The sequence below is a fragment of the Apostichopus japonicus genome, chromosome 9 (assembly GCF_037975245.1).
Source record: "Apostichopus japonicus isolate 1M-3 chromosome 9, ASM3797524v1, whole genome shotgun sequence".
In the NCBI taxonomy this organism is placed as follows: domain Eukaryota; kingdom Metazoa; phylum Echinodermata; class Holothuroidea; order Aspidochirotida; family Stichopodidae; genus Apostichopus; species Apostichopus japonicus.
Genome location: NC_092569.1, coordinates 15,800,908 through 15,872,208, shown reverse-complemented (window position 1 = coordinate 15,872,208; position 71,301 = coordinate 15,800,908). Strand labels below are relative to the sequence as shown.

The 71,301-nt window shown below is 34.6% G+C and overlaps 5 protein-coding genes and 1 long non-coding RNA gene across 10 annotated transcripts in view; all 6 read right to left on the bottom strand.

Annotated features, from left to right (window-relative positions):
• Positions 1-32: 32 nt before the first annotated feature.
• LOC139973898 (fibrinogen-like protein 1) lies at positions 33-2,270 on the bottom strand. Its single transcript, XM_071980784.1, has 3 exons — positions 2,076-2,270; positions 1,441-1,702; positions 33-316 (listed from the first exon to the last, which is right to left on the bottom strand). The coding sequence occupies exons 1-3, from the start codon at positions 2,268-2,270 to the stop codon at positions 33-35; spliced, it is 741 nt and encodes a 246-aa protein (XP_071836885.1).
• Positions 2,271-13,124: 10,854 nt separating this feature from the next.
• LOC139972927 (uncharacterized) lies at positions 13,125-23,931 on the bottom strand. Of its 2 annotated transcripts, XM_071979240.1 has the most exons (8): positions 23,799-23,931; positions 17,323-17,362; positions 16,600-16,769; positions 16,053-16,317; positions 15,609-15,823; positions 15,133-15,444; positions 14,536-14,797; positions 13,125-13,784 (listed from the first exon to the last, which is right to left on the bottom strand). In XM_071979240.1, exons 1-8 carry the CDS (start codon positions 23,877-23,879, stop codon positions 13,480-13,482), a joined length of 1,650 nt encoding a protein of 549 aa, XP_071835341.1. In that variant the 5' UTR covers positions 23,880-23,931; the 3' UTR covers positions 13,125-13,479. The 2 variants fall into 2 exon arrangements, with proteins under 2 accessions (XP_071835341.1, XP_071835342.1); XM_071979241.1 differs by lacking the exons at positions 16,600-16,769; positions 17,323-17,362 and having other exon boundaries at positions 23,799-23,919.
• Positions 23,932-31,426: 7,495 nt separating this feature from the next.
• LOC139972924 (uncharacterized) lies at positions 31,427-40,989 on the bottom strand. The gene is made up of 8 exons (XM_071979236.1): positions 40,889-40,989; positions 36,152-36,197; positions 35,402-35,571; positions 34,867-35,131; positions 34,474-34,688; positions 34,004-34,315; positions 33,371-33,632; positions 31,427-32,094 (listed from the first exon to the last, which is right to left on the bottom strand). The coding sequence occupies exons 1-8, from the start codon at positions 40,967-40,969 to the stop codon at positions 31,775-31,777; spliced, it is 1,671 nt and encodes a 556-aa protein (XP_071835337.1). The 5' UTR covers positions 40,970-40,989; the 3' UTR covers positions 31,427-31,774.
• Positions 40,990-48,800: 7,811 nt separating this feature from the next.
• LOC139972925 (uncharacterized) lies at positions 48,801-57,361 on the bottom strand. The gene is made up of 8 exons (XM_071979237.1): positions 57,248-57,361; positions 53,753-53,798; positions 53,007-53,176; positions 52,463-52,727; positions 51,872-52,086; positions 51,406-51,711; positions 50,772-51,033; positions 48,801-49,476 (listed from the first exon to the last, which is right to left on the bottom strand). The coding sequence occupies exons 1-8, from the start codon at positions 57,326-57,328 to the stop codon at positions 49,154-49,156; spliced, it is 1,668 nt and encodes a 555-aa protein (XP_071835338.1). The 5' UTR covers positions 57,329-57,361; the 3' UTR covers positions 48,801-49,153.
• A 7,612-nt stretch (positions 57,362-64,973) lies between these two features.
• The window catches only part of LOC139972926 (uncharacterized), an 18,588-nt gene continuing 12,260 nt past the window's right edge, over positions 64,974-71,301 (bottom strand). For both annotated transcript variants that reach the window (XM_071979238.1, XM_071979239.1), the window contains one exon: positions 64,974-65,563. In XM_071979238.1, the coding sequence (XP_071835339.1) occupies positions 65,250-65,563 (314 nt within the window). In that variant the 3' untranslated portion in view covers positions 64,974-65,249. The remainder of the gene's footprint in view (positions 65,564-71,301) is intronic.
• Positions 66,189-71,301, bottom strand: part of LOC139973554 (uncharacterized) — a 9,217-nt gene continuing 4,104 nt past the window's right edge. Inside the window, exons 1-4 of one of the 3 annotated variants that reach the window (XR_011795244.1) lie at positions 71,032-71,190; positions 69,513-69,681; positions 68,500-68,585; positions 66,189-67,078 (exon numbers count right to left, since the gene is read on the bottom strand). This is a non-coding gene — a long non-coding RNA (uncharacterized lncRNA). Of the gene's footprint in view, positions 67,079-68,499; positions 68,586-69,503; positions 69,682-71,031; positions 71,191-71,301 lie in introns of those variants that run through there. The other 2 variants (XR_011795243.1, XR_011795242.1) reach the window with 2 other exon arrangements.

The following is a 71,301-nucleotide window of genomic DNA, read 5'->3' as shown; positions in this document are numbered from 1 at the left end:
GTCATCAACTCAAGAGGATGGTCGAATTTTCATTACAACGAACTGGGGGTGTAGTATAAACTATTATAAATGGAGATCATATCTCCGTTGCCTCCATTGTAGACACCATTGAGGTTGCCAAGCGTACAAAATGACTTGCAGCTACTGCTGTATTGGAAATAATAGCAATAGCTATAACTATCACAAATAGTGCACCAAGTGTTCGAGTGCCACCAGCCGCTTTTGTGCTTCTCTGCGCAGTTGAAGGTTTCGCATTCGTCATTGTCTCGTTCATGCGTGCTGAATTGTTTTCCTTTGTTACGATAGAGGTTATTACCTGTGATGGAAAACAGCAAGAAACATCCGTGGTTAATACTTGGTAGTTAAACAATAGACATAGTATCCTGTTTTATATTTTGCAAACCTTTTCTTGGGACATAAAATAAGTTTTACAGTACACTTTGAGTTAAATACTTCATGAGTTGATTTTTTCTTTATTGTCCTTTCTTTTAATCAGGTTTTCTTCTCAATATAGGTGACCATTGAATTGAATTTAAATGGATGATGTTTACTAAGAAAACTAGGCTTGTCTGCAGGAACTAGTATTGTCTAATTATATTAAATATTATGATTAAATTAGTCAATATGTGTTTGGTTGTAAATGAGAACTAAATCTTAGGCTTTCCTCTAACTAGTTTTTAGTTATTATTTTCACATTGTAATTGTATCTATTTCTTAGGTTGTATTTGTCTTCAAACAAGGTGTGTGGCACTTCTTCGTATAATTGTTTCACAGATCTTGTAAGAAACATTATTCTGTTAGTAGTATGCGTTTACTGGAAACCTTCGTTCTCTGTTAATGGTTCTGTGAAGATATGTGGTCGTATTTTTCTTCCATGATATGTCATGTCCTTAGACTGGTGCTTGCTCATTCCGCACATATTCTTTTTCATCGGCTTGTCAGACTACTTTAATATTTTGTAAATGATACCACCGGTATCCAATTGATAAGATGATACAATAATATCTAACACTGTACTGTTTCTTTAAAGTAACGGGTCCAGATGGGACGATATTTTTTTGTCATTGTGAAGATCACTTACTCAAATCCTGTCCGCGACAAAACCTTCTTTGCGCATCAAATATTACAACACCAAAACTGGTGAATGTAAAAATGGTTCTTCACATTAGTTATAAACTTGATTATTATCTCGTATATACAACCGTAGAAATTTTGTGCGTGAATTTTGAAAAGAGGGTGAGGATGGGGAGGGGGGTGTTTCATCAAACCTTCTTTGTAAGGGTTTCTGTACTTTTTACAGATTTTGTAGGTAATATTTAATATCAAGATGTGTTGAAACCTCGGCGACCATTTTCGCATGAAGTTTATTGTGAACATACTAGGAACTTTAACTTGACCTAATATCCAAGGCAAGGCTCTAATATCAAACATGTAACAAACCTGTATTTCCACTGTGATTGCCCAGTTTATTCATTGTGTAGTTGGTACTTTCAGACTCGATTTGAAATTCTGTATACTCAGCATATTTAGCCGATCCACTAGAAGTAGTGATGTCAAAGCGAAGCTTGTAGTTTCTTTGGTTCGTCAAGTAATGAAGCTTTTCATTTCCTAGCCATAAGTTCCTGCTGTCACCAAACCCGTCCTTGTACGCAGCCCAGTTTTGATCAAAACTCGTAGAGCCATCAGTACGACGTTGAAACACCTGAAAAGATAGCAAGTAAATATAATAAAAGAAAGATAATGATGAGAGTCGTGAAGCATGCTAGCAGACAAACTTAATTTAAGACACAACGCACGAATATATATTGATAGAATACTATTTCAGTAGACATATGTAAGACTTTTCTTTGTTTTTGTTTACTTTAGGGGGTGGGCAATTTTAGGATTGTCACACATTGCTTCCGCTAAAGCAATTTCGATACACTGAATACCTGGTGAGGTATTATTAAAGTGCAACCAAACCGAAAACAGAATCTTGGACTTTGACTTGTGCATTACCGTCTACAATATACTTAATCAACAAAAACTCACAAAAGCATACTTGAAATATTGATATTGCTTCATTCAAGACTTACAGTCCATCCTCCGTTGTTTTCCATTTTGCAAGATACGTTGAATGGTAAACCAGGCCATCCAGTAGGCATGATTGTATAAACCCCATCTTGTCTTTGTCCAGCGTCATAAACTTCCTGACAGTCTGTATACAATAACTCGCGAGTTTCACCGTCACCTTCGTATCCATCATTAACAATAACACTTTCGTACTTCATTCTCGACATCACACACAGCATTGGTATCACATCTGTAGCCTTCACAGATCAGTCGGTTATTGCTACAGGAACACTTCTGGGTGCAGTTATCGTTAACGTATGTTTTTCCATTCTAAAACAGATCATATGTAAAATTTTAGGTTGGAAGAAAAAAATAGTTGTCAGATAAAATTTAATTCTGTGCTCAAATATCCATAAGAAATGTCATCTTACATTTAAATAGATGTCACAGCACTCACCGATATAACCAACTCGGCCTCTGTAACGAAACAGCTGCATTTACTCGCACTGATACAGTCACTTCCATTCAGCATTAATCCAGCTTTGCAGATACAGCCCGTGCTACCTAAACAGGTACTGTTACAAGCAGACTCTCCTTTGGGATCTTCACATGTTGCTTCACAAGTGCAGTTTCCATAGATCATGTTCGGAGGACACGTATATATCGAAGAACCTGCATAGAGATAAGAGCAGTTTAGTTTTGAAATATCATGATTATTATGTTTTGTTTCATTTTTACCATGTAGTAACATCCTAATAACGGCGGAAAGCTGATTGCGACTTTAGAGAGAGCATGTAAATTAAATCAAAATGCACATTAATGCAAAATTAATGTGATTTATTCTATTATCACATGATATCAGCAGGGCGCTTGATATGATACGGGACTTACCTAGAGTCGTGCCTAGTGGTTCAGTAGTGACTGCAGTAGTTGGTTCCTCTGATTTTTGCATTGTCTTACCTAAAATAGGATAGGAATGATGTTTATGAACAATATTGTAGCAATATCAATACTGTTAAGTCGGTTCAATTAAATATAAATAGTACTGTGTTGAACTAAGCCCTCATTCTGGTTAGTTTGCACTACATTTTTGACTATAGACACATCATGCTTTCAAATGAAAGTGGTTTAAGATGGTGAAAAATAAGAATATGATTAACCAGACATATGAATCGAACATATGAATGATAGTGGAAAATCTTAAAATGAAAATGAAAATTAACAACACAATTAATTTAGCAGCTAAATTGATAACGCATTCCCCTCTAACCAGATAATAATATGTCCGTGTATTATCATTTACTAATCTAGTGGTCTTCTTTTCGTTATTATGTTATGTTTACAGACCAAAATAAAGATAAGCAGATATTTAAAAAGGCTGTCTATATAGACAAAATGTTGCTATGAATGCGAAAATTGTAAGATCATACATCATTAAAGGGGTAATATCACATTGACCTATAATTTATATTCCCAAAAAAATTACAATGATTGAAAGAATACTTTCAAATTGAGGTGAGAAGGATGAAATGTATTTGGTGACCGAAATTTGTTATATAAAGTTTAACTCGTGAAATCATGCACTCAGAGCATAAAGAGATAATACTGTCAATTTATATGACGAACCAACACATACCGATATTAAATGCTGTCTCTGAAACAATGGTATTTTGCATTAGTATTTTTGGTTTAAATGAAAAATTAAACAAGCTAGGAAGACGTCAAGTTTGAAAACCACCTAAATCACAGACACAGGAAATACATCAACTTTGTGACAAATAATAATTTGTAAATAATAATTCGACAACATTCTGTGTTCTGTTTACTTTTTACTTACTTTTACAAGTTGAAGGTAAACAGTGGCTTCCTTTATATGGAAATTTTGCAAAATTTACAAAAGAAGTAAATGTATAAAGGTTAAATAAAATGGATGGTATAGATAACCAATATTGAAATCGTCAAAACATAAATTAAGTTTCTGGTAGCAGTTCTCGTACTGCATATCCCAGTCCATATAGTTTTCTGTACATGTTAAACTGGCTGTACTGAAAGTGAGGAAATTTTCTAGGTATGATGGACAGTTATGTGGTATAACTTTAGACAACTAATCCATTTGGCAGTTTTGTGACATTGCATCCCTGATAAAAAATACTTAGAACTAGACTTAAGTTAAGACGACATGTATAACGTAATCAGTCAGTCCATTACAAATAATGCACTGTGTAACGACTGCGCAAATTAAACCAAGATCGGAATGAAGTTGGGGAATATTTGAAGTGGGCAAACATTTGAAGAAAAACAAAAGGTTGACTTTTGTGGCGATATGTGTTGATATTACCTTTGGATGACTGGTGTATACATTCTCCCGTACATAGCGACACCCCCATTGACCGCTAACAGCAGATTAATCAATTTTTTAGATAGTCTGCCTAACTGTTTGCGCGATAACAGTTATCCTAACCTTAGACTTAGCATTGGGTCTAGGATTAAAATAAATCAACTTTAAACTTTAACTTACCAATATCATATGCGAACTACAGTTTACTGGGTATTAAATATCTTATAGATGAAAGGGTGATAGAACACTCAGAACTCGGTCATTAAGTAACATACGATTGTCATATATCAATAACCCTAGGAACCATAAACAACATATTCCTAGATACCAACCGGTGTGACTATAATATCACAAGAAAACTCCAATTAGACATGCAGAAGTTAATAGAATATAGGTAAGCCTGCCGATGGTTTATATTTTACCATCAAAGTTCTGTAATCTAGACTGTTCTATAATCTAGCTATATGTAGGGAGGGGTAATGATGTTAATATTCAAGTAGCTCGAGTACCCATGAAAGTGAATTATTCTTGAAGAACCCTTGCTCGAAATTTGCTGAAAGTTGCCTTGCTCACGTTGCTTTAAATTCACAAGGTTGCCAAAATAAGCCTTTTATAAAACTTCAAACCTGCTGCATTATGTCTAAAAATGATGTGATATAGAAAATTGGAAGTCAACATAGTTAACCGAACAGAAACACAATTTAAAACAGAACAGAATATACTTTCTGTATTCCCAAACCCCTAAACCAAGACAGCCTGACAACCCCATGGGAACTTCAAAAGACTCAACATATTGTTATTGGTAAATAGAAAGAAAATGGAATCCGTAACTCTTATTATCATGTAAAAATATATACTTACTTCCTGCATCCGTCATATCGATGAGGATTAGTGCCAAATTGAAAAGCTGAAAAAAAATATTTCTCTCCATTGTGTTCTAAGTTGACCGCTCTACTTGTAATTGGTGTTTCCGTAAACTTTTGAATGACCGAGTTGGATGATGTGATGTCTTTAATATAGAATAAATAACATAGTCTCAACAAATATGTACATGTAACTTAAAGCTGAATGGACGAAACGAATAAGTATCAATATCAGAACACGAATTGTACAACGATGTGATTACGTCATTGACGTATGATCAGCTTTTGTCACTTAGGTTTACATTTAGTTATCTTCATTAGAATTAGACAAAAATTCAATCTTCCAGCAATATATAACGTATACTTATACAAGAGATAAAGCTTGGTAAAGCTTCCGGTCTATTCATGATCAGTAGATATATTTTGAACCGTTTCTTATTTGATTCATGTGATAACCTTTTATTTATTCCCAGCTAAGGCAGACGCGCTATTGTTACTAGACAAGCTCTTTATGAATTCGAAAAGTAATTAAAAAAGAGGTTGAATGTTAACAAAATGTCACTGAAAAGGCATATGCTCGTTATTTGAAGCACTGAATGGAGTTGAAGTGTTAGCAATTTAATGACTCTGAATAGAGAAACTGGTTAATTACCTTCCTTACATCATATATATTAATGATTACACAGATTGTAGCAAATCATTAAAAAGAGAACTGCCTTAGAGGTTTCATGACAATTTTTCAATGAGCATCCATTTCTTTTTTTTTGCACGATCACCTTCATTCTTAAGTAAATATCAGTATACCAATATAATGTAGATACAAAATTGGTCCAAAGTGGTTATATGCTTATATGCCAAATGACATGTATTAATAAAGTAGTGCAATGAGTACTTCACCTAACACTGCAGGAACTGTGAATATATATCTATCTCTATCGTTAGTTTTTCTATAATTTCATTCTTCAGAAATTTCATTTGATGAAGCTAAAGTTTGTGCTATTTGAATATATTATGCCTACTGTTTTAGACTGTGGGGTATCTTGTGGATTATCTTGCTATGAGAAACTTTTAGTTTATTCAGGTTACAATTATCAAGATATGATTAGCGTCTCATTTGTAACATTGAACTGAGCATATTGAGCACTTGTTTTGGATATATCCAGCTACTGCCTCTTTCATTTTAGATGTTGATAATGTGTTCATTAAGAAGCAGTTTTTTTTCAAAGCAAGATATCTATTTTTGTTTACAACAACGGGAAAGGACATCTCTACAATTTTCTCATTCTTTATATGAAATACTATATTTATGATTGCGAACGAAATGAACAAAGTCCAATTATCGATGAGGTTTTCTATAAATTTAAATTGATAATTAGTAGTGAAATCATCATCGCGATCATCATGATCATGATCATGATCATCACGATCGTCACGATCGTCAAGATCGTCATGATCGTCACGATCGTCACGATCGTCATGGTCGTCATGATCGTCATGATCGTCATGATCGTCATGATCGTCATCGTCATCGTCATCGTCATCGTCATCGTCATCGTCATCGTCATCATCATCATCATCATCATCATCATCATCGTCGTCGTCGTCGTCGTCATCATCATCATCATCATCATCATCATCATCATCATCACCATAATCATCATCATTATTATTATTTTATTATATTTTTGGCCAGGAAAATGATTCAACTATCTCTCTGAGTATTAAAAGCCTTGTGCTCTGCATACTGAACTAACTAAGATTTCTTTTTGTGAAAATAATTCTTTGCATCAACAGAACCAACTAAACGTATGCTTCACTCACCAAACTCGACAACGGGCTCAACACTTCTAGGACTGGGATATCTTTACATGTGGGTAATACTCCCTACATAACAAGGAATACATGGAGAAAGGAATATCACCAAGAGATTTATTTATAGTGTATTGAATACTACAGTGACGTGCATAGGGAAATTCAACCTTTATGAAAGGGCCAGAGGCGAATAAAGGATTTTATATAGAAGCAGAAGCGACTCTGGGGTCATTAACGTAAGGGAGGTTTATAGAAAGAAAACAAAAACCTTGGACGACAAATGATGCACTGCGAGGTATAGGCTATTAATAGATTGAAAGTGAGTAGTTCTAAACACGAGCATGAGCTGAAAAATATTTCCTTTTTTGTTTAAAATTAAAAAGTGTGGGGGTGAGGGTTTTCCACCCAATGCATTAATTGTTCCCATTTAACACCAGTCGTGCACTTGCAATAGGTGAGTTGTTCTTGTAAAAGGTGAAAGTATGACATTTTTTTTTCTTTTCTTATCATTTCTTTTCTTTTTCTTTTTTTCTAAGACCCAACAAGCTGAAAAATTACAGTGAACAATTGACGATGAAACGGAAAATTTGTTAAACCTGGAAACGCAAATGACTTATTCCTCTCTGATATCAAATGAAAAATTACATATTGGCAAATTAAAAGTTGGGGCAAATTTTATTCAACCGTAATATTACATGGTATTACTATATATCGACCAGGCTCTCCTGGTCCTGAGTTTATATTTTCAAATAATAAAGCACATATAAAAAACATCATATAATATTGAAATCCTAATCATGTTTGTCAAAACTTCATTTTATTGTAATAGACGTCCTATAAAACACTCTAAAAACACATTCATGAAAATAAACTATAGTCAATATACACAGAGAATTGCCAAAAAATTTAGAGCTCTTACTTTGTTAAGATCGCCGCATTAAGTTTGTAATATTGTTTAGACCTCATATACAACGAGTGTCTGGAAAGAATCATATTTAAAATGTTCAGCAGATTAGATGATTACCGACATTATACCTGTCCACAGTACTTAAGACATTCAGAGTGAGCTGAAACACTGATTTGATATTTACTATCATAGCTATGTCTATACTGAGGCGAAAATTACTCTTTGTCTGCCCAAGGCAAAGCGCTTCATTTATTCATCATTGAAGCCATATATGAAACGATTAATCTGACATTGAACCTACGATTCATATTTTTAATCTCAATTGTGGGCAATATATGGTACCGGCGAAGCGTCTGTTTTACAGAAGTGTCAACAGACCTGAGCAAAGCCACTGCACTCTTATATTCCTTAAAAAAAATGAGCTTACAAGATAAAAAAGGAACAATTTACTTTACAAACGTCGTAGAATTGTCCTAACCCAATAGAGTAGTTAATTGCTGTAAATCTCATAGCCTATGTATGCATAATTTTTCTTTAATTGAAGGGTATATAGAATATTTACCACTCTTACAGGTATAAACATATTTCAACTAATGTTGGAATAGAAATGTTGCGTAGGATGCCATCTATTCCTTATTGGAAGATAGTGAACATCCTAAGCATTGTTTTAATGCAAAAACAGCAAACATTGAAGATAATTGATTATAAATATTTAAGTTGATGTAAATACCACTTGCTACACATTTATTACTTATTTACGACTTGGTTTGCCTACAAAAAGTGGTAATCTGAGTACATTTACAGATAAAAAAGCACCAGGGGTGCACTCTGTACAATCATAACAATTGGGTAATACGCCCTCATTAGCAGTTATACAAAGCCACTTTATACGCTTCACACATCAGTAGAATCACTGTGGTCAAGTGGTACGAACTTCGCTCTGTGACACAAGGTCCGGGACTCGATTCCTACCCTCTTCTTTTGTGTTCAATATACAATTAAGTATATTCATTAATGTATGTGATGAATTGATAGCTAAAACTCTCGTTAAATTACAGCAGTGGAGGTTTATCTGCATATCATCCTATCAGAAATCAACAACGTAGTAAATGAAATGAAATTTTTGTTACTCACTGTCAATAACATTGAAGAAAATTTACGTATTTAATACAGTTTTTTCCTGAGCTGAGCATATCAAAAAGTGTATTCATTGGCGGCAACTGCAACAAAGACAGTAACAAAACCATTATATTAGAATTGTATTAGCTATTAATCTCTCGATAATCATGTCAGTTCAAGGTAGCTAACATTAAAAAGTGGCTCCTTTTATAACTTTTCTTTTGTGTTCAATATGCCAGTTAGTATTTTTATTAATGGCAATGAGAACTGACTTATTGTTTTAATCACAACTATGCTTTATGCAATAGTTGAAAAAGGAACTGTATTTTGATGAGAACAAACACTTATAGAAAAGCATCATGCATGATTTCAATTAAACAGCTTCAAGTTGCACGCGAGGAAGCGGAGATGTAATAAAATTGAGGTCAAGGTTAACTGTAATAAACATATGCACACGCGATCATACATTTTTCTGTTATAGTTGTTTTTGTCCGACAGGCACAATTCAATGACGTGTGAACCCTTGTGAATTTATCCAGGGCTCGCTAACAAAATTACCAGAGCTTCTAACATACTAATATTTCAAACTTTTTATTGGTTAGAAGGTAGAGTACCGTAACGATATGATCTTATCTTGCACACCAGAATCAAGCCATGCTATATGCCAGATTGCAGGCCTTAGGTGTCATACTCCGTTTATAGTCTATACCAATCCGCCACAATATTTTCCTTCTGGAAAAGTGTCACAAAGCCGTAAGATGACATCGTTTTTCATATCTTTATGGCTTGCATGTTAAAGAACATGAATGGAAGTACATGCGGTAATAATAATGCCATAAAATGTTAACTTTTCATCTATCCAGTGATGGGTAGCATTTATCTAATAAGAACCTCTATTTAGACGCAGAAACCACATTATATTTGTGATTTAATGTCGATAGGGCTTTTAATTGACGTAAGTTTCTTTCTTGTCGAATATTTGCACTGTTTAAAATTAGTTTACCGCAAGTATAACGATCTAGTGCTGTATCATATATAACTTTACAACTTATATTACACAAATATAGTGTCCATATTACAGAATTCTTGGCTACGGGCTATCGAGTATGATGCAGCTGACAGTTATTTATCAGTTATTTGTCAGTTAAGTACGGGATGCTACTGGAAGAAAATCGTAAGATAGTATTCCAAACTTACAGAAACTTGATTTGGGATCACCAAACCACTGGAACGTACAAATTACTGTATAAACGAAGAAGGGATAGTTTGTAAAGGGAAGAGAAAGAACGTAGAATATGATCTCTTAGTATAGTCCAAAGTTCCAAACGAAAATTGAGGCTGTACTCTTAAAACAAGTTTCGAATGGAGTAGGAAGAAATTGATATTGAACATAAAGGGACAATCTGGATCTTCGTTAGTTTTTAATTTCCTCTGCTTTATTATTAGATACCATTAAAAACTAGCTGCATACATCACCTAATATGTAGATTGATGTATATGTATTAATAATGTGAATAGAATACCACAGATGAGTTTTCTTGGTTGAGATGAGATGATCTGTACCAGTTAGACAGTGGTATTCAGAACTTAACATTCAACATTAATGGCATACATCTACTGTTAAGCTGCCCAATTTATTTCCTGTTTCTTACTGTTCTTAATCAATATTTTCAGAGCAATATAAAACAGGTAATCGGCAATAATAAGTGATAAAAGCACCTCCTGTGCATAAGGTGTGATTGTCAGTTGGTAAATATTCGAAATGCTGAATCCTGATTTCGACTACAAATGAATTATTTACGGTACCTTATATGTTGATTATATTATTTTTTTTGGGTCGACACACAGCTCGCATGTACGCAAACATGCAATATGTTATATTTTGTGAAGCGTCACTATGTTCCCGATATAACCTAACATATTTCTTTTCTTAAGTTTCATCTTTCGCCTTTTTTTTTGGAACCAAATTCTGGTGAATAATATTACTAATTTCAATTATGATTATTGTTAGTTAGGTAACTTTTCTGTTAGTTTTTGCACCGCTTACCAAACAACAGAGATTGGCTACGTGGGAAAAGGAATATAAGCATATGGAAATGTGAAGAACAAAATATATTTATCGGTGCAGCTATATTAACGATGATCACTTAATGACGACTGGGGATACAAATAATTCTATATTTTACCTAATTAAGGAATATGCTAGTGAATACTACATGTTTGTAAAAATTTATGACAATGGTTTCAATCACTCATTTGCCTTATTTTTATTGATGAAAAGTTGTAACTATAAGTGAAAAAAAAACGTAAGGTAAAATTATGTTGTCATTGCAGCCACCTTTAAAGCATGCAGTCATTACAATTTTAAAATAAAAGTATTAAAATTGTATCATATCCGTGCAACAAAATGAAGAGTACTAATTGCAAAAGATATTTATTTTAAATTGCTATAGACCCTCAAATTGACATGGAAATTAAATAATATGTCAGTATATTTCCAAATAGAGATCTATTGTTAAATTAAAGGATCTGTAACAATTAAAATAATACTCTTATCTTTTGAAAAAGATGAACACCGAAGCGATGAATAGGAACTTTTGTAGTTTATATTTATTACTTCTTCTATTGACTGTGAGGGGTAGGTATCCTGGGTCATTGAAGCAGACTCCCGAGCATGTACAGGGGCGTTATAAGGATATATGAAAATGTTATACACTATGAATAAGTGTACTATGAATTCATATTGAGAGAACAAATCGTAAAGTCTCATTTACATGATTAGTCGACATGGTCGAACTGCATGAAAACTAAGATTACTAGTAAGACTTGTATTTATTAAAAATTTTGAAGAACGTTTGAATCACGCTCACTGCAAGAATTTTGAATAAAGTATTGAATTAGCCACAAAGCAGCCAGTTTGAATCACTTTACTAAGAATTAAGTAAAACACTAATTTCGGATTAACAAGCAAAGAATAAACATGGAAGCAATGGTTTGAATGGAACAAGAACAAATATGATAAAAAAAAGAAGCATTATTTAGCTCATTGTTTCTTCCGAGGACCAAAAGGTCATCTATATTGTCCAAAATAATACAAATACGGCTCGAAAAGCAACGGAAGGCTCTGAGCTTATACTTTTCTTTTCAATGGTAACTTTTAGCAACCTCACTCTGTTCTGTCATATTATTTCATATAACATTCTCTCGTTTGTAAATCGATATGGGTTCAAAGGAATCTATCCATTGTGGACACTCCCAAACGTTCAAGAATTGTCGAACGTTTTCACGTCACGTCACAGGAAAAGAATCATGTGAGAGATCACATTTACAATCGATGAGACAATTTGTTCAGATCTTCAATAATCATAAGAACAAGATCAATGCATGAACTATTCAAGAGCATACTAACGATGATTTAAGTATTACATTACTTTATTTAACGATAATCATCTATGTGTCAGTACCTTGCATGGCATTCAATATATTGTCTATAAAAAATATAGATAGATATTAGGGCACATGATTGTGGTGTAGTTTGGATAATGTATGGGTGATTCCACAGTCGGTGAAAAGGCATCTTATCTCATCTGATTACAGCGGGTAATTGTCATTCTTTCTTTATTCTTTATTTTATATTTATATTTTCTTTATTTATATCACTGGAAGAAAGTTTAGTTATGTCAAGTTCCAGGTAACAATATTGCATTAACTTCGGAAGGGCGGTATAATTAACGATGGTATAAAATTATAAACATACGCATACTATAAAAGTCATGGAAGCAGGTTATCTCGTTGGGTAGCATTTCCGACAATTACGGATTAACTTCAATAGCGAACGGGTATAACTGAGCCTTCTAATGCATTTTGTAATTTTCTTCCAATATTTCGTTTTCCCACCAATACCATTTAATGAGGGATGGGGTATTTGATTGATAGGGGGGGGGGATGGATCCGCCACTTGTCCCCGCTGGTTACATCGTTATCTTAAGGGATATAAACACGATATAAGGAACCAAATAAATACACTTATATGCTCATGTTCCACTTTGTTTATTTATTTTCGTCCAATTGAAGCATAATCACTTAAGGGTATTCATTGCAAATAAAGGTACTTTCAACAATGTGTCTGAAGATCAAAATATATTTCCCTTTCTTTCAATCTGCGACTCAAGTTTGAGCAAGTATTCTCCTCATTAAAGTTTTATTGAGAGGTTCCAATACCTGAAAACGATGCATATCTTAGGTTTTTTTTTTAATTACTACCACGGGCTCACTTCTTCTAGTTGATATGCCTTTCTTACAACGAGATATATCTGTTCAGTTTACAGTTAACCTTTCTTCCAAAATGATTTCGAGAGAAATCACAAAACACACTATCCGTCATTAACTCAAGAAGATGGACGAATTTTCATCTCCACGAAATGGGGATTGCAGATACTAAGAGAAGAGTAGATCATTTCCCCGTTGCCTCCGTTGTAGACACCGTTCAGGTTGTAATAAGTACACTTTGACTTGCATCTGCTGCTGTATTGGGCATTTGAGCAATAGTTAGAACCCCAGCAATAAGAGCAAGAGTGATCATAGTGCCACCAACCGCTTCTGTGTAGCTGTGCGCAGTTGAAGTTACCGCATGCGTCATTGTCTCGGTCATGCGTGCTGAACTGTTTTCCTCGGCTAGAAGAGAGATAATGACCTGTAAAGAAAAACAACAAGAACAGTCAGCAGTTAATACTTGGTCATTAAACAATAGCGTGAGTATCTTGATATATTGCATACTTTTGTTGGGACATAAAATGCGTTTTACAATATTCTGGAAAGTAAGGGGGAGGGGTGGGTCACATTGGAATTGTGTTATCGTTGTATATTTAATGTGCTGAATTATTATTTTTCTTGATTTTAATTAGACTTGGAGGTGAAGTGGATTTCAATTAGCTAATTTATATTAACATACAAATCAATCTTGCTGATAGGACATCAAGACTTTTCGGTCTTTTTAAAGTAACGAGTTCATGTGGGACGAGTTTTTTTTCAATTGTTCAGATAACTATGCTCTTTCAATATTATAGAACAAAAACTCGCAGATGTAACGATAGCGTACGCATTCCTTGCAATTAATTAAGACGTTCGAATATGGTTGGTATTATTTCATCACGTTTAGTTGCTTCCATTGGTTTTAATATTGTAATTATTGCTTTTCAATTATCATACATACCCTGAATTGGATACCAAACTATATAATTACTTCGTTTATACAACCGTACAAAAAAAGTGTGAAAGAATGGGAGAGAGGGGGTGGGGGGTTGTTACACCAAACTCTTTGCAGGTTTTCAGATCCAGTGTACATCAAGATGTGCTGAAACCATGACGTGTGTTGTGAACATACTAGTAACTTTATGTTGAAGTATTATCCATTGCAAGGTTCAAATAACAAAGCATGTACAAACCTGTATCTCCACTGTGAGTGCCTAGTTTATTCATTCTGTAGTTGTTGATTTCAGACTCGATTTGAAACTCTGTGTATTCAGCATATGTAGCAGATCCACTAGAAGTAGTGATGTCATATCGAAGCTTGTAGTTTCTCTGGTTTGTCAAGTAATGAAGCTTTTCATTTCCTAGCCACAAGTTCCCGCTGTGACCAAACCCGTCTTTGTACATATTCCAGTTTTGGTAGAAATTAGTAGAGTCATCGGTACGACGTTGAAACACCTGAAAATATAGCGGGTAACAATATTGAAAGATAGATTATGATGAAAGTTGCTGAAGCATTCCAACAGACAAGCTTAATTTAAGAAATAGAGCCCGACAACATATTTACTTTGTTTTTTTTTCTCACTTTAGGGGAAGGGCAAACTTTAGGAATGCCACCCTTCGCATCTATTAGAATAAATCTAATACAATAAATCACAGGTAAGAATTGAAAGAAAAATGCAACAAAACTGAAAACAAAAACTCTTACTTCCATAACCGTCTGCAATAAACTAAATTATAATAACCCACAGAATCATATTTGTAATATTCGTATAGTTTCAATCGAGACTTACGGTCCATCCTCCACCGTTTTCCATTTTACAATGCACGTCGAATGGTAAACCAGGCCATCCAGTAGGCATGATTGTATATACGCCATCTTGCCTATGGCCAGCGTCATAAACATCCTGGCAGTCTCTATAGGACACTGAGGGTGGACAATTTTCACCGTCACCTTCAAATCCCTCATTACAATAACACTGTCGTACTCCATTCCTGACATCACACACAGCATTAGTATTACAGACGTAGTCTTCACAGATCAGTTGGTTATTGTTACAAGAACAATGTTGTGTGCAGTCATCGTTAACGTATGTTTGCCCACTCTACAAGTTATTTAATGAAAATATAAAAATGCTATTTGTTAAACATTGTGGGTTTGTTTTCTCAGACTTTGAGACTTTGTGTTAAAACAAGGTCAGTTAGCTTAGATTTCTGTTTCATTTCTATAGCCATGTGATATTGAAATGAAATTCGTGCAGATACTCACTGGTAAAATCAAGATGACCTCTGCTACAAAACACCCGCATTCAATCGCACTGATACAGTCACTCCCTTGCATAAAGAAACCAGGTGGACAGGTACAGCCCTCACTACCCAAACAGTCACTTTTACAACCAGATTTTCCGTCAGGATCTTCACATGTTGCTTGACAAGTACATGTTCCGTAGATCATGTTCGTTGGACATGTAGATGGCAACGTAGCTGTCAGTTGGTAATACCAAGAAAAATACATCCGATTTTGGCAAAAATGATTGCAAACACCTCTGCCATGAAATATGATCGTTCCTCAATTTTACAGTTAAATAGTAAAATAAGAAGGAATTACATTGAAAATGTATGCAAATTGTAGAAAACGACTTAGATGTATATGAATAAAGTTATGGTTGTATTATTATTAACGTATTTACTATTTATTAAGTTTTTAACTTACGTGCATTACTTTCGAGTGGTCCAATATGTGTAACCTTATATTGCCCCCATTCATCAGTGATATGAAAACCTTTGTATGTTGTGTAGAAAGAAGCTCCATTAGATAATTCCATGTCCACACGAACTTCGTAGTCTGCTTGGTTCGTCAAATATGATAACTTTTCATTGCCGATCCAAAACTCAGTTGAGAGAAAACCAAATCCATATTGATACTGAGACCAACTCCTATTGAAATTAACAGCACCGCTATCGCGGCGTTGTATGACCTATATATAACAGAAGAGAAACAGACTGGGAACACTATCATCAGTCAAATACACTCTCTCGGTTGTACTCGAGTGGGAAATGTACAATTTATGTTATCTATTTATGTAACTATTAGGAAAGATCGTCTCCGAAAATAATAGCTATTTCCCAATTTCAACGTTACTGAGTGGGGATGCGACTTCCTGATTACCCTTACACATTTTCAAGTCATTAGACCTACATGCTAGCAAAAGGCTTTATCACGTTTAAAATATAACATCAACATTTCCATTTAGACGTACCGTCCAGCCTCCTCCACCGACGTCGTTGTTGCAGTACACCTCAAATGGTTCTTCAAATCCATCTGGCTTGATAATGTATACTCCGCTAGAGTTGGACGTAGAACACTGACTTTGGACGTCTCGGCAGTCCTTTGGATATTCAGAACGTTGATAAAAGAAGTAATGATCCACTGTAATAAAGGGATCAAAACATTAACAAATTATATAATATGCATGATTTGTGTTCAATTTGTAACAAAAACTTGTCGACGTATACAATACTTGGCCGTGAAAGAAAATCCTGCCAAGAAATTGACAATTCTCTGAGATTTTAGGAGATAGCTAAGACCGCAGCAGGAAAGATGGAACTTGAAAAACCACATCAAATTTGGTACATATATCATTTCCTGTGTTAGAACACGTTGCATTCATTTCTCTCCCTCTCTGTCCTTTTCCCTAACCATTGTTTGCTTTATTTTTTTTCGGGGTTGGGATCGATGTTACATACATTATAAAACATTTGTCAACAATTTCTTGTCTTTTTTACAATATTAAAGGTTGTAAGGTTTGGATTGTTGTAAGTCGTCGAAAGTAACATACTAATTGCTGTCTCACACAGATACGGTCAATGAAACAAAAACAGAAAGTTATCTTGGAAATAACAAAAGTCATTTAATTTGGTGAATTACATTTTTCTTATATAGATGGAATGAAAAACAAAGCAGTTAAGGTGAAATATCTTACTTTGAGTGTCCACTGTAGTTGAACTTCTCCGATGAATAATCTATTAATGAGAAGAAGAGTCATCAAAAATATATGTCAATGTGTCATTTTGAAATTGTTTATTTTCCAACAATCCTTATTTGTCTGTACATGATTATTTGATACATGAGATTGAAAAAAATCAATAGTTCTTTACAAACAGTTACAATAAATGAATTCTTCATTAATGAGACGAAGAGTCATCAAAAATATATGTCAAATAGGTCTTTTTTTTTAACTGTTTGTAAAGAACTGTTGATTTTCTCAATCTCATGTATCTAATAATCATGTACAGGCAAATTTAGAATGTTGGAAAAACAATTTCAAAATGACACATTGACTTATATTTTTGATGACTCTTCTTCTCATTAGTAGAGTATTCATCGGAGAAGTTTATCTTCAACTACAGATGACACTTAAAGTAAGGTTTTTCACCTTAACTGCTTTGTATTGTCGTTCCATCTACACAAACGTGTAATTTACCAATATAAATGAGTTTTGTTATTTCCAAGATAACTTTCTGTTTTTATATCTGTTTCATTGACCGTGTCTATGTGAGACAGTTTTTAGTATGTTACTTTCGACGACTTACAACAATGCAAAACTTACAACCTATAATATTGTAAACAAGACAAGAAATTTTTAACAAGTGTTTTATTATATAAATCATATCAACCCCACCCCGGAAGAAAATAATAAAGCAAAAAATAGTTAGGGAATAGGACAAAGATGGAGGGAAAGGAATGCAACGTATTCTAACAAAGGAAATGACATAGGTACCAACTTTGATGTTAGGTTTTCATGTTACTTTTCAAGTTCCATCTTTCCTGCTGCGATTTTAGCTATCTCCTAAAATCTCAGAGAATTGTCAATTTCTTTGCAGGATTTTCTTTAACGGTCAAGTATTGTATACGGTGACAAGTTTGTGTTACAAATTGAACACAAATCATGCATATTATATAATTTGTTAATGTTTTGATCTCTTTATTACAGTGGATCATTACTTCTTTTATCAACGTTCTGAATATCCAAAGGACTGCCGAGACGTTCAAAGTCAATGTTCTACGTCCAACTCTAGCGGAGTATACATTATCAAGCCAGATGGATATGAAGAACCATTTGAGGTGTACTGCAACAACAACGTTGGTGGAGAAGGCTGGACGGTACGTCTAAATGGAAATTTTGATGTCATATTTTAAACGTGATAAGGCCTTTCGTTAGCATGTAGGTACTATGACTTGAAAATGTGCAGGGTAATCAGGAAGTCGCATCCCCACTCAGTAACGTCGAAATTGGGATATAGCTATTATTTTCGGAGACGATGTTTCCTAATAGTGACATAAATGGATAAATTAAATTGTACTTTTCCTACTCGAGTACATTCGAGAGAGTGTATTTAATTGGTTATATTATTCGCAATATGTTCCTCTTCTGTTATAGGTCACACAACGCCGCGATAGCGGTGCTGTTAATTTCAATAGGAGTTGGTCACCGTATCAATATGGATTTGGTTTTCTCTCAACTGAGTTTTGGATCGGCAATGAAAAGTTATCATATTTGACAAACCAAGCAGACTACGAAGTTTGTGTGGACATAGAATTATCTAATGGAGCTTCTTTCTACAAAACATACACAGATTTTCGTATCACTGATGAATGGGGGCAATATAAGGTTACACATATTAGACAATTCGAAAGTAATGCACGTAAGTTAAAAACTTAATCAAAAGTAAAAACGAAACGTTAATAATAATAATACAACCATAACTTTATTCATATACATCTAAGTCGTTTCTACAATCTCCCTATTTGTCAATGTAATTCCTTCTTATTTTACTATATAACTGTTAAATGGAGAAACGATCTCATTTTATGGCAGAGGTGTTTCCAATCATTCTTGTCAAAATTGGATGCATTTTCTTGGTCTTACCAACTGACAGCTACATTGTCATCTACATGTCCAACAAACATTATGTACGGAACATGTACTTGCCAAGCAACATGTGAAGATTCCGACGGAAAATCTGGTTGTGAAAGTGACTGTTTGGGTAGTGAGGGATGTACCTGACCTTTCGTACACCGTGTAAGTACATTATTGGTTGACATGGGAATACGACACTGCATGAAATGCACCAATTGCATACGTTAGGTTAACATGAGATATTGACGATGTTACTAGAAAAAAATATGCTTCAAAGTGCAAATACACTAAATCGTAAAAAAATTACACATATGCATGTACCTTGCAATATCCGATACTGTGTTACAACCCGAGTTAACCTTACATTACAAAAACAGTAAAACGAATTAAGGGTGTAATTGTTGTTTACTTCTGATGCGAATCGCCGAGAAATATTTTTTCTAGTATAGAACCTGTGCAGATACTTTTCAAATTCCAAGAGTATCAAAATATTGTACATAAGGGTCTTATTGTTTAGTTCAAAACTACTTGCTTGATAGTTTAAGGACATAATCTCTTTAATTGTGCATTAATCTTCAAAATCATGGGAGAGCGGTATTTGGAACTTCTAAGTACTCTTTAAGACAACGAGAAGGACGAATTTGAACGAGATAAACATCTAGATAATATTAGTTTAAACTAACAATAATTTCAAAGTTCTGAATATTGTACAAGATACTATACGGTATAGACTAAAGTATATTATTGCAAGAGATTTGTAGCCATTGTAGTTTACCCGTGCAAGTATTGCACGGAAAATAATTGTTAAGTGCAATTTAGCAAGGCAAATATGCATTTGTGTTTATGTTAGCTTTCAAAGATTTGCTAATGCTTACTAAGAAAAAAAATCAAATAAAACTAATTTGAAAATATATTAGTACATTATTGCATCAAGTTTTGAAAATATATTATATCTGTTCTGTCTTCATTAAAATTAAGTAATTTAAATCCGACAATAAACCAAGTCTCGTTAAACGAAGTTAACTGGGCAAACAAGGACAAAGAGGACGAATTTGAATTATAAACTTTATCATAAAGAGGTATTTGTTATATGTAATTTATCACCGTAGATATTTCCGAAGTAAATATGTGAAATTCTATGATAGTGCGCTATGATAGCGAACAACGTTCTTATTTTACAGTTCTGCCTTTAATATTTAAACAACTTTGTTCCTATGATTTTAACGCTCGACAATAAGTTAAAAACATATATAACAAGAGAAAAAGACATGGAATGATCAATAATTTTTAATATCTTCTCAAATTATACAATAGATCGTTAAAATATTTAACTTTGACTATTGTTCACGCGTAACGGAAAAGGCGCCACTTGGACAAGAAGTGGAGTGATTTTATGTAACAGAAAGCGGACTGCAATTATTATTATTATATATTTTTCGCTACAATTAAAGACTTTCAAGCGAAGGTAGAATACTTAATTAATCAACTTTAAAGGTTTTTTTTCGAGTACGATTAACCTATACTGTAGTTTTTCAATACTTAGCGTACTAATGTAGTCAAATCGATTTGTAAAGAGACAGTTATCCGTATCTAGTTAGGAAATATAGAGACTTGATAATGGTTAATGAAATTTAGTGAAATCTAGTACGTTGTAACTTGAAATTTTTAAATAGTTAGGTTATAACTGTTCAAATGTCTTAAAATAGCTCTCAAATATGTTTGTTTTACTCTGAAAATATCAATCTTCAAAATCATGGGAGAGCGGTAGTTGAAACTTTTAAGTACTTTTTAAGAAAAAGAGAAGGACGAAATTGAACGAGATAAACATAGATACAGAGATATTATTAGTTCAAACTAACAATAATTTCAAAGTTCTGACAATTGTGCAAGTGAATACGGTATAGACTAAAGTATATTATTGCAAGAGATTTGTAGCCATTGAAGTATACCCGTGCAAGTATTGCATGGAAGCTAACTGTTAAGTTCAATTAAGCGAGGCAAAAATGAATTGATGTTTATGTTTGCTTTCAAAGATTTGCCAATGCTTACTAAGAAACAAATCAAATAAAACTAATTTGAAAATATATTAGTAAATGATTGCAGCAAGTTTTGAAAACATCTGTTCTTTCTTCATTAAAATTAAGTAATCTAAACCCGAAAATAAAATCAGTTTTGTTAAATGACATTGATGGACAAACAAGGACAAAGAGGAGGAATTTGAATTACAAACTTTATAATGAAAGGGTATTTGTTATGTCTAAGTTATCACCATAGATATTTGTGCAATGTTTGTGCAATAGTAAACAACGTTATTATTTACAGTTCCGCCTTTAATATTTAAACAGCTTTGTTTATACTTTGAGTATTATATGAAAATATTAACCATAAGTTTCTTATGTTTTTAATGCTCAACAACAGGTAAAAAACATTTATAGCAAAGAGAAAATGAAATGGAATGATCAACAATTTTTTAATATTTTCTCAATTATACAATAGATTGTTAACATATTTAACTTTGACTATTGTTCACGCGTAACGGCAAGGCGCCACTTGGACAACAAGTGGAGGGATAATATGTAACAGAGAGCGGACTGCAATTATTATGATTATTATTATATATTTTTCGCTACAATTAAAGACTTTTAAGCTTAAGGTTGAATACTTAATTAATCAAATTTAAAGTTTTTATTATTTTGCTATTCGAGTACGATTAAACTATACTGTAGTTTGTCAATACTAAGCGTACTATTATAGTGAAATCAATTTGTTAAGAGGCAGTTATCCGTATCTAGTTAGGAAATATAGAGACTTGATAAAAGTTAATGAAATTCAGTGAGATCTACGTTTTAAATTGAAAGTTTCTAAAATAGTTAGGGTATAACTGTTCAAATATCTTATAACAACTTTGACATTTTTTTGTTTTACTCTGAAAATATTAATCAAAATCATAGGTGATCGGTTTTTGGAACTCTTAGTAATTTTTAAGACAACGAGAGGGACGAATTTGAACGAGATAAACATAGATACATATTAGATATTATTAGTCTAAACTAACAATAATTTCAAAGTTCTGAATATTGTGCAAGTGAATACGGTATAGACCAAAGTATAGTATTGCAAGTGATGTGTAGCCATTGAAGTTTACTCGTGCAAGTATTGCATGGGAGCTAACTGTTAAGTTTAATAAAGCGAAGCAAAAATGCATTGGTGTTTAGGTTTTCTTTTCAAAGATTACCAATGTTTACTTAGAAAAAAATCAAATGAAAGTAATTTGAAAATGTATTAGTTAATGATTGCAAAAATGACGTTGATGGACAAACAAGGACAAAGAGGACGAATTTGAATTATAAACTTTATCATAAAGGGGTATTTGTTATGTATAAATTATCACCGTAGATATTTCCGAAATAACTATGTGAAAGTCTATGATTGTGCAATAGCAAACAACGTTATCATCTTAACTATTTTCTCAAGTATGCAAGAGATTTTTAAAATATTTAACTCTGACTATTGTTCATGCTTAACGGCAAAGGCGCCTACTTTGACAAGAAGTGGAGTGATTTTATGTAACAGAAAGCGGACTGCGGTTATTATTATTATTATTATTATTATTAATATTATATATTTTTCACTAGAATTAAAAAAATTCAAGCTAAATATTTTTTTTAATTTTTTTTTATTCAAGTACGATTAATCTATACTGTAGTTTTTCAATACTTAGCGTACTAATGTAGTCAAATCGATTTCTAAAGAGACAGTTATCCGTATCTAGTTAGGAAATATAGAGACTTGATGATGGTCAATGAGATTTAGTGTAACATCAAAGTTACGTTGTAACATCAAAGTTACGTTGTAACATCAAAGTTTCTAAAATAGTTAGGATATAACTGTTCAAATGTCTTAAAATAACTTTCACAAATGTTTACGTTATTCTGAAATTGTTAATGGTTATGTTCTAAGCCATTACGTAAAACATACGATTCTAGTTTTACGCGTTAGTGTTATATTGAACAAATCAGCGACGAGTGGTTAAATAGATATATTTAGGGATACATAAGCGATAACGTGCGATATTTATTGACAATACAAGAGAAAGTTTCTGTAGGCAATGTAAGATTTCAAAATTAACTAAGCAAACAAATAGAATTTGTTATGCAATATTTTCATTATAAGTTGCAGTGCAAATTTTACACCAAAAACGCACCCTTCTGTAGGCTGTAGAAGATAGATTATTATTTTGGAAAGAAGGAATTTATTGAAGAAGAATTGTTACTCGCAAAAATCAAATTACTTTCCTATCAGTTGCAATATTCCAACTGCATAAGCTACTAAAAACAAGAATGTTGTACTAGAAATTGTAAAACAGGCTATCAAGTAATAAAACTTTCCTTAATTTTTGTGGGAATTTATATAACCCAGCAAGCAAGAAAGAAACGTGTAAAACATGTTACCCAGGCTTAAATTATAACATCTAACAAACAAGAAAGAAACGTGATTTATAATAATGAAGAACAGAAATTGTAAAAAGTTTAACTCACCGTTCCTTCCGAGGACGTAAAGGCGATGGTTGTTGTGCACAAGAATGCAAATAGTGCTCGAACAGCCACGGAAAGCTCCATATTTACGAATGTCTTGGTATAATATGAATGACAACTCAAATGAAATGTATCTCCAGAGGTAAGAACTATCCTCGATGTTCCCGAAAACAACGGATAACCTGAAGTGTACTTACAAAGTTTTAAAATGACGATGTCTTACAGCCAGATTGCATTGTACTTATACGTCGTCACACCGTCTTTCAGTTGTAAACAGATAAGGATTCCAAGGCACCCATCCCATATGATAACCTTCAGTCGGTCAAGAAAGAATGATACATGTTACGTCACGTTGCGGAAATATTTACACATTGTACGAGAATTTGCAATCTACAGCTTTGTAGATGTGTTTATTTAATGCAAGGAAGCGGATTAAGTATTACAAGATTATTCTCATTTGTTTGAATAAGACACTTAACCGTACGTCTTAATGTGTTACAAATATCTGCCCCCATGAAATATGTAGATTTTGTATTCAATTTGATCATAGAACAGTTGAAAAATTGAAAAATGTAAGGAAACAGTAATGATATTCCATTTTCGTTAGCCTTTAGTTTCTGCGGTCTATACTATCATCATACAAAGTGCTTGTGATGTTAAATATACGGCAAGCATTTTGTATACAACCTTTATTACAGGTATCAAATAATTCGAACATTTCGTGGAAACAACGTCTTCTACTCTCTTCATTTCTTTTCCCTCTCTTATTTAGTATATGTAATTTTCATACTCACCTACACAAATTCATACAAAGAACCAGTGGTTTATCAGAAGCGTGGAAGTGCATTGGGAGGTTTGAAATTCTACTACAAAATGTATTGTAGATGATGGAAATAATATCATCATTTCCCATTTACCAAAGTAAGCACGTTTGCTAAAATCTTTCCCCATAACGGATCTAAGACAAATCTGGTGACCCCCCGCCCCCGCCTCCCACCTAAAATTTGAAATCGATACAGAGGGTAGATCAAGGGTGCAACAACGTTCACCTTTTGCGGTTTCAATCCCCAGAAGAAATCAAGAGGCCCAATCATCTCCTCTCCACTGGCAGACAGACAATTTCAAAAAAATCACGAAGTATTCCTCCAATAGTAAATATATGCAGTTGAAAATCCTTCAATAATTTGATTAAACAGTTGCAAAATATAGCACCTTGTTGCATCTAGGCACCCTCTGTTTTTAATTAAATTCCCAAAGGTGATAAATGTCTGCTTAGGCCCTTCTCTGGACGACAACATCTTATCCTTAAGTTTGTTTGTCCCTTCACACCACGAACACTGGCTACCTGCCTGCCATGCAAGACATTACCACATCCCAAGCGATGATGATTCTTGAACTCTACCAATTATATAAAGGCTTTCACGGCCTACAGGATGTATGCTTGAATGTTGCTAATTTTGGGCAACTGACCCCAACCCTGTATTACCCTGTAATGTTTATGCTGGTAGAACATCATCACATCGATATAACAAAAGGGAAAGTTCGCAGATTCGACAACACACAAGAAAAAGCTTGATGCCAACATCTGCATACGTGCCTAGTTTCTTATTTCTTTGGCTACTTAACAACTAAGCAATGTCTTATCATTGACAAAAGAAGGGATAAACTTATAGATGACCAACGATACTTGCATATTTACATTGTAAGATATCTTTACTTAACGGCCTTGAAACAAACTAAATTTTCCAAAATAAAATTGCATATTTGGCACACATAAATTTGTCTCATTTCAATCGTGATTTTCTATTACGTTTATAACCTTGTGCAGATTATTGTTTGGGGAAGTTTATGATAAACGGAAAGAATTTCTAGCGTAAACAAATAAACACTTCCGAACAATAACAGTGGTAATTTAAGTTAGTAGATATTGAAGTCTAGACTAAAAATCTTGATGGTATCTGGATAAATGGATTGTGTTAAATGACCGTTATTGAAGCATAACGAGAATGTTATAGTCTATGTAAATCTCGATCTGTCCAGTCAGGCCAGGTGATGACGAAAACTCGCCCTACAAAGTTGTGGGAAATAACTATAGACAAATGTTGTACACAAGCTCGAAACCAGAACACCCCAAAACATATTACCGTTCGTTAGCATATTGCTCCAGTCAGAATCCAATCCAAAGTGAACAGAAGTTGGTACACCAATCAGTGTTATAGCCCTGCGGAATGGGTAGAATATGACAATGGGATCCAGCAAGTTCTATTTCGGGCCCACCGCGGGGTTAAGTTAATGTGACAATCATGGTTGTGGTATGCCGACATCTTTAAGGACAGTGTTCAGCCATATTTGATATTCTAACATAATACTGAAGTTCGTTGGCGCCCTCTGTTAATACGAAGTCATAACTAATAGTGACTTTTGTTAATATGAAGTCATATTTCAACATCAAATAAGATCAGTCTGTGTTATCTTCAGTACAATGTAGCAGAACACGAGATCGTGTTCATCTTCGTTATTAAAATTGTATACATAGTTTATTTATGGTTTGATTGCATTTTAAGAATCAAACAATGTATATCTTCATGGGGAAGAAATCCTTACTTATGACACACAAGCAAAAGGGTGCACCATGAAGCTGATCACCCCACTAGTACAGCGGTATCGAAAAAGGATATAATATTTTATCTTACATGTTATCAAATGTGAACACAGAGAAAATGTCTATATTCTCGATCGTTTTAGAAACAATCCAGCATATGATAACTACCGTACGTAACACAGTGCGTTGCTAATATATTCAAGCTAACGACTGATATGACGTTGCTATTCCCATGTATCTAAAATTTTAAGTAAACAGAATTATTATAATATCGGTCTGTTTGAATGTTATGGTCGTAATTTTCCGCATTACTGACGTACAGTTACATAGCACATTTATTGACAGTTGAGATAATAAAGTAAGTGGAATATAATGGGACGTCCTTTCATGGGCTTTATGTTATACATGACAATAATAGTTTACACCGAGTTTGGAATATTTATTGCATGAGCACACTGCTTGGTAATACTGCTATTCCTCTGAGGCAACTTATGCAAAAATGCTGTAAACCCGTGACATTATTAACTATACCCAGAATTATCAACATACCCTTTAGTCTGTGAATCAGTCAACATATATTGAATATTGTCATTGAAAATGTAATAATTGACACAAAATGTAATGTTAACCAGATATGTGCACCGCAAAATGTTTTCTTTTCTGAACGTGTACTAGTTTTTGGTGCAAAACGCATTTAACGAGTTATGTAATAACATGTTGACGCAAAATGTAATAAAAAATAACAAGAAATGTAACAACGCATGACGTAATAACCTGTGGCAAGACAAGCGCAATGTGTGCCCTGTTTAGTAATGAACTATTGCAGGAATTTCTTAAACCGTTACTATAATTTGCAACGAATAGTTATTACCGATGAATAGGTGGAACGCTCCTAATATTATTTTCAATGAAAAATATCATAGAACGATATGTTATTTTTAAATTGATTCGAAATTTCAAATAAGTGTAAACAAATATTTCCTTCTATGTTAATACCAGCGTAGAAAATATTGCCCATATTTGTACAAATATTATACCAAATATAATGAAAGTTCAGTAAGCGATTATAATTTACTGGCTAACACATCGTCAATTAGAAAAGGGGCCGCTATTTTTAATTACAAAACAGGAATGCATGCTATATTTCTAATACTGCCGGATTTTCCCAATATTTAAGACAGATATTCAGTGAGTTCTTGATTCGTTCCCTCGTTATTCATTGAGCATTTGAGATTGGCGGGTGGGGAGATTGGGGGGTTGGAATGCGTCATGTCTTGAATAATAAGTACCCAATTTTAAACATGTCAATAAAATAAAGTTTGTTTCTGCAAAAAAATCTAGCAAATAAAATTACTAAGCTAGAAGGATATATCTTTACAAAATGTGCTACAATAAACAGACTAAACACTGTTATTTCATTATTTATATCACTAATGTAAACATCAAATTGGAAATGTTCCGAAATTAGTCCTAATTAGCAACCGACTTGATAAAAGACAGGCCGTTTCCGTACGATTTGGAAAACTATGAGATATGTGGTTAACCATCTTGATTATTTAAAGTATATTGTAAGCTATATTCCCTCAATTGAAATCTCATATATAACGTCTTTGTTTTGTGAATATAGTGTGCGATTAGGGACTAAACGCAGATGTACCTTACACATAATATGTAAAACACATTATGATATGATACATATACACGAGGTTAATATAAATTTAAACTCTCCGGTGATAAACTGGAATAACCTTCTTTCGAAGTTTAGAATAGCTATATTCAAAAAATACTGATTCATTTTATTAGATGTGGAGCCCGAAATATCAAACGCTCAATGTTAAAATAGTCAGCAACATAATCAGAAACGATTTTGTTGTATTTTGAAAAGGGTTGGGAGAAAATTGCTCCGAAGACTCTCTTTCAGTCTTCTGATTAATTGCAGAGAAGACAAAAGAAGTGACGGATACCAACATTCTCTGCTATTGTTTCCCAGGCGGGCGAACAAGCTTACATAGGGTCAGCTTAACTTAAAATAGGTGCATCCTATGTGGATCTCGTACAACATACATGTATACTTGGTAAGCTGTATTTCGAATGCATTTTGATATAGAGAACACAACAGTACCAATCATGTAAGTTCAGGCATTTTCGCCTTTATTATGTTGAAGACGTTGTTGAGTAATGTTTCAAATGTTAACATAGCATTTTATTTCATTAAGTCATGTATAGAGCGGGTTCTGGTTACCAAACACACGAAACAAAGATGAGATATATGTGACACATTTAGACTACAACTTATGTCAATAGTACAATGTCTACACGCAATGTTATGCTAATAACTATTTATGAATTTCGATGTGTATGGTGTGTACGACTGGTGTCTCTGGTTCTCTTTTTACAAACTTTTACAATTTAAAGAAAAGCACGAAACACTTTCTTTTTCTTATTACTTTGTTTATTGCCATTAAAGTAGTGTTTAAGTCTCGTAGTTATTTGCAGTGATGAATGACTCACCAGTAGAGCAGTGACTATTCTATTGGTCTTTGCTCCGATTTTTCAAGTTGTCATTCACTCTCAAACTAGACATTTTTTAGTGAATGTTTCAATGGTAAGGTTTTATTTGCATCTCAACGAATAGGACGTTCCAGTAATAATAATAATAGCGAGAGGAAATCTTTTCTTCGTTGCATCCATTGAACACAGCGTTGAGGTTTTCAGTCGTACGAATGTCTTCCAATTCAAAGTTCTTCTTTTTACTTTTCAACGCATTACTATGAAAGATATAATCATAAAATATTGACGTTTTCTCTATCCTAAGGTATTTACTCGGTAAAATATGTTTATTCTTTAGCAGTGTTGTAACCAGACTTTTCACCTGGGGTGAGGGGCTGATGGAGGGGTGAAATATGTTCGAGTGGTTGGGACAAGTTTCGTACCTTTGCAATTGGCCCCATTCCTAAACACTTGAAACCATGGTAACGGTGCTGTTATGAATGTTTCTTAACCAAATTTAAAAGTTGACTCCAGATCCATCTGCGAAATTTTTGAAGGAAGAGTCCAACCGAAAAAAAGGCACTTGATATAATGTATAGAAAGTCAAGCGCATATTCAGAATTTCATCTTAGGGGGTGGGGCTGATTAAATTTAATGACTTGTCAACGAGAACGCTTTGCGCTGTCTGAGTGGGATCCAGGGGCTGAGTCCCTGGAAGCTATACAGTAGGGTGGACTTCAGTATCAGTTGGAAGTTTATAGCCTACAGCAGGTTTGCCAGATATGTGTAACACAATCTGTCAAATTTAGAGAATTCACCAGCCAAATCAAGAGAATAAAGGCAGGTAATAAATTCTGCCCTTAAGTAGGTATCCTATAATATTGGTAGTTTGAAGACACGTATGGGAATTTCCACATTTTAAAACTTTGTGTTAGATCTCTTTACGTTGTCTTCCAAATTCTCCCTGCTTAACGGTCCCCCTTTGTTGTCTCTTTTCCTTCTTTTTTCATTGAAAAAAGACCGGTGCTGTGGCCGAGTTGATAAAGGCGGTGGCATTTAAAGCAATGAGGCTTAGCAATCGGGAGGTTCGGGTTTCGATTCCCGGCCGGGTCATAGTAAGGTGGGTTTTTCATACAAGAGCAATCTACGGTTTTCCCATCTGAAATGACTTTCTAAAATGAAAAGATTCCAAATTTTGGTTAAAATGTTGAATTGGAAGCCACCCGACGTGTAAGTTGTAATTCATTAGCCCTTGGGGGCTTCTCCCACATTTGTGGTCGCTTAAGCGTCGTTAAAATAACTGCTGAATATTATTATTATTATTATTATTATTATTATTATTATTATTATTATTATTATTATTATTATTATTATTATTATTATTATTATTATTATTATTATTATTATTATTATTATTATTATTATTATTATTATTATTATTATTATTATTATTATTATTATTATTATTATTATTATTATTATTATTATTATTATTATTATTATTATTATTATTATTATTATTATTATTATTATTATCATTAATTTTTAGGGGGTGGGCGACTGCCACAATTGGCCTCCTGGCTACGCGTTTGGATAAAGTCACTATACTTTTGGCTGTTAACCCCGTGTACTATGTTTGCACACTTCAGTATATAAATGTATCATTCACACTTTTTCTACAAAGGCCTATGAATTTCTTTATAATTGGATGATTTTTTTTCAGTAAAAATTTGTTACTTGCCGAATCAAATTTGCAATTTGGATAAACTTAAAAGTTCATAAATGGTACAGCCTGTGATTTTGACAATTTGTTTAGTTTTGTCCTTTCAATCGTTTTATCTGAAGTTTTAATGTTGTTTTGGACTATTTATTTATCAACAGTACAGTTTATCTCGTTGTCTATGATTTACTATAATGATGATTTAAATAAATTTGTATATGACGGTCAGTTTCATCGATTGAGGCTCCATCCAGCCACTACAAAACTGTTTTCCAGCGGCATAGTCCATGCTCTTCAATACACGTATTCTAACGCCTAATCAGTCTGTGTGAGTTCACACGGGCGATGTTGAAATTACGTAATACATCATGCTGCAGCTACCAAGTAACAATATCAGAATAACTTCGGGCGGTCGATATAACTAACGATGGTCGTACGTTATAAACATACACATGGTATAACAAACATGGTTGCATGTTATCTCGTTGGGTAGCGTATGTCACGAAGGGAGGGGGATGAGGGCCTCGAAGAGATAACAGAAAGCACAATGATAGGATCATACTTAACATCAAACGCAATTGCCTTGTATAAATTTGAGAACTCCAGTAAATTACGGCTAAACCTCAACCGCGAACTGGTTTAACTGAGCCTTAAATCATTTTTGTAACTTTCGACCAATATTTTCTTGGCCACCAATGTAATGGGGGGGGGGGCAAAACATTTGACTGGAGGAGGGGGGTCTCGAAACCCGCCCGCCGGCTACTGTGCCTTAGGGATATAAACACATCGAACCAATTAAAGACACATATATGATCCTGTTCCATTTTGTTTATTCATATTCATTGCAATTGAAAGCATGATTAGTTTAGATAGTTATTGCAAATAATGGTATATTCAACATTGGGTCTGAAGATTAACGAATATTTACTGTTTTTTCAATCTGTTACTCACATTTGACTAACAACTGTTCCTCGTTAAAGTTTTCTTGAGAGGTTTCAATCCTCGAAGATGGTACATAATTTAATATATTTTTTTCAGATACTACCAAGGGCTCGTTTCATCCAGTTGATTTGTGTTTCTCATAAAGAAAGTTATCTATGCAATTTAGTACTCATTTTTCCACAATAGTTTCGAAAGAAATCACATGACAGACTGTCCGTCATCAACTCAAGAGGATGGCCGAATTTTCATTTCAACGAACTGGAGGCTGCAGTAGTATTGATAATGAGAATAAAACTCAGAGAAGATCATTTCTCCGTTGACACCATTGTAGACACCATTGAGGTTGTCAAGCGTACAATATGACTGGCAGCTGCTGCTTAATTGGAAATAATAACAATAGCCATAACTATAACAATAGGAGCAATAATAATCAAAGTGCCACCAGCCGCTTTTGTGCGTCTCTGCGCAGTTGAAGGTATCGCAGGCGTCATTGTCTCGGTCATGCGTGCTGAATTGTTTTCCTTTGCTATAATAGAGTTTATAACCTGTGAAGGAAAACAGTAAGAACAATCAATGGTTAATACTTGGTCATTAAACAACAGTGTAAATAACCTGTTATATTGCACACTTTTGTTGGGACATAACATAAGTTTTACAGTATACTGGGAAGGGGGGGGGGAGGGTGAGGATTCACATTGAAAGAGATTCAGAATTCATTTTTAATGGGATATTTCCGTGATCATCATAGATACTTCATGAGTTGATTTATTCTTTATTGCTCTTTATTTTAATCAGGTTTACTTCTCAATAGAGGTGACCATTGATTTGAATTTAAATGATTAATTTTTAATATGAAAACTTGGCTTGTCTAAGAAGAACTTATTGTCTAATGATATTAAATATTATGATTAAATTAATAATTGTGTTTGATTGTAAATGAGTTCTAAATCCTGGGCTTCTCTCATTGTAATTGCATCTATGTCTAAGGTTGTATTTGTCTGCAAACAGGGTGTGTGGCTCTTCTTGGTATAATTATTTCATAGATCTTGTAAGAAACATTATTATGTTAGTAGTATGTGTTTACTGGAAACCTTCATTCTCTGTTAATGGTTCTATGAATATATATGGTCGTATTTCTCTTCCATGACATTTCCTGTTCTTAGGCTGGTTCTTGCTCATTCAGCAGATATTCTCTTTCATCAGCTAGTCAGACTACTTCAATATTTTGTAAATGATACCAACGGTATCCAATTGATACGGTGATACGGTAACTATCTAACGCTATACTGTTCTTTAAAGTAACGGGTCCAGATGGGACGATAATTTTTTTCGCAATTGTTCAGATCACTGGCTCAAATCCTGTTCGGGACAAACCTTCTTTGCTCTTCCAATATTAAAACACCTAAACTGGCGAATGTAATGATGGTTCTTCACGTCAATTGCAACTAATTAGGATGGTTCAATATTCGTGGTATTATCTATTCATTTTTGTTTTGTTTGTGTTTCTGTTTTGTTCTAATTAATGCGTGCATTTTATTATACGTACCCAGAAATTGATCATCGGCTTTTTAAATATCTCGTCTATACAACCGTAGAAACGGTGGTGTGACTTGTGAAAGGGGGTGGGGTGTTACACCAAACCCTCTTTGTAAGGGTTTCTGATCCAATGTACTTAGAACATATTTTAGAATTATTATTTAACATCAAGATGCGTTGAAACCGTTACTAGCATTTTCTCATAAAGTTTATTGTTAACAAACTAGTAACTTTAACTTCACCTATTTTCTAAGGCAAGGCTCAAATATCACACATGCAACAAACCTGTAGTTCCACTGTGAGTGCCCAGTTTATTCATTGTGTAGTTGCTGCTTTCAGACTCGATTTGAAATTCTGTATACTCAGCATATTTAGCCGATCCACTAGAAGTCGTGATATCAAAGCGAAGCTTGTAGTTTCTTTGGTTCGTCAAGTAATGAAGCTTTTCATTTCCTAACCAAAAGTTCCGGCTGTCACCAAACCCGTTTTTGTACGCAGCCCAGTTTTGATCAAAGCTAGAAGAGCCATCGTTGCGACGTTGAATCACCTGGAAGGATAGCGGGTAAGAATAATGATAGAAAGGTTATAATGGGAGTAGTGTTGCATGGTGATAGACACACTCAAACTCAGAATACCGCACGACTATATATCTATAGGATGATATTTCAGTCTGATATACTTAAGACATTTCTTAGCGTTGTTTTTGTTTTCTTAGGAGGAGGTTAATTTTAAGGGTTGTCACCGTTATCATTTATTCAAGTACTTTAAATAAACTGAATCCATAGTAAGGAATATTAAAGTGCAACCAAACCGATAACATAAACTCGTACTTCCATTAGCGTTTACAATAGACTAACACGTACAAAAAATTCACAGAAACATACTCGAAAAATTCAAAGTGTTTCAATGAAGACTTACGGTCCATCCTCCGCCGTTTTCCATTTTACAATTTACGTCGAATGGTAAACCAGGCCATCCAGTAGGCATGATTGTATATACGCCATCTTGCCTATGGTCAGCGTCATAAACATCCTGACAGTCTCTATAGGACTCCGAGGGTGGACAATTTTCACCGTCACCGTCATATCCCTCATTACAATAACACTGTCGTACTCCATCTCTGACATCACACACAGCATTGGTACTACAGCTGTAGGCTGCACAGGTCAGTTGGTTATCGTTACAAGAACACTTTTGCGTGCAGTCATCGTTAACGTATGTTTGCCCACTCTACAAGTTAATTAATGAAAATATAAAAATGTAATTCATTAAAAATTTGGGGGGGGGGGGGTGTCGTGAGAAGTGTTAACGCATGGTCAGTTAGCTTAAATTTCTGTTCTATTTACATAGTCATGTGATATTGAAGTGAAATTCGTGCAGATACTCACTGGTATAACCAGGTTGGCCTCTGCCACAAAACACCCGCATTCACTCGCACTGATACAGTCACTCCCTTGCATTAAGAAACCAGCTGGACAAGTACAGCCCTCAGTACCAAAACAGTCATTATTACAACCAGATTGTCCGTCGGGATCTTCACATGTTACTTGGCAAGTACATGTTCCGTAGATCATGTTCATTGGACATGTAGATGAAAATGTAGCTGTCAGTTGGTAAGACCAAGAAAATACATCCAATTTTGACAGTTAAATAGTAAAATAACAAGGAATTACATTTAAAGTTTTGCAGATTGTAGAAAACGACTTAGATGTACAGAAAAAAGTTATGGTTGTATTATTATTAACGATACGTGTTTACTTTTTATTAATTGTATTACTTACGTGCATTACTTTCGAGTGGTCCAATATGCGTAACCTTATATTGCCCCCATTCATCAGTGATACCAAAACCTTTGTATGTTGTATAGAAAGAAGTTCCGTTAGATAATTCTATATCCATACGAAGTTCGTAGACTGCTTGGTTCGTCAAATATGATAACTTGTCATTGCCGAGCCAAAACTCAGTTGAGAGGAAACCAAATCCATCTTGATACTGTGACCAACTCCTATTGAAGTTAACAGCTCCGTTTTCGCGGCGTTGTATGACCTATAACAGAAGAGATTGAGTACACTATCACCAATTAAAAACATTCTCTCAATTGTACTCGAGTAGGAAATGGACAATTTATGTTATCCATTTATGTAACTATTAGGAAAGATCGTCTAAGAAAATTATAGCTATTTCCAAATTTCGTTGCTGAGTGGAGGATACGACTTATTTATTACCCCTACACATTTTCATGTCATAATACATACATGCTAACGAAAAGCTTTGTCACGTTTAAAATATAACTTCAACATTTCCATTAAGACATACCGTCCAGCCTCCTCCACCAACGTTGTTGTTGCAGTACACCTCAAATGGTTCTTCAAATCCATCTGGCTTGATAATGTATACTCCGCTAGAGTTGGACGTAGCACATTGACTTTGAACGTCTCGGCAGTCCTTTGGATATTCAGAACGTTGATAAAAGAAGTAATGGGCCACTGTAATAAAAATATAAAAACATTAAAAACTTATATAATATACATGCTTTGTGTTCAATTTTTTTTACAAAAACTAGTCACCGTATACAATACTTCACCGTTAAAGAAAATCCTGCAAGAAATTGACAATTCTATGTGATTTTAGGATATAGCTAAAACCGCAACAGGAAAGATGGAACTTGAAAAGTTACATGGAAACCTAACGTCAAAGTTTGTACATATATTATTTTCGTGTTAGAATACGGTGCATTGCTTTCTCTCCCTCTCTGTCCTATTCCCTAACTATTTTTTGCTTTATTATTTTTTTCGGGGCGGGGTGGAGTCAATATTATTTACATTTTAAAACATTTGTCACAACATTTCTTGTCTTGTTCACGGTATAAAAGGTTGTAATTTTTGCATCGTTGTAAGTCGTCGAAAGTAACATACTAAATGCTGTCTCACCCAGATACGGTCAATGAAACAGAAACAAAAACAAAAAGTTATCTTGGAAATAACAAAGTCATTTATTTTGGTTAATTACATTTTTTTTATATATAGATGGAATGAAAAACAAAGCAGTTAAGGTGAAATATCTTACTTTGAGTGTCCTCTGTAGTTGAAGGTGAACTTCTCCGATGAATACTCTTTTAATGAGAAGAAGAGTCATCAAAAATATATGTCAATATGTGATGTTTATTTATTGCAACTGTTTGTAAAGGACTATTGCCCTTTTTCAATCTCATTTATCTAATAATAATATACAGGCAAATTAAGAATGTTGGAAAAGGCAATTTCATAATGATTAATAATCTAAATGGTTGTTCACAAACATTCTTGCCTATGTCAGGATGTTTCATAACTTCATCCATTACAGCGATACAATTATTAAATTTTAATTTTTGAAATGTGTACCCAACTTGATGAAATGAGTATAAAAACCATCAGAATTGACTGGAAATATATCCCATATATCATTTGGGGGGGGGGGGGGTGGAGGAAAGTGGAGGTGGCTGTTTGACTAAACATTGGCTAGAATTTAAACTCAATCTATTAGTGTAGTATTCTTGTTTTCTTAATTGCACCAGAAATATTTGCAAATATATTAGCTATACATTCAAGGAACACAGATGAAAATAGAATATATTTTTCGCAAAACTATGTAAGCGATGAAAACTTATTAGAGATTGAAGAATTTCGAATTTTACTTTCTGACATTAACGAAAATGTGAGCAAAATATGTTTGTGAACATTAATTTTTATATTAACAGTCATCAGAGCATATAATTGAGATCGAGATTTGTCTGTATTTTTCTAGAAGTAGTAACTTTGGTGTATGAAGAAAACATGACAAATAATCTTTAAATGTTGAATTCACTACATTGCAATGTGGACAACGTCGCAATATAATTATACCGCTATATTTTACAATGAAAGTTTATGTTATCAAAATTGTATCGTTTTATTTGGTTGCATAAAGTGAAATTAAGTAATGCTTTTTGTATTGATAAAGATCCTCAAATTGATAGAAAAAACTTCTTACACTATATACTCAGAGATGGTCAACGGTACTATCGCAGCGTTGTCAGAGGTGATAAATTAATGACGATTGCAATTAAGAAAAGCCTAATTGTGAAAGAGTTAATCTTTTTGAATACTAACGAAGGGATTTTGAGTTAAATGTTAACTTGAGCCTACCGCTTATAAGATAATTGCAAGTCTTTTCTAGCTTGATTAAACAAAACAATTATTTCAATAAATAAAGTATACGACGTGAGTTAATGTGTAAAACAAACACAACAAACACTTGGTGTCTTTTGGAAATGGAATTGAGTATATGACAGAAAATTGTATACACCGAATAATGCATTTATTAAGTAAAACCTTTCTTAAAACTGAAAATACACTACTGGTTGACATTGAAATACGGCACGGGTATGAATTGCACCGATTGCATGCGATAGGTTTACATGAGATATTGGCCGAAGTAAATACAATAAAAAAGGTTTTAAATTGCAAATATTCTAAAGCGTTAAAAATTAACACATGTGCAAGTACCTGGCAATATCCGATACTGGTTTATCTTTGTTACAACCCGAGTTAACCTTACATAACACAAACAGGAAAAAGAATTAAGGATGCAATTGTTGTAAACGTCATAATGCGAAATCGTCGACAACAATCTCTATGGTATAGTTCCCATGCAGAAACTTTTCAAATTCCAAGAATATCAAAATATTGTACTTAAGGGTCTTATTGTCAAGTTAAAAACCACTTGCTCCATAGTTTAAGGACATAAACTCTATACTTGTGCATTAATCTTCAAAATCATGGAAGAGCGGTAGTTGGAACTTCTAAGTACTTTGTAAGACAACTAGAAGGACAAATTTAAACGAGATAAACATAGATACAGAGATATTATTAGTTTAAACTAACAAATTCAAAGTTCTGAATATTGTAAAAGTTACCATACGGTATAGAGTAAAGTATAGTATTGCAAGTGATGTGTAGCCTTTGAAGTTTACTCAAGTAAGTATTGCATGGGAGCTAACTGTTAAGTTCAATAAAGCGAAGCAAAAATGCATTGGTGTTTATGTTTCCTTTCAAAGATTTACCAATGCTTACTAAGAAAAAAATCAAATAAAACTAATTTGAAAATATGTTAGTAAATGATTTCAGCAAGTTTTGAAAATATCTGTTCTTTCTTCATTAAAATTAAGTTATCTAAACACGAAAATAAACTCAGTTTCGTTAAATGACGTTGATGGACAAACAAGGACAAAGAGGACGAATTTTAATTATAAACTTTATCAGAAAGGGTTATTTGTTATGTCTACATTATCACCATAGATATTTCCGAAGTAACTATGTGAAAGTCTATGATAGTGATGTAGCACACAACGTTATTATTTTACAGTTCCGTCTGTAATATTTAAACAGCTTTGTTGATACTTTGAGTAAGATATGAATATATTGACAATAAATTTCTTATGATTTTAACGCTCAACAATAAGTTAAAAACATATACGACAAAGAGAAAAAGAAATGGAATGATCAGGAATTGTTAACTATTTTCTCAATTATACAATAGATAGTTAAAATATTTAACTTTGACTAGTGTTCATGCGTAGCGGCAAATGCGCCACTTGGAAAAGAAGTGGAGTGATTTTATGTAACAGAAAGGGACTCCAATTATTATTATTATTATTATTATTATATATTTTCGCTACAATTAAAGACTTTCAAGCTAAAGGTAGAATACTTAAATAATCAAATTTAAAGTTTTTTTTTTGTAAATGATTATTCGAGTGCGATTAACCTATACTGTAGTTTGTCAATACCTAGCGTACTAATGTAGTGAAATCGATTTGTCAAGAGGCAGTTATCCGTATCTAGTTAGGAAATATAGAGACTTGGTAATGGTTAATGAAATTTAGTGAGATCTACGTTGTAACTTGAAAGTTTCTAAAATAGTTAGGGTATAACTGTTCAAATGTCTTAAAACAAATTTCACAAATGTTTGTATTACTCTGAAAATATTAATCAAAATCATGGGAGAGCGGTAGTTGGAACTTTTAAGTACTTTTTAAGACAACGAGAAGGACGAATTTGAACGAGATAAACATAGATACATAGCTTTTACGGTATTAGCTTAAACTAACAATAATTTTAAAGTTCTGGCAATTGTACAAGTTAATACGGTATAGACTAAAATATATTATTGCAAGAGATTTGTAGCCATTGAAGTTTACCCGTGCAAGTATTGCATGGAAGCTAATTGTTAAGTCCAAATCAGCGAGCGAGGCAAAAAATGCATTGGTGTTCATGTTTGCTTTCAAAGATTTACCAATGCTTACTAAGAAAAAAAAAATAATTTGGAAAAATATAAGTAAATTATAGTTGCAAGTTTTGAAAACATCTGTTCAATCTACATTAAAATTAAGTAATCTAAATCCGAAATAAACCAAGTCTCGTTAAATGACGTTGATGGACAAACAAGGACAAAGAGGACGAATTTTAATAACAAACTTTATCAGAAAGGGTTAGTTGTTATGTGTTACTTTTCAGCATAGATATTTCCGAAGTAACTATATGAAAGTCTATGTTTGTGCAATAGCACACAACCTTATTATTTTACAGTTCCGCTTGTAATATTGAAACAACTTTGTTGATACTTTGAGTTAGATATGAATATATTGACAATAAATTTCCTATGTTTTTAACGCTCAACAATAAGTTAAAAAAATATATGACAAAGAGAAAAAGAAATGGAATGATCAAGAATTTTTACACATTTTCTTAATTATACAATTGATTGTTAAAATATTTAACTTTGACTAGTGTTCACGCGTAACGGCAAAGGCGCCACTTGGACAAGAAGTGGAGTGATTTTATGTAACAGAAAGCGGACTGCTGATTATTATTATATATTTTCGCTACTATTAAAGACTTTTAAGCTTAAGGTTTAATACTTAATTAATCAAATTTAAAGTTTTTTTTTTGTAAATGTTTATTCGAGTGCGATTAACCTATACTGTAGTTTGTCAATACTTAGCGTACTAATGTAGTGAAATCGATTTGTCAAGAGGCAGTTATCCGTATCTAGTTAGGAAATATAGAGACTTGATAATGGTTAATGAAATTTAGTGAAACGTTGTAACTTGAAAGTTGCTAAATTAGTTAGGGTATAACTGTTCAAATGTCTTAAAATAACTGTCACAAATGTTTGTTTTATTCTGGAATTATTAATGATTATGTTCTAAGCCATTAAGTAAAACATACGATTCTAGTTGTAAGCGTTAGTGTTATATTACACAAATCAGCGACGAGTGGTTAAATATATACATTTAGGGATACATAAGCGATAACGTGCGATGTTAATTGACAATATGAGAGAACGTTTCTCAAGGCAATGTAAAATTTCAAATGTAACTAAGCAGAAAATAGAATTTGTTATGCAATTTATTTTTGATAAGTTGCAGTGCAAATTTTACAACAAAACACATCCTTCTGTAGGCTGCTGAAGATAGATTATTATTTTAGAAAGAAGGAATTTATTGAAGAAGAATTGTTACTCGCAAGAAAAATATATCAGTCGCAATATTCAAACTGCATTAGCTACTAAAAACAAAAATATTGTATTGGAAATTGTAAAAAAGGCTTTCAAGTAATAAAACTTTTCTTAATTTTTGTGGGAAATTATATAATCCAGCAAGCAAGAATGAAACATGTAAAAACATGTTTACCCAGGTTTAAATTATAACATCTAACAAGAAAGAAACGTGGACGCAACGATTTATGAGAAAGAAGAACAGAAACTGTAAAATGTTTAACTCACCGTTTCTTCCGAGGACGTAAAGGCGATCGTTGTTGTGCACAAGAATGCAAATAGTGCGCGAACAGTCACGGAAGGCTCCATATTTATGAATGTCTTGGTATAATATGAATGACAACAGTGGCGTAGCTACGGGGGGGCCTGGGGGGGCCGAGGCCCCCCCATGAAATCGGCTGGCCCCCCCACTGGCCCCCCCACTGGGAATGGGGTAAAAAAAAACACTCATCAGTGCGATTCGCTAATATTTTTTGTTCAATAATTTGGGAAATAGAGTTACACAATTTTCTCGTCTGCATCTGGCAGAATAAGAATAATACAATATCTGTAGTAATCGAGAATGGTCACACAGCATGGCATAGCAATGGTCGATGCGACGATTGCGACCATACACCACGAACCTTGTTGTGCTGCGTGATAGCGATATCTGCTGAAAATATGTTCAGTGCTTCCACCTAGCGCAACAATCTATCAAAAGATTGGCTCCGTTTGTTCTGAGCCGAGGTATCAGGTATTCATGGGTGGCGATCATGGGGGGGGGGACGGGGGGGACATGTCCCCCCAATATTTTAGGTGGGGGATATAGTATCTTATATCCCCCCCAATATTTGGTGGCATAGTTTTTTTTTAAGCATATGTTTTGTATTTTTTTATGATATCGCTAGTAATTTCAAAACAGAAAATGCTTAGATGCAACTTACAAGGCCTGGGAAGTGCCATTTCCAGCGATCTGGGAGGCATTTTCGGCCAAAATTTTCTTTTGCGCTTCGCGCCAACTCATGGTGGCGCTACGCTTAGAAAGTCTGGGTACAAGCTTTGCCCCTCCCTTGGCAAATTCCTCGCAAAGCGCCTGTCTAACCGTGTCACAATTTGTTACTATATATGACCGAAAGTAGTTTTCACTTTTTTTCTCTCGAAATGAATAGCTAGACGGACCGCATCCGTAATGAAATTTGGTTTGCATCTTGTGTATGGTAGAGATATAAAATATTGGGAATTCTGAAATTCCTACAAATGATGCCAACTTCCCTCAAGTTAAAAGTCTGGTTGAGTTGGCAAGGCCAGTCAGCATGAAAGAGAAAAAACTTTTTTTGCATTTCTGTCACCAAAGTTGCACATCTTTTTTGGTTGCTATTTTGCCTCACAGGTGCCATCTCCTGCGATCTGGGGGGTGCTGAAAATCTCAAATTTTCTCTGTACGCTCCGCGCCAACCATGGTGGCGCTCCGCTTAGATAGTAACCTCCGGCCCCCCCACTAGAAAGAACAGCCCCCCCATGGCCCCCCCACTCAAAAAATCCTAGCTACGCCACTGAATGACAACTCAAATGATTTGTATCTCCAGAGGTAAGAAATATCCTCGATGTTCCTGAAAACAACGGATGACCTGAAGTGTACTTATAAAGTTGTAAAATAATGCTGTCTCGCAGCCAGATCGCATTGTCCTTATACGTCGTCACACCGTCTTTCAGTTGTAAACAGATTAGGATTCCAAGGCACCCATCCCATATGATGACCTTCAGTCGGTCAAGAAAGGCTGATACATGTTACGTCACGTTGCGGAAATATTTACACATTGTACGAGATATGTGCAATCTACAGTTTTGTAAATGTGTTAATTTAATGCAAGGAAGCGGGTTAAGTATTACAAGATTATTCTCAATTGTTTGAATAAAACACTTAACCGTACGACTTTATGTGTGTTACGCTCTGGGTTGTTCGGGATGCGTGTACCCCGTATTTCGAACACGCCCAGGGCTGCTAAGAATATGTTTTCCCGTTTTGTTTGAATAATTTACCCTGCGATTTGTTGTCCATTCATTCACTATTCCATTTACTTTTGTTTCATTATGCAGGTCTCTTTCGCTCTCCCCGTCGTCTGCCATCACCAGCATTACAGGCATTCGCTCTTTTATTACGCGAGTTGTTCTGTTAAGCGTTTATCTATTTTACTTTCACTTGCTCTCTTTACCTTGTTTAATTAAGACGTTGTTTTTCTTATGTATTTTGTTTTGTGGACACTTAATTTATTTCGTTGAAGTTCGGGCAGAGAACTGGAGACCAGCGGTGAGCAGCACGGCAATTACAGCATAGTATTATTTTAAAGGCAAGGTTCATTTAAGAGAGCGGGTCCGAGAGTGAGGGCTGACTACGGGGCGCCATTCCTTTTGTATTGTACAACTAATAATTTCCCGTCCTGGTTGGCTTCTTTGCATGTTATAGACTCCGGAGGTAGGGTCAAATTAGGGCTCTCCCCGGAGGTATTGCAGAAGTTAGTCGGGGCGGGACCACATTAGGCAGTATTTGTTTAGTCTGCCGTTGGCGCCACGTGTCGGGTATTCACTCTCGTGATTCTTAAGAGCCGTGCTGCCCACGCCCTGGTATGTAGTGTATTTGCTATTTATTTAAACTGAATCTCTGCCCGTTGTTTGCTTTTATATTTGTGTACGGCAGAAAGTCACTGCCTTATTTTTGTTAAGTGTATGTTTAAAGTTAATTAAGCTATTAAATTGTTGATTTGAGACCCAGTTCTCTTTAACTATATTCTTCTCTCTTTTTTTGTGTATTGGTTCAAGCCCTGCTAGCATAAGTCTTCTTTCCCTCCAGCTGCCTGATTTCCCACGCTACCGCTCGGCCGGGGTGCAAGGGCGTTACATGTGTCACAAAAATCTGCCCCTACGAAATATGGTGTAGATTTTGTATTCAATTTGATCCAGTTGAAAAATTGAAAAATGTAAGGAAACAATAATGATATTCCATTTTCGTTAGCCTTAAGTTTTCGCGGTCTACACTATCATCATACATCGTGCTTGTGATGTTAAATATACGGCAAGCAATTGGTATACAGCCTTTGTTAAAGGTATCAAATAATTCGAACATTTCGTGGAAATAACGTCTTCTACTCTCTCCATTTCTTTTCCCTCTCTTATTTAGTGTTTGTACTTTTGATACTCACCCAGCAAATTCGTACAAAGAACCAGTGGTTTATCAGGAGCGGGGAAGTGCATTGGGAAGTTTTAAAGTTCTACTACAAAATGTATTGTAAATGATGGAAACAATATCACCATTCCCCATTTACCAAAGTAAACAAGTTTGCTTAGATCTTTCTCCATAACGGATCTAAGACAAATTTGGTGACCCCCCTCCCCCTCCCAACTAAAATTTGAAATCGATACAGAGGGTAGATCAAGGGTGCACCAACGTACACCTTTTGCGGTTTCAATCCCCAGAAGAAATCAGGAGGCCCAATCATCTCCTCTCCACTGGCAGACAGATAATTTCAAAAAAATCACGAAGTATTCTTTCAATAGTAAGTATAAGCAGTTGAAAATCCTTCAATAATTTGATTAAACAGTTGCAAAATATAGCACCTTGTTGCATCTAGTCACCCTCTGTTTTTAATTAAATTCCCAAAGGTGATAAATGTCTGCTTAGATCCTTCTCTGGACGTCAACGTCTTATCCTCCCGCTACAAAAAAAAAAATATATATATATATATATATATATATATATATATATATATATGCTCGCCCGCTAGGTAAAAGCCTACATCGTATCATAAAACTGTAGCTCTCGGTTGGACTTTTCGGATAGTGACATAATTTTTGTTTTGTCCCTTCACACCACGAACACTGGCTATCTGCCTGCCATGCAAGACATTACCACATCCTAAGCGATGATGATTCTTGAACTTTACCAATTATACAAAGGCTTACACAGCCTATACAGGATCAATGCTTGTATGTTGCTAGACTTTGTGCAACTGAACCCAACCTTGTATTACCTTGAACTGTTTAGGCTGGTATTACATCATTTAACAAAAGGGGAAATTCGTAGCTTCGACAACACAATAGAAAAAGTTATATGCCAACATCTGCATACGTGCCTAGTTTAATGGTACTTTGGCAACTTAACAACTGTCGTATTATTGACAAAAGAAGGGATAAACTTATAGATACCAACGTATGCATACTTGCATATTTACTGTGTAAGATATCTTTACTTAACGGCCTAGAAACTAACTATATTTTCCAATATAAAATTGCATATTTTGCACACATAAATTTGTCTCTCTTCAATCGTGCTTTTCTATTACATCTTTAACCTTGTGCAGATTATTGTTTTGAGGAAGTTCATGATAAGCAGAAATAATTTCTAGCATAAACAAATCCGCACTTCCGAAAGATAACAGTGACGAATTAACGTAAGTAGATAGTAAAGTCTATACTCCAAATCTTTATGGTATCCAGATAAACGAGTGGTGTTAAATCACCGTTATTGAAGCATAACTGTGTTATTATGACAAACATCTGCGTATATGAAAATTCCCAACAATGTAAAAGCTAACTATTCTTCGTGTATACGTACCATTTCTTGGCTTGAATTGGGGGGGGGGGGGGTGAAAAAATCTTAGGAAATAGCCTTTGATACATTTTCTATTTCATTTGCAAAAGTCTAACTTGCGATCTGGCTCCTAGGTTAAATAAGAATAAACATATGCAGACCTTCCTTATTTATAGAATGCAAATCTCGATCTGTCCAGTCTGGCCAGGCGATGACGAAACTCGCCCTACACAGTTGTGGGAAATTACTATAGACAAATGTTGTATACAAGCTGGAAACCGGCATACCCCTAAAAATACTACCGTTCGTTAGCATACTGCTCCAGATAGAAGCCATTCCAATGGAACATAAGTATGTTTACCCATCAGTGCTATGGCCCTGCGGAATGGGTAATATATTACAAAGTGATTACGCAAGTTCTATTTCGGGTCCACCGCGGGATAAAGTCAATGAAACCATCATGGCTGAGGTACACCGACATCATTAAGGACAGTGTTCAGCCGTATTAGATATTCTACCATCATGCTGAAGTTCGTTGGCGCCCTCTGTTAAAATGAAGATATATTTGACAATGACTTCTGTAAATATGAAGTCATATTTTAACACCAAATAAGATTAGCCTATACTAACTTCAGTACAATATAGCAGATTTCATCTTTGTTTTCTTTAAATTATATACATAGTTTATTTATGGTTTTATCGCAGTTGAATAATCATACAATTTCTATCTTCATGAGGAAGAAATCCTCCCTCATGACAACACAAGCAAAATGGTGCATCATGAAGCTGAGCACTCCACTAGGGGGGGGGGGGGAGATGCGTCATATCTTAAATAATAAGTACCCAATTTTAAACATGTCAATAAAATAAAGTTATATTTCTGCAAAAAAATCAAGCAAATAAAATTACTAAGCTCGAAGGATAAACCTTTACAAAATGTGCTAAAATAAACAGACTGAACACCGTTATTTCATTATTTATATCACTAATGTAAACAAAAAATTGAGTTTGTTCTTAAATTAGTTCCTCATTAGCAACATACTTGATAAAAGACAGGCCGTTTCTGTACGATTTTGAAAACAATAACATATGAGGTTAACCATCTCGATTATTTGAAGTATATTGTAGGCTATATTTCCTCAATTGAAATCTCATATATTACGTCATTGTTTTGTGGGTATAGTGTACGATTAGGGAATACACGCAGATGTACATTTCACATAATATGTTAAACACATTATGATATTACAAAAAGACATGAGAATAATACAAATTTAAACTATCCCTTGATATATTGGAATTACCTTCTTTCAAAGTTTAGTATGACTATATTCAAATAATACTGAAGCATTTTATTAGAAGCTGAGCCTGAAAAATTAGAGGTTAAATGTTGAAATAGTCAGTGACATAATCAGAAACGACTTTGTTGTATTTTGAAAAGGGTGGGGAGAACATTGTTCCATAGACTCTCTTTCAGTACCTCATTATCTGCAAAGAATACAAAAAAAAACGTGACGGATACCAACTTTCTCTGCTATTGTTTTCCAGGCGGGCAAACCAGCTTACGTAGGGTCAGTCTAACTTAAAATAGGTCCATACTACGTGGATCTCGTACAACAGACATGTATACCCGGTAAACTGTATTTCGAATGCATTTTGATATAGAAAACACAACAGTACCAATCATGTAAGTTCAGGCATTTTCACCTTAATTCTGTTGAAGACGTTGTTGAGTAATGTTTCAAATGTTAACATAACACTTTATTTCAATTAGTCATGTATAGAGCGGGTTCTGGGTATATACGAAAAAAGGGTGAGATATATGTGACACATTTAGACTACACCTTATGCCAATAGTATAAGGTTTACACGCAATGTTATGTTAATAACTATTTATGAATTTCGATGTGTATGGTGTGTACGACTGTTATCTCTGGTTCTCTTTTTATAAGCTTTTACAATTGAAATAAAAACTCGACACACTTTTTTTTCTTAATACTTTGTTTATTGTAATTTTAGTGTTGCTTAGGTCTCGCAGTAGTCATTTGCAGTGATGAATGACTCACCAGTAGAGCAATGAATATTCTGTTGGTCTTTGCTCCGATTTTTAAAGTTGTCATTCACTTTCAAACAAGAAATTCTTTAGTGAATTTTGAATTTTAAGGTATAATGTTTTCTTAGGATGTTCTCCATAAAGACAATTCAACCAGGCTGCGTTTGGTCAGACAAATTTAACTTCTGAATTATTACGAAAAATGTTTCGTAAAATGCTCAGTTTACAGCTATACAGTATGGTGGACTTTGAAGGCTTTAGTATCAGTTGGAAGATTATAGCCTACAGCAGGTTTGCCAGTTTTGTGTAACACATTCTGTCAAATTTAGAAAATTCACCAGCCAAATCAAGGGATTAAAGGCAACAAATAAATTTTGCACTTGGGTAGGTATCCTAAATGTTGGTTATTTGAAGACACGTATGGTAATTTCCATAGTTTGAAACTTTGTGTGAGATCTCTTAACGTTTTCTCCAAATTCTCCCTGCCTAATGTTCCCCCTTTATTCTTTCTTTTCCTCCTTTTTTCATTAATTTTTAGGAGGTGGGCGACAGCCCCCATTAGCCTCCTGGCTTCGCGTTTGGATAAAGTCACTATATTTTTAGCTGATAACCCCGTGTGCTCTGTTCTCATACTGCAATGCATAAATGTATCGCTCACACTTTTTCCACAAAAGCCTATGTATTTCTTTATAATTGGATGTTTTTTTTCAGTAAAATTTTGCCGAATCAAATTTAGAAATTGGATAAACTTAAAAATTCATAAATGGTACAGCCTGAGTTTTTGACAAATGAGTTTAGTTTTGGCCTTTCAATTGTTTTGTCTGAAGTTCCAATGTTGTTTTGGACTATTTATTTATCCACAGTACAGTTTAAGCTATCTCATTGTCTATGATTTACTATAATGATGATTTAAATACATTTTTATATGACGGTCAGTTTCATCGACTGAGGCTCCAGCCACTACAAAACTGTTTTCCAGCGCCATGGTCCATGCTCTTTAATACATGAAATCTGTATGAGCGTATTCTAAAGACTCATCAGTCTGAGTTAGTTCACAAGGGCGATGTTGAAATTACGTAATATATCATTCTGCAGCCTCCGAGTAACAATATCAGAATAACTTCGGGCGGTCAATATAACTAACGATGGTAGTAAGTTATAAACATGCACATGGTATAACAAACATGGTTGCATGTTATCTCGTTGGGTAGCGTGTGTCACGAAAGGGATGGGGATGAGGGCCTCGTAGAGATAACAGAAGGCAAAATAATAGGATAATATTTAAAATCAAACGCAATTGGCTTGTATAAATTTGATAATTCCCGTCAATTACGGATGAACGTCAACTGCGAACTGGTTTAACTGAGCCTTAAATGCATTTTGTAACTTTCGATCAATATTTTTTGGCCACCGATGTCTTTGGGGGAGACATTTGACTGGAGGGGGAGCTCCCGAACCCCGCCCCCGCTGGTTACTGTACTTTAGGGATATAAACACAATGAACCAATTAAAGACACATATGATACTGTTCCATTTTGTGTATTCATATTCATTGCAATTGAGAGCTTAATTAGTTTAGATACTTATTGCAAATAAATAAATATTCAACATTGTGTCTGAAGATTAACGAATATTGACTGTTTTTCAATCTTTGACTCACATTTGACCAAAAAGTATTCCTTATTAAAATTTTCTTGAGAGGTTAAAATCTTCGAAGATGAAACATAATTTTTTTTTTTTTTTTCAGATACTACGAAGGGCTCGTTTCATCCAGTTGATTTGTGTTTCTCATAAAGAAAAATATCTATTCATTTTACTACTCATTTTTCCACAATGGTTTCGAGAGAAATCACATGACAGACTATCCGTCATTAACTCAAGAGGATGGTCGAATTTTCATTTCAACGAACTGGGGGCTGCAGAATACACTATAATGATAATAATAATAATTGTAAGAGAAGATCATTTCTCCGTCGCCACCATTGTAGACACCATTGAGGTTGTCACCCGTACAAACTGCCTTGCAGCTGCTGCTGTATTGGAAATAATAGCAATAGCTATAACTATAACAAGAGCACCAAGTATTCGAGTGCCACCAGCCGCTTTTGTGCTTCTCTGCGCAGTTGGAGGTATCGCATGCGTCATTGTCTCGGTCATGCGTGCTGAATTGTTTTCCTTTGTTATACGAGAGTTCATGACCTGTGTTGGAAAACAGCAAGAAACATCAGTGGTTAATACTTGATCATTAAACAATAGCGTAAGTATCCTGTTATATTGGACACTTTTGATGGGATATAAAATAAGTTTTACAGTATACTGAGAAGGGGGGGGGGTGAGGATTCACTTTGAAAGAGATTCAGAATACATTCATAATGGGATAATTCCGTGATCATTATAAATACTTTATAAGCTGATTTATTCATTATTGCTCTTTATTTTAATCAGGTTTACTTCTCAATGGAGTTGACCATTGATTTGAATTTAAATGGATGATGTTTAATATGAAAACTAGGCTTGTATATAGGAACTAATTGTCTAATGATATTAAATATTATGTTTAAATTAGTAAATATTGTGTTTGATTGTAAATGAGAACTAAATCCTAGGCTTTCCATTGACTAGTTTTTAGCTATTATTTTCTCATTGTAATTGTATCTTTGTCTAGGGTTGTCTCTGTCCTCACGGTGTGTGGCTCTTCTTGGTATAATTGTTTCACAGATCTTGTAAAAAAAATTATTCTGTTAGTAGTATGTGTTTACTGGAAACCTTTATTCTCTGTTAATAGTTCTATGAATATATATGGTCGTATTTCTCTTCCATGACATTTCCTGTTCTTAGACTGGTGCATGCTCATTCAGCATATATTCTCTTTCATCGGCTAGTCAGACTACTTTAATATGTTGTAATGATACCAGCGGTATCCAGCTGATACGATGATACGGTAAATATCTAACACTGTACTGTTCTTTAAAGTAACGGGTCCAGATGGGACGATACTTTTTTCGCAATTGTTCACATCACTGGCTCAAATCCCGTTCGGGACAAAACCTTCTTTGCTCTTCCAATATTACAACACCAAAACTGGCGAATGTAAGGATGGTTCATCACGTCAATTGCAACTAATTAAGATGGTTCAATATGCGTGGTATTATTTATTCATTTTTGTTCTGTTTCTATTTGTTTTTTGTTCTAATTAATGCGTGAATTTTATCATACATACCCAGAAATGGATCATCGACTTTTTACTAATCTCGTATATACAACCGTAGACACGGTGGTGTGGCTTGTGAAAGGTGTGGGGTGTTACACCAAACCATCTTTGTAAGGGTTTCTGATCCAGTGTACTTACAGCATACTTTGGAGTTATCATTTAACATCAAGATGTGTTGAAACCGTGACGAACATTATCTCATGAAGTTTATTGTGAACACACTAGTAACTTTAACTTGACCTATTTTCCAAGATAAGGCGCAAATATCACACATGCAACAAACCTGTATTTCCACTGTGAGTCCCCAGTTTATTCATTCTGTACTTGCTGCTTTCAGACTCGACTTGAAATTCTGTATACTCAGCATATTTAGCCGATCCACTAGAAGTAGTGATGTCAAAACGAAGCTTGTAGTTTCTTTGGTTAGTCAAGTAATGAAGCTTTTCATTTCCTAGCCATAAGTTCCTGCTGTCACCAAACCCGTCTTTGTACGCAGCCCAGTTTTGATCAAAGCTAGAAGATCCATCGTTACGACGTTGAAACACCTGGAAGGTTAGCGGGTAAGAATAATGAAAGAAATAAAATAATGGGAGTCGTTGAAGCATGCTAACAGACACAGTTAATTTAAGAATACCCCACAACTATATATCTAGAGAATAATATTTCAGTCTGATAAACTTAAGACATTTCTTAGCGTTGTTTTTTTTTTCTTAAGAGGAGGTTAATTTTAAGGATTATCACCATTTTCATTTACTCAAGTATATTTAATATACTGAATCAACACTAAGGAATATAAACGTGCAACCAAACCGAAAACATGAACTCGTACTTTCATAACCGTTTACAATAGACTAATACATATATGAAAAACACGGAAACATACTTGAAACATTCATAGAGTTTCAATGAAGACTTACGGTCCATCCTCCGCCGTTTTCCATTTTACAATGTACGTCGAATGGTAAACCAGGCCACCCAGTAGGCATGATTGTATATATGCCATCTTGCCTTTGTCCAGCGTCATAAACATCCTGACAGTCTGTATACAAGGATTCACAAGTTTCACCGTCACCTTCATATCCCTCATCACAATAACACTGTCGTATTTCATTCCTGACATCACAAACAGCATCGGTACTGCATCTGTAGTCTTCACAGATCAGTCGGTTATTATTACAAGTACACTTTTGTGTGCAGTAATCGTTAACATACGTTTCTCCATTCTAGAATTAAATTGATAAACATATAAACAAATAGTATTTATTATACATTTGATTTTTCTTTCTGATACTCGGTGTGATCACAACGACATTTAGCCTAAGTTTCGTTTCTGTTTCGTTTGCATAGTCACGTGATATTGAAATCAGTCATATATATACTCACTGGTATAACCAAGTTGGCCTCTGCCACAAAACAACCGCATTCACTCGCACTGATGCAGTCACTCCCTTGCATCAAGAAACCAGCTGGACAGGTGCAACCCTCACTACCCAAACAGTCACTGTTACAACCAGATTGTCCTTTGGGATCTTCACATGTTGCTTGGCAAGTACATGTTTCGTAGATCATGTTCGTAGGACATGTAGAGAGCAATGTAGCTGTCAGTTGGTAAGATCAAGAAAATACATGCAATTTTGACAAGAATATTTGCGAATACCTCTGCCATGAAAAACGATCGTTTCTTAATTATACCGTTAAATAGTAAAATAAGAAGGAATAACATTAATTTGAAAGATTATGCAGTTTGTAGAAAACGACTTAGATGTATATGTGTGAAGAGGAATTGTCTATGGAACAGGTTATCATTGATCAGGGGTAACATATCGTCTGTAAACCTTTGAAACCTACTGCTGGTAAAAAGCGCTATATTAAACAAGGAATATCATTATTATAATTATTATTATTATTATTAAAGTTATGGTTGTATTATTATTAACGTTTCGATTTTCCTTTTGTACAAAGTTTTTTACTTACGTGCATTACTTTCGAGTGGTCCAATATGTGTAACCTTATATTGCCCCCATTCATCAGTGATACGAAAACCTTTGTATGTTGTATAAAAAGAGGCTCCATTAGATAATTCTATATCCACACGAAGTTCGTAGTCTGCTTGGTTCGTCAAATATGATAACTTTTCATTGCCGAGCCAAAACTCAGTTGAGAGGAAACCAAATCCATCTTGATACTGTGACCAACTCCTATTGAAATTAACAGCTCCGCTTTCGCGGCGTTGTATGACCTATAACAGAAGAAAAACAGATTGAGTACACTATCACGACTTAAAACACTCTCTCCATTGTACTCGAGTAGGAAATTGGACAATTAGTGTTATCCATTTATGTAAATATTAAGAAAGATCGTCTCCGAAAAGAATATCTATTTCCCAATTTCGACGTTGCTGAGTGAAGGATGCGACTTATTTATTACCCCTACACATTTTCAAGTCATAATACCTACATGCTAACGAAAGGCTTTATCAAGTTTGAAATATAACTTCAACATTTTTATTTAGACGTACCGTCCAGTCTCCTCCACCAACGTTGTTGTTGCGGTACACCTCAAATGGATCTTCAAATCCATCTGGCTTGATAAGGTATACTCCGCTAGAGTTGGACGTAGCACATTGACTTTGAACGTCTCGGCAGTCCTTTGGATATTCAGAACGTTGATAAAAGAAGTAATGGGCCACTGTAATAAAGAGATAAAATCATTAAAAACTTATATAATATGCATGCTTTGTGTTCAATTTGTAACAAAACCTTGTCATCGTATACATTACTCGACCGTTAAAGAAAATCCTGCAAGAAATCGGCAATTCTCTGTGATTTTAGGAGATAACTTAAACCGCAACAGGAAAGATGGAACTTGAAAAGTAACATGAAAACCTAACATCAAAATTGGTACATATACCATTTCCTGTGTTAGAATACGTTGCATTCCTTCCTCTCCCTCTCTGTCCTATTCCCTAACCCTTTTTTGCTTTATTATATTTTTCGGTGGGTGGGGTCAATATTATTTACATTATAAAACATTTGTCACAAAATTTCTTGTCTTGTTCACGGTATTAGAGGTTGTAATTTTCGCATTGTTATAAGTCATCGAAAGTAACATACTAAATGCTGTCTCACACAGATACGGTCAATATTACAGAAACAGAAACAGAAAGTTATCTTGGAAATAACAAAAGTCATTTATTATCGGTAAGTATTTTTTTATATATGTAGATGGAATGAAAAACAAAGCAGTTAATGTGAAATATCTTACTTTGAGTGTCCTCTGCAGTTGAAGGTAAACTTCTCCGATGAATACTCTTTTAATGAGAAGAAGAGTCATCAAAAATATATGTCAAAATGAGATGTTTATTTATTGTAACTGTTTGTAAAGAACGTGTGGCTTTTTTGCAATCTCATTTATCTTATAATCATGAGCAGGCAAATTAAGAATGTTGGAAAACACAATTTTATAATGATTAATAATCTAAATGATTGCTCACAAACATTCTTGCCTATGTCAGGATGTTTGATAACTTCATCCATTACAGCGATACAATTATTAAATTTTAATTTTGAAATGTGTACCCAACTTGATGAAATGAGTATAAAAACTATCAGAATTGACTGGAAATATATCCCATACACAATTCTTTTTTTGGGGGGGGGGGTGGGTGTGGAGGTGAGTGGAGGTGTGTGACTAAACATTGGCTAGAATTTAAACTCAATCTATTTGTGTAGTATTCTTGTTTTCTTAATTGCACCAGAAATTGCAAATATATTAGCTATACATTCAAGGAAAACAGATGAAAATAGAATATATTTTTTCGCAAAACTATGTAAGCGATAAAAACTTAATAGAAAATAATTTCGAATTTTACTTTCTTACATTAACGCAAATGTGGGCAAAATATGTTTGTGAACATTAATTTTTATATTAACAGTCATTCCAGCATATAATTAAGATCGAGATTTGTCTGTATTTTGTCTATAGAAGTAGTAACTTCGGTGTATGAAGAAAACATGACAAATAATCTTTAAATGATGAATTCACTACATGGCAATGTGGACAACGTCCCAACATTTATGAACCGGTATATTTTACAATGAAAGTTTTTGTTATCATAATTGTATCGTTTCATTTTGTTTGCATGAAATGAAATAAAGCAATGCTTTTTGTATTGATACATATCCTCAAATTGACATACAAAAGTAAAACCTCTGACACCTTTTACGCAGATATCGTCCACGGTATAGCGTTGTCAGGGGTGATAAATTAACGACGATTGCAATTAAGAAAGTCATGTTTTTGAAGACTAAAGACGTGACTTGGAGTTAAATGATAATTTGAGCCTATATCGTTTATAAAATATTTGTCAGTGTTTTCTAGCGTGGTAAAACATATCAAATACTTCAATGAATAAAGTTTACCACGTGTGTTAACGTGTAAAACGAACACAAAGAACATGCTATGTCTTTGGAAATGGAACTGAGTATATGAAAGAAAATTAAGAGTTGTATACACCGTATATTGTACTTATTACTTAAGACCTTTCTTACACAGTGAAAGTACACTATTGGTTGACGTTGAAATACGGAACGGTATGAAATGCACCAATTGCATGCAATAGGTTTACATGAGATATTGGCCGATGCAAATACAAAAAATTATGCTTTAAATTGCAAATATACCAAGGCGTTAAAAAATAACACATGTGCAAGTACCTGGCAATATCCGATACTGGTTTATCTGTGTTACAACGCGAGTTAACCTTACATTACACAAACAGTAAAACGAATTAAGGATGCAATTGTTGTAAACGTCATAATGCGAAATCGTCGACAACAGTCTTTATAGTATAGTTCCCATGCAGATACTTGTCAAATTACAAGAGTATCAAAATATTGTATTTAAGGGTCTTATTGTCAACTAATTGCTCGATAGTTTAAGGGACATAAACTCTATAATTGTGCATTAATCTTCAAAATCATGGAAGCGCGGTAGTTGGAACTTCTAAGTACTTTTTAAGACAACGAGAAGGACGAATTTGAACGAGATAAACATAGACACAAAGATATTACAGTATTAATTTTAAATAACAATAATTTCAAAGTTCTGACAATTGTACAAGGTAATAAGGTATAGACTAAAGTATATTATTGCAAGAGATTTGAAGCCAGTGAAGCTTACCCGTGCAGTATTGCATGGAACTAATTGCTAACAATTCAGTGAGGCAAAAAATGCATTGGTGTTTATATATTTTTCAAAGATATACCAATGCCTACTAAGAAATATATCAAATAAAACTAATTTGGAATATATTAGTAAATTATAGTAGATAATTTTGAAAACATTTGTTCTTTCTACATTAAACTTAAGTAATCTTAATCCGAAAATAAACTCGGTTTCGTTAAATTACGTTAGTGGACATACAAGGACAAAGAGGACGAATTTGAATTATACAATTTATCATAAAGGGTTATTTGTTATTTCTAAGTTATCACCGTAGTTATTTGCGAAGTAACTATGTGAAAGTCTATGATTGTACAATGGCACACAACGTTATTATTTTACAGTTCCGTCTGTAATATTGAAACAACTTTGTTCATTCTTTGAGTATCATATTAATATATTGACCATAAGTTCTTATTTTTTAACGCTCAGCAATAATTAAAAACATATATGACAAAGAGAAAAAAAAAATGGAATGATCAAGAATTTTTACCTATCTTCTCAATTATACAATAGATTTTTAAAATATTTAACTTTGACTTTTGTTCATGCGTAACGGCAAAGGCGCCTACTTTGACAAGAAGTGGAGTGATTTTATGTAACAGAAAGCGGACTGCAATTATAATGATTATTATTAATATTATATATTTTTAACTAGAATTAAAAAAGTTCAAGCTAAAGGTTTTTTTTAATTTTTTTATTCGAGTACGATTAATCTATACTGTTTTTTTTCAATACTTAGCGTACTAATGTAGTCAAATCGATTTGTAAAGAGACAGTTATCCGTATCTAGTTAGGAAATATAGAGACTTGATGATGGTTAATGAGATTTAGTGTAACATCAAAGTTACGTTGTAACATCAAAATTTCTAAAATAGCTAGGATATAACTGTTCAAATGTCTTAAAATAACTTTCACAAATGTTTATGTTATTCTGAAATTGTTAATGGTTATGTTCTAAGCCATTACGTAAAACATACGATTCTAGTTTTAAGCGTTAGTGTTATATTGCACAAATCAGCGACGAGTGTTTAAATAGATACATTTAGGGATACATAAGCGATAACGTGCGATATTATTTGAAAATATGAGAGAACGTTTCTCAAGGCAAAACCTCAAGGTAAAATTTCAAATGTAGCTAAGCCGAAAATATAATTTGTTATGCAATTTTTTTATGATAAGTTGCAGTGCAAATTTTACAACAAAAACACACTTCTGTAGGCTGCTGAAGATAGATTATTATTTTGGAAAGAAGGAATTTATTGAAGAAGAATTGTAACTCGCCAAAAAAATGATATCAGTCGCAATATTCAAACGGCAGCTTCTAAAAAAAAAGAATGTTGCATTAAAAATTGTAAAACAGGCTATCAAGTAATAAAACTTTTCTGAATTTTAGTGGGAATTTATATAATCCAGCAAGCAAGAAAGAAACACGTTAAAACATGCTACCCAGGTTTAAATGGTAACATCTAACAAACAAGAAAGAAACGTGATTTATAAGAATGAAGAACAGAAACTGAAAAACGTTTAACTCACCGTTTCTTCCGAGGACGTAAAGGCGATGGTTGTTGTGCACAAGAATGTTAATAGTGCTCGAACAGCCACGGAAAGCTCCATATTTATGAATGTCTCGCTATAATACGAATGACAACTCAAATGAAATGTATCTCCAGAGGTAAGAAATTTCCTCGATGTTCTGAAAACAACGGATGACATGAAGTGTATTTATAAAGTTGTAAAATAATGCTGTCTCGCAGCCAGATCGCATTGTACTTATACGTCGTCACACCGTCTTTCAGTTGTAAACAGATAAGGATTCCAAGGCACCCATCCCATATGATGACCTTCAGTCGGTCCAGAAAGACTGCTACATGTTACGTCACGTTGCGGAAATATTTACACATTGTACGAGAATTTGCCATCTACAGTTTTGTAGATGTGTTTATTTAATGCAAGGATGCGGGTTAACTATAACAAGATTATTCTCATTTGTTTGAATGAAACACTTAACCGTACGACTTTATGCGTCACAGAAATCTGCCTCCATGAAATATGTAGATTTTGTATTTAATTTGATCCTAGAACAGTTGAAAAATGTAAGGAAACAATAATGATATTACATTTTCGTTAGACTTTAGTTTCCGCGGTCTATACTATCATCATATGCAACGTGCTTGTAATGTTAAAAAGGGAAGTGCTTTGGGTAGTTTTGAAGTTCTACTACAAAATGTATTGTAGATGATGGAAATAATATCATAATTTCCCCATTTACCAAAGTAAACATGTTTGCTAAGATCTTTCCCCATAACGGATGTAAGCCAAATTTGGTGACCCCCCCCTCCCCAACTAAAATTTGAAATCGATACAGAGGGTAAATCAAGGGTGCAACAACGTACATATTTGGCGGTTTCAATCCCCAGAAGAAATCAGGAAGCCCACCCAACTCCTTTCCACTGACAGACAGACTTTTACAAAAAAAATACGAAGTATTCTTTTAATAGTTGATATATATGCAGTCGAAAATCGTTCAACATTTTATTAAAAAGTTGCAAAATATTGCACCATGTTGCATCTAAGCTCCTTCCGTCTTTACTAAAACTCCCAAAGGTGATAAATGTCTGCTTAGACCGTTCTCTGGACGGTAACATATCTTATCCTCCCACTACAAAAAAAAAATATGCTCGCCCCGCTAGGTTAGAGCCTACATCGTATCATGAAACCTTAGTTCTCGGACTCTTAGGATGGTGATAAAGATTCGTTTGTTCCATCATATCACGAACGCTGGCTATCTGCCTGCCATGCAAGACATTACCTCATCCCACGCGATGATGATTCTTGAACTCTACCAATTATATAAGGGCTTACACGGCATACATGATGTATGCTTGTATGTTGCTAGATTTTGTGCAACTGAACCCAACCCTGTATTACCTTGTACTGTTTATGCTGGTAGTACATCATTCAACAAAAGGGAAAATTCGTAGCTTCGACAACACAAAAGAAAAAGTTACATGCCAACATCTGCAAACGTGCTTAGTTTAATGGTACTTTGGCTACCTAACAACTTAGCAATGTCGTATCATTGACAAAAGAAGTGATAAACTTATAGATACCAGGCGTATGCATACTTGCATATTTACATTGTAAGATATCTTTACTTAACGGCCTATAAACTAACTATTTTTTCCAAAATAAAATTGCATATTTGGCACACATATAAATGTGTCTCTCTTCAATCGTGATTTTCTATTACGTTTATAACCTTGTGCAGATTATTGTTTTGGGGAAGTTTATGATAAACGGAAAGAATTTCTAGCGTAAACAAATGAACATTTCCGAACAATAACAGTGGTAATTTAACTTCGTAGATATTAATGTCTAGACTCCAAATCTTTACGGTATCTAGATAAACGGGTTGTGTTAAATGTGCGTTATTGAAGCACAACGAGAAAGTAATAGTCTATGTAAAAACTGTTTTCTTATGACAAACATGAAAATTCCCAACACTATAAAAGCTAACTATTCTTTGTGTACACGTACCATACCTTGAATTGAATTGGAGGGGGGGGGGGGGTGAAGAAGTCCAAGGAAAAAGTCTTTGATACATTTTCTATTTCATTCGCAAAAGTCTAACTTGCGATCTGGCTACCAGGTTAAATAAGAAAGAACATATGCAGACCTTCCTGATTTATGGAATGTAAATCTTGATCTGTCCAGTCTGGCCAGGCGATGACGAAAACTCGTCCTACAAAGTTGTGGGAAATTACTATAGACAGATGTTGTATACAAGCTGGAAACCGGCATACCCCTAAAAATATTACCGCTCATTAGCAAATTGCTCCAGTCAGAATCCAATAAAGTGAACAGAAGTAGGTGCATCAACCTGTGCATTGGTCCTGCGGAATGGGTAAAATATTAAAATGGGATAACGCAAGTTCTATTTCGGGTCTACCGCGGGATAAAGTCAATGGAACCATCATGGTTGTGGTACGCCGACATCATTAAGGACAGTTTTCAGCCATATTAGATATTCTACCATAATACTGAAGTTCGTTGGCGCCCTCTGTTAAAAGGAAGATATATTTGACAATGACGTCTGTTAATATGAAGTCATATTTTAACACCAAATGAGATCAGCCTGTGTTAACTTCAGTACAATATAGCAGAACACGGGATCGTGTTTCATCTTCGTTTTTTTTTAAATTATATATATAGTTTATTTATGGTTGTATAGCATTTTAAGAATCATACAATTTCTATCTTCATGATGAAGAAATCCTTACTTATGACAACACAAGCAAAATGGTTCATCATGAAGCTGATCACTCCACTAGTACAGCGGTATCGAAAATGGATATAATATTTCATCTTAGATATTATCAAATGTGAATACAGAGAAAATGTCGACATTCTTGATCGTTTTAGAAACAATCCAGCATGTGATAACCACCGTACGTAACACAGTGCGTTGCTGTTATATTCAAGCTAACGACTGATACTACGTTGTTTTTCCCATGTATCTAACTTTGAAGTAAGCAGACTATGTATAAAATCGGTCTGTTTGAATGTTATGGTCGTAATTTTCCGGTACGGTATGTATTACTGAAGTATAGTTAAACAACATAATTATTGACAGTTGAGATAATAAAGTAAGTGGAATATAATGGGACGTCCTTTCATGGGCTTTATGTTATACATGACAATGAATAATAGTTTGCACCGAGTTTGGAATGTTAATTGCATGAGCACACTGCTTGATGATACTGCTATTCCTATGAGGTAACTTATGCAAGAATGCTGTATACCCGTGACATTATTAACTATACCCATAATTATCAACATACCCTTTAGTCTGTACATCAGTCATCATATATTGAATATCGTCATTGAAAAATGTAATAATTGACGCAAAATGTAGTGTTAACCAGATATGTTTCGCCGCAAAAAAAAAAAAATCATAACTGAACGTGTACTAATTTTTGGCGCAAAACGCATTTAACGAGTTATGTAATAACATGTTGACGCAAATGTAATAAAAAAAATACGAGAAATGTAACAACGCATCGTGTAATAACCTGTGTCAACCAAGACAAGCGCAATGTGTGCTCTGTATGGTAATTAAATATTGCTGGAATTTCTTACACCGCTACTATCATTCGCAACGAATAGTTATTACTGATGAATAGGTGGAACGCGCTTAATATTTTGAATGAAGAATATAATAAAACGATATGTTATTTTTAAATTGATTTGAAATTTCAGATAAGTATAGACATATATTTCCTTCTATATTAATACCAGCGTAGAAAATATTGACCATATTTGTGCCAATATTATACCAAATATAACGAACGTTCAATAAGCGGATATCATTTACTGGCTAACACCTCGTCAATTAAAAAAGGAGCCGCTATTTGTAGTTACAAAACAGGGATGTACGCTATATTTCTGATACTGCCGGATGTTCGCAATATGTAAGACAGATATTCAGTGAGTTCTTGATTCGTTCCCTCGTTATACAATGAGCATTTGAGATATTATGTTTTTATATTTATTTTAAAACAATTGGGGGCGATGCGTCATATCTTGAATAATACGTACCCAATTTTAAACATGTCAATAAAATAATGTTTCTACCAAAAAAAAAAACAAGCAAATACAATTACCAAGTTCGAAGGATAAACCTTTACAAAATGTGCTACAATAAACAGACTGAACTCCGTTATGTCTTTGCTCTGATTTTTCAAGTTGTCATTCACTTTCAAACAAGAAATTCTTTAGTGAATGTTTAATGTTTTCTTAGGTTGTTTTCCATAAAGTCAATTCAACCACGCTCCGTTTGGTCAGACTTATTTAACTTGATAATAATCATAGCGAGAGAAAATAATTTCTTCGATGCTTCCATTGTAGACACCGTTAAGGTTTACAGTCGTACAAATGTCTTCTAATTCAATGTTCTTCTTTTTTAGTTTAAGAACGCATTATATTTAACTGAAAATTATTATGAAAGGTATAATAATAAAATATGGACGTTTTTTTTCTCTTTTAAGGATTTACTTCCGTAAAATATGTTTATACTTTAGCAGTAGCGTCACCAGACTTTTCGTCTGGGACGTGGGCTGGCGGAGTGGTGAAAAAAGTTCGAGTGGCTGGGTCAAGTTTCGTACCATTGCAATTTGACCCATTCCCAAACACTTGAAACTATGGTAACGGTACTGTTATGAATGTTTCTTAAAGAGGTCATGAAATGGAAAATTGTTATGTCTTGGAATGGTTTATCTACATTACTACAACACCACCCATGCACAACTTTCCGAAAATACGGCTTCAAACGCCAGAAATTCGCTGTCAAAGTATTCCCTAGAGACTACTCGAGCTGCCACTCATAAAAAAAAGCAAAGCTTCCCACCGCAGTTCATCTGACGTCATCAAAGGAACCATTTCAGCCAAAGCCGACTCCCCGCTGTTTACCGATACGGCGTTATACAGTTTACTACATGTAACCACAACACTCTTCTCATCAATTGAAAAGTATTCTCCCGAATCTTCCGATTCCGAGGAAATAGGACTTCACCACGCAGGACATTCGTAAGCTTTGACAAAAATTATTTTCTTGAGGAAGAAGGGGCGGAAATAGTTTTCGAGGGTGATGATGTTATTATCGGTGTTTTTTCCCTATCAATTGAGCCCCTTGCAGAAGAATTGTAAATCCCGATAGCCGAGACGCGTCGCTGCCGATCGAAGTCCCCGAGCAGAACGGTCGGACGACCCTGAACCGAACTGGTCGGTTGAGCATAAACAAAACCACCGTTATTAAGACCATCATATGATTTAAATTATCTCGAATGTCGATGATCCTGCTACTTAACTTCGTAGCGAAGCTTCCAGAATTTTGCGTCTTACAGTGCAAGGAAAATGTGACATTCTGTACAGTGCAAGTGCAACCATATAGTACTAGTAGTCGTAACATGGTGTCTAGACCTAACTAATAGACGTATAACAGGCTAGCCCGTGTAATTGTATCATCCAGCTGTTACGTAAAATCACAACACAACGCCAGTTTTACCACAAATGAAAACTTGCAGATCTAGTATAGATTGTTCTATAACCAACTGGCTTTAAGTTTTGTGCAAAATATTAGGTAACCAAAAAATAAATCGTCATTTGCTGCATCAAGGAGGCCTAGGCTATGGTCATAACAAGTAATTTGGCAACAAAATAGGCCTACAGGCACTCGTAACTTAGTGTAGGCCTATGTGTAGTGTTTTGAACGAGTCGTGTTCAAATTCTTCGATTTCTGTCATCTTTTGGAAAAGCTTGCAGTAAAAATCCGTCTTTACTTGTGGTAGAGCAACCTGATACCACATATCGGCTCGGCATATTTAACAGTTACGAGATAAATTTACGTAAAAACAAAACTCCAAACACCTTGAATCTCAATTACTACGGAGCACTGCAACAGTGTAATGTTGTGTGTTCTCAGACGTTTAAGAATGTAAACATAGCGTCTCGGAAGTGAGCTGAGTTCCTCGACTGACGTCACGCCGCATTACCGTAAATACAACAATTTTTAGAAAGTTTTTATTACCCTCGAATTTTTGATCCTTTATTCCTCGAGGATGCAAGCTTCGTTTGACACAAATTGGGTATCATTGAAAAGCTACTAGTGTACAGAATACGATGATAAAGAAAAAAATTTCCATTTCATAACTTCTTTAACCAAATTAAACAGTTCACTTTCTGAGTTCCATCTGCTAAATTGTTGAAGGTATAGTCCAACTAGAAATATGACCTTCATATATTGTAGAGAAAGTCAAGCGCATATGCAGGATTTCATCTTAGGGGGTGGGCGGATTCAGTTTAATGACTTGTCAACGAGCATGATTTGCGCTATCTGCGAGGAGTCCAGGGTGGAGTCCCTGGAAGCTATACAGTTTGGTGGACTTCAGAGGCTTAGGGGCTTTGAAATTTGATACAATCGGCCGATATTTATATCAGTTTGAAGTTTATAGCCTACAGCAGGTTTGTCAGATTTTCTGTAACAAAAACTGCCAAATTTAGAGAATTCACCAGCCAAATCAAGTAAATAAAGGCAAACAATTTGAGTAGTTTGAAAATACAAATGCCTATGAAAGAAAGTTTTAGTCATGGATGTGAATCTGGTATTCCAATTTCCACATTTTTAAAACTTTGTGTAAAATCTCTGTACGTTGTTCTCCAAATTATCCCCGCTAATGGTCCCCATTTTCTCCTCATTTTTAGGGGGGGGGGGGGGGGTGACTGGCCTTCTGACTACCCGCTTGGATAAAGCCAAAATACTATTAGCTGATAACTCCGTGTGCTTTGTTCTCATACTACAGTACATAAATGCATCGCTCACACTTTTTCTACAAAAGACTATGCATTTCTTTAAAATTGGATGATTACTTTATTCAGTAAAAGTTGTTATTTGCCAAAACAAATTTAGAACTTGGATAAACTTAAAATTCATAAATGGTACAGCCTGGGATTTTGATAAATGGGTTAAGTTTTGGCCTTTCAATTGTTTTGTCTGAAGTTCTAATTTGGTTTTGGACTATTTATTTATCAAAAGTACAGTTTAAGCTATCTCATATTCTATGATTTACTATAATGATGATTTAAATACATTTGTATGTGACGGTCAGTTTCATCGATTGAGGTTACATCCAGCCACTACAAAACTGTTTTCCAGCGCCATAGTCCATCCTCTGTAATACATTAAATCTGTATGGGCGTATTCTAACGACTCATCAGTCTGTGTGAGTTCACACGGGAGATGTTGAAATTACGTAATATATCATACTGCAGCTTTCAAGTAACAATATCAGAATAACTTCGGGCGGTCGATATAACTAACGATGGTCGTACGTTATAAACATAACAAACATGGTTGCAGGTTATCTCGTCGGGTAGCGTATGTCACGAAGGAAGGGAGATGAGGGCCTCGTAGAGATAACAGAAAGCAAAATGATGGGATAATATTAAACATCAAACGCAATTGGCTTGTATAAATTTGATAATTCCCGTAAATTACGGATGAACGTCAACCGCGAACTGGTTTAACTGATCCTTAAATGCATTTTGTAACTTTCGAACAATGTTTTTTGGGGCAACGATGTCTTTGGAGGGGGGGGGGGGCAATTTGACTGGAGGGGGGAGCCCCCAAACCCCGCCCCAGCTGGTTACTGTACTTTAGGGATATAAACACAATGAACCAATTAAAGACACATATATGATCCTGTTCCATTTTGTTTATTCATATTCATTGCAATTAAAAGCATTAGTTAAGATACTTATTGCAAATAAAGGAATTTTCAGCAATGTGTCTGAGGATTTATGAAGATTTCATGTTTTTCAATCTGTGACTTACATTTGACCAACAACTATTCCTCAGACACTACAAAGCTTCATCCAGTTGATTTGTGTTTCTCAAAAAACAAATATGTTTTCATTTTACAACTCATTGTTCGCACAATGGTTTCGAGAGAAATCACATGACAGACTATCCGTCATCAACTCAAGAGGATGGTCGAATTTTCATTTCAACGAACTGGGCGCTGCAGTGGTAACTATAAATATAATAGTAAGAGAATATCTTTTTCCCGTTGCCTCCATTGTAGACACCATTGAGGTTGTCATCAGTACACAGAGAATGGCAGCTGTCGCTGTATTGGAAATAAAGACAATTTCCATCACGACAATGCAAGCACCAAGTATTCGAGTGCCACCAGCCACTTCTGTGCTTCTCTGCACAGTTGAAGGTATCGCATTCGTCATTGTCTCGGCCATGCGTGCTGAATTGTTTCCCTTTGTTATTAGCAAGAGAATTACCTGCACTGTTAATCTAAGTTAGTCAAATTGACTAATTAAAATTAGTCCTGCACAGTGCTTCGTACGCCTTATTAAAATTAGTCAAATGACTAACCAGCAAAGATTAGTCGTATGACTAATTAGCTAAACTAGTCAAGTGACTAATATATCATAGTCATATGACCATTCATTTAGTCTGGTGACTTCCAAAATTAGTCCTACACAGCACTTGACCTGTTATTCATTAGTCATCAGACTAATGCGCCATCCATCACGATTTTGATTTCACTTTAGCAGATGTTTTGGGCCTCCAGTTTGTGTAGAGATATTCGTGTGCATAAAATCTGTAAATTTCACTCAGGGTTCCTGCTGGCTGTTGCTAATACAATCCGACCCCCCCCCCTCCCAGAAAAAAAAACAAAACAAATTGGGCAGTCTTGTGGGGTAAATGAAGGAAATCCTATTGCAAGGTTGAAAAGGTATGTTTGAATGAAAAATACAGAAATCATGGCTTTATTTTACCAGACCCATTTATTGCTATAACATATCTTGAAAAGCATACATGAAAACCCTCAATAGGAGTGTTACAGCTAGAATGGGGTGATATTTCTCCCATGGTTCAATCATTATAAAAAACTTTGTCAGATTAAGCCAATATTTTCAGAGAACTGTTTCAAGGGATGCAAATATTATAAACAAGTTGGTCCCAAATGGCTGTCCCAATCACCAAATTGTGTCAGAGGATTGGAAATACAATATATTGATATAAAAATTATACAGCAGTATGTCCACTCATACATAATGGACAAATACATTTTAATAAGAACTGAAAAGTCAAAGTTCTATTAAAAACATATGTCATGTCATGACTCAAATCCTTGCTTTAAAATGTACTGCTACACAACAAATGTGAAGTTGACCAGAAAATACTGGATGATTTTCTGGATGAAGACCATGGTCTTCTTACAAACAGTGGGATAAGCCAAGTTGAAAACATAGTATGATGCTATGTATGCTATGTATGCTGACAGAGCTGAAATCAACCAACTGCTAGAGCCAACTTCTTCCCCATCAAATATTGTAAAGTGGGTTTATTCTGCACAAGTGGGACCATTTCCCTTGATGTAGAGGGCTAAATATTTAAATCTTATTATGAATTACATTTTAAGTATCAACTAGTTTAAAAGTATGATAATTTCATTTTAACAGCAGACAAACGACAACGGTCAGATGTCTATTCTTGTTTTTACACCTAGAGGTTTTGATTAACCCTCTCCAACACACTTAAAATGGAAAGGTCTAACTTAAAATTGTCATTAATGCTTAAGATGATTTTCTGAATGAATACCATGGTCTTCTTTCAAATAGTGGGGTAAGCTAAGTCGAAAACGTAAAACGATGCAATGTATGAAGACAAATCCGAAATCAGCAGACTGCAAGATCCAACTTCTTCCCCATCAACAAATATTGTAAAGCAGGTTGATTCTCCATAAGTGGCACCATTTCCCCTGATGTAGAGGCTTGGGGGTCTTCATTCTATAAGCAAGAAAATACACCATAATATTTTACATGGTATGATACAGGTGATTATTGGTATCAATGTGGCTTTTAGTCACCCTACTTGAACCTGAAATAATTTGGCTTTCTACACCACTTTTTTAAATTCCCATTCAAGTGTGATTTTAAGCAAAATGGCTGTTGTCTAGCTGCATGCAGTTTCACGACAAGTAAAATAAATCCCAACCAATCAAGCTGCATTTAAATTTGGAAAATTTGTTTTCTCTGTTAAAAATTAGTTCTAACACTAACCCTGGACAATTCAAAAGTAACAATAAAATCACAAAACAATCTGCCAAAACCATACACTCCACACATATATTGATAAGAAATTTATAATACTAATGTGCTTAGATTATGAACAGTTTTACAGGTCATATTTTTTTGCACAGCTGTTCCTTATGCGTCAAAGGTATGGTCACATGGCCTACATTTTCAGAGACCAACTCTTCACCTTCAGTTAGTGCCAACTGTTGTTTCCAAATACCATGAAAAAACATTTGCTTTCAAGATGAAATTCAAACTGGCTATTAATTTGGTTTAACACCCATCACATTACTTCTCATGAGATTTACAAGCGTTTTGTAGGAAATTCATTGCTGTCCCTGTCCACTCATGAAAATTAATCTGAACAAATTAAAATGGCAAATGTTTACACCAACACCACCATGCTAAGTTTAAATGGAATTGACCATATATATATCACTAATAAAAACATTAGGGGCTATCTACAGATCATAAAGGCATCCACATATATTCTTTTGGTAAAAGAATGTACAAACAGGGACGCCTACATGGGAATAGGGCAGGGGACAAATCCCCACAAAAGGGGCACTTTGTGTTGAAAAAGGGCACACAATGGCGAATACAACAAGAACCTCATACAGTTTCCCAGCACCCCACCCCACTGAATGGCGGACTTAACATGGCTGGCAGAAGTTTCCCCCACACTACATGCCCTTGATCCTAGAGACTTGTTTTACAAAATTTCGATTTTTTTTTTTGGTACTTGACCCTTTTTTTGGCTTTTGAGGTTACATCAGAAATTCAAGCAAATTTTGTTGGATTTTATGCCAATTTTGTCTAAATTTCATATTTTGTCAAAAAACTGCCGTTGTTCCCAAGTGAAATATATATATATCCAACACTGTAAAGGGGAACTTTTTCCCCTTTGTCTGGACTGCCCTTGTGTGGTGGAGGGCAGTATTCAATATTCCCCCCCCCCACCATAAAAAAGTGTCATTTTATTTCTGAAAAAAAGATTAGCTCTTTTGAATGACACCAAACAGTCCTGTAACGTAGCGAAATGGTAAAGTCTAGTTTTAATTTTTTGAAAAGTGCACTTGCAAATCAATTATGACAAGATCCCATGGGACTTGAAGGGTAAAATATGTCCTTACACTTTCATCAGCAAATATCAGGAAGCTTTTTATTTTCTCCTTCAACAGCAATGGAATACCAAGCACAGCAGCAACAGCAGTGGCATCTGTTGACAAAATAAATAAGAATTATAATTAGATGTGTACAATGACAATGATACCCATATAAAGTCGGTTACTTCTCTTATACATTGAAATTTTAATGTTTCTGAATAACGCTTCGTCTTTATTGTTCTGCAGCACCTTGTGTTCTTCTTAAATCGGACAAACCTCAGGATAGCCGCTTCGTGGACTTCATACAAATTCATAACATGGCTCCTTCTCACCAGGACTTTATTGCAATTCATAACAATGTAACTATTATAAACCTTGTCAGAGCTCTGCTGATATAACCTGTACAACATGACAGCAAAATAGTCTCCCTTCATTGATCAGGATTCCTTTTTAGTACTGACCCGGGAAGCACCACACAAGCAATCATAAACATGTGTGTCATAAACATGACAGGCAAAATGTCTGCTTCAATTATTTAGGATCCACTATTTGATGCTTGCTTTCGTGCTGATGAACCCATCTGAGTGAAATTGCATGGTACTGTTGAAAACAAGCACTAGTTGTACTGACAAAAATGGCACCCGATAATACAGTGTTTTCACAGAAATACTTGGGTTCCCAAAAAAAGATAAATAAGCAACATACTTTACTTTGTCTTCAGAACTATGTGATATAGGGTATGTGTAATACATGCTATCACCAGTTACACTATTTCATAAGTATTGCCACTGATGGTACTTCGGTCCTTTCATTTTTGTGGTATCGTACCTTGCTTGAACTGGTAATTACCAATATTTTTTTCAAATACTGGTGTACTGTGCAACATTACATCTAAGGTTAAGTCCCTCCTCTAATTCCATGTTACCTGAATCTTTAAGCCATTCCCGACTTGGGCTCTATTAAATCAAAGAGATAAGTCATTCAACACTTCCTCACTGAATATTAATAAATAATCAAATAATGGAATGTACCCTTCTTACTCTGCTCATCTCATTGCCCTTGCATCTCATCAACTGCCCAGGAAAAGACCTCACCCTTTCTCTTCATCGACTGGCACACCTTAAGTAGTACAGATTTGCCATACTTCATAAGACCTTCCTACAACCATGGAGCTATGAACAAATCATGGATGCCCTCTTCTTTGCATACCTGTTGGAAATAAATATACAGAAATATCAATATCAGGGTTTGACAAATAAACCTACTTGCACACCATTCACTGATATTTACATTATTGGTTGTGAGGGAAAAAATCAAGTTGAATATAAAGGTTACTTCTAGTGGGTGTTAGTGCAGGAGCAGCTAAAATTTCAAGGGGTGTCACAGGCTGAGTGCCAAATTGCCAATGCTGTTCAGTCATGTAATTTCTCCTTATTAGAAGCCATTACATCATTGACATTTCCCCACAATATCATGAAGGCAGAAACAGTCATTACTGTGGCATGATTTGGCACTTAACATGATCACACCCAACAGCATTCTGAAAAATCACTAACAAATTCAAATTTATCAGGAAGTGTTTAGGAATTCTTCACTCTTGACATCACTAGAGACCTTAATTGGCATAAAAAGTGCAATTGCCAAAAAAAGTATAAAGAGCATAGTTGACCCAAAAAACTATAATACTTTAAAAGAATTTAAATTTTGGATAACAAATATAGGGCTCAGTACGGTTTCTGCCTAGTAGGAACAACCTGCCATTGACCGTAGTGCCCTTGATTTTCAAATGTGTTAATGGGATTGATGAATTCACTTTTTGTTTCTTACATACACCAACAGAATGAGACTAATCCAAATATCGATGGATACAATTCGCATTGGTTAATTGAATTTCACTCGAAACTGTAGAAATCTGGCATTTTTTAATGAAATATAGTCCAATTTTATCTCCCTCAAAACATTAATACAATTGCCTTATACACTAAAATCCGCCGCTACCAAATGTCCGAGAGTCAATACTATGTATAATTCTTGCAAATCTTCCTCGTTATCAAACCTCATAAATATAATTTCTTAGTCACTTATCAATGATTGTGACAATGGGCTACTCGAAAGTCTGATAAAAACAGCACATAAGTATAGCCTTTACCTGCGCCTTGTACATTGTTAGCCTTGTTCAACGAGTGGTAAGCAACTACAATTGAAAATGGGAATTAGCCATTTGCATTAAAACTATGCCCCCAAGAACTACAGAAAACCAATGTTGACATACCAAAAGTCAAACAAAACAATTAAGCTACGCTACACATATATGCTAACTACAAAGACCATTGACCGTAACGTTAATATCTGCATAATAGTAGTACAGCCCTCTAAACCATGGATAATTTTAGTGCCAGCCTACTGCGTCACAGGTTCAGCGAATAAACATATAGTTAGACTTGATTTCCCCCATTGACTTAGTGTGTTGTTAGGCTGCCATAGGGTTAGAGATATAAGTGACTATTCGGTGAAAATTTTATGCAAGCTTATTTGCGAAACAGTTTCAGTTCAATTCACCACATCGTATTGCAGTGCATGAAGCAGAGGACCTTCAAGCTGCTGTATAGCTCAGCCCCGGTATGATCATGACACGTGTACTGGACAAACTTTTCCAGAAACGTTATTGTAATACACCCTTTCGAGAAAACTTGACCAAATGCTGTAAACCCCCAATCCAGTGATCAATACATGATATGAAAAGGGATGTTTACCATTTAGCTCGCTAAAAAAAAAGTACAGATCCGCTGGAGTGCGAAAATTGCCCTACAGCAAACCGATTTTTGGTTC

What these genes read in the sequence shown, in the direction of transcription:
- LOC139973898 (XM_071980784.1), bottom strand. Translation starts at nt 2,270, where the DNA reads ATGAAGTACGAAAGTGTTATTGTTAATGATGGATACGAAGGTGACGGT. An exon ending in AAAACAACGGAGGATGGACT is followed by an intron (nt 1,703 to 2,075) that starts GTAAGTCTTGAA and finishes CTATCTTTTCAG; the next exon opens with GTGTTTCAACGTCGTACTGA. An exon ending in CAATCACAGTGGAAATACAG is followed by an intron (nt 317 to 1,440) that starts GTTTGTTACATG and finishes TTTCCATCACAG; the next exon opens with GTAATAACCTCTATCGTAAC.
- LOC139972927 (XM_071979240.1), bottom strand. Translation starts at nt 23,879, where the DNA reads ATGGAGCTTTCCGTGGCTGTTCGAGCACTATTTGCATTCTTGTGCACA. An exon ending in TTACGTCCTCGGAAGGAACG is followed by an intron (nt 17,363 to 23,798) that starts GTGAGTTAAACT and finishes TCTCATTAATAG; the next exon opens with ATTATTCATCGGAGAAGTTC. An exon ending in ACCACTCGAAAGTAATGCAC is followed by an intron (nt 15,824 to 16,052) that starts GTAAGTTAAAAA and finishes ACCAACTGACAG; the next exon opens with CTACGTTGCCATCTACATGT.
- LOC139972924 (XM_071979236.1), bottom strand. Translation starts at nt 40,969, where the DNA reads ATGGAGCCTTCCGTGACTGTTCGCGCACTATTTGCATTCTTGTGCACA. An exon ending in TTACGTCCTCGGAAGAAACG is followed by an intron (nt 36,198 to 40,888) that starts GTGAGTTAAACA and finishes TCTCATTAAAAG; the next exon opens with AGTATTCATCGGAGAAGTTC. An exon ending in ACCACTCGAAAGTAATGCAC is followed by an intron (nt 34,689 to 34,866) that starts GTAAGTAATACA and finishes ACCAACTGACAG; the next exon opens with CTACATTTTCATCTACATGT.
- LOC139972925 (XM_071979237.1), bottom strand. Translation starts at nt 57,328, where the DNA reads ATGGAGCTTTCCGTGGCTGTTCGAGCACTATTAACATTCTTGTGCACA. An exon ending in TTACGTCCTCGGAAGAAACG is followed by an intron (nt 53,799 to 57,247) that starts GTGAGTTAAACG and finishes TCTCATTAAAAG; the next exon opens with AGTATTCATCGGAGAAGTTT. An exon ending in ACCACTCGAAAGTAATGCAC is followed by an intron (nt 52,087 to 52,462) that starts GTAAGTAAAAAA and finishes ACCAACTGACAG; the next exon opens with CTACATTGCTCTCTACATGT.